This window comes from Martes martes (genome assembly GCF_963455335.1).
Source record: "Martes martes genome assembly, chromosome: 4".
Classification (NCBI taxonomy): Eukaryota; Metazoa; Chordata; class Mammalia; order Carnivora; family Mustelidae; genus Martes; species Martes martes.
The window spans coordinates 130,026,247-130,098,335 of NC_137891.1; the positions used below are offsets into that span (position 1 = coordinate 130,026,247).

The window sequence follows — 72,089 nt, forward strand, 5'->3', positions numbered from 1 at the left end:
GTTTCATCCCATATATTGCATTTCAGCTTTTCTGGAATATTCACCCTCACTGAATGTACCATGCTCGTTGGTGCCTCAATTACATTACACATTCTTTCTGTCTGTAAGAGTTTTCTTGAATTTTTTTTAGTCAAGTGAACTTGTTTCTTGACTTTAAAGACCTAAACGAAATGGCATCCTCCTGAAAGGATTTCTAGTACTACCTCATCTAGAAGCAATTATTCCTGTCTCTAGGCTCTTATAACAGTTATGTAGGCTAGAGGTGAACCTTGGGGCGCCTGGGTGGCTCATTTGGTTAAGCGTCTGACTCTTGGTTTTGGTTCCAGCCCTGTCCTGCATCGGGCTCAGCCCAGAGTCTTAAGATCCTTTCCCTCTCCTTCTGTCTCTGCCCCTCCTCCTGCTCACTCTCTCTCTTTTAAATAAATAAAGTATTTTTAAAAAAGAAGTGATCTTTAAAAATTGCCACTCATATACTCCCCCAAAGTAAGTTTTAAAACTATGTACTTAATTTAACATAAGTTTATTTGCATCATGTTTACATCATAAGTTTCAATCACTACCAATGATATAATGTCTAACATAGTAAAATATCAACTCTTTATAATAAATGTATGTCACCACTTTAAAAAAACAGGTCTGAAGTAATCTCAATACCTGTTTTATGTTAGGTTCTTGCAGAAGACACCATTTGAGTGCAAGGGATTTATTAAGCAGGCGCTCCCAGGAGAAACGGGTAAGGAAATAGGAAAAACAAGATAGGAGTCAGGTGAAGTCGCAGCCTCAGCCTGACACTGTTGGGAGCTTAAATGGCAATTCCATGTCCAAGTTTATCCCATATCTGGGCAACAGAGTTGCCTTTTGAAGCTCTGCACTTGTCATTATTGGCTAGGAGACAGTGGGTGTGTATGTGACAGCAGGGTGGGAGGTGGATAGGAAACAGACTTCCAGATTTTTTCTTTTTTAGAGTGCAGAGGCTCCAGAAGTCTGAAACGGGAGCAGCAAAGCTGCTGGGAGAGGAGGCACAGCACTAAATAAAGGGAACGTGGCTATTGGGATAGGTTCCAGAGGTAGCAACAATATCCCGACAATGTGATGTTACCGATAGTTTAAAACATATGTTAGACTTCGGATTCTGGAGGATGGAGTAGATAGGATTTTCCCATTCCTTCCACTAAGTATAACTAAAAACTCTGAACATTATACATAAAGCAAACATAAGAAGACTGAAAGGTGAAGAGAGGAAGGTGGACTGGCTAGGCATCTTGGGATCTGAAGAACAACATAGTGGTAAGTTCTCTGGTGTTCCTTCTTCCCTCACATATCCCGGACTGGGAACTGGAAAAGGCAGGACCCAGAAATGCCAGTGGGCTCAGACCGCCCCTGCCCCCCGCCCCAAAAAGGGTCCTAATACAAGCCTGTTCTCTTTAGCCAAGGAACCAGGAAACCGTGTAACAAGAGACCTTAGAAAGGAAGAGCTGTACTGGAGAAGCCCCGCAGTTAGCTGGAACTTAGCCAACAGGCAGGTTGGGGCAGGAGTTGGGAGTTAACTGCCTCGGAGGTCAGAGCTGTTGGAATGGGTGAGATCGCTGGGATGAAGACAGAAATGCAAAAAAGCCAAAGACAGAAATATGGGAATACCTACCCATTATTGACCTTTGGTTTACAATTAGAGAACAATTTGATAGCTTTAAAAAAAACAAAACAAAACACATGCTTACTGTCCCTCTCTGGAAAGTCTCAGATCATTTCTGTGTTGTTCCAAAGTTAGAAAGATGATTCTAAGGTGTAATGAATGTTGAAAATGGTTAAAAGGTTTGAGAGAAAAAGATTTGAGAATTCACCATAATCAGGGCAGAAGAAAGCATTCGGGATGCCTGTGGGCGCAAGGTGATTAACAGCACCAAATGCTACAAGTGGCAAGGGCACTAAGGATTCAAAGGAGCTTCTTTCTGGAACAATGAAGGAGAAGACTGTGCTGGAAGACTTCTGTGGGGATGTTAAAAGAAATTAGAAGAGTAAACATTACAATCTTATTATAAAGACCTAAAAAAGAGCAGTTCAGAGATATGATAGAAAAAGGGAGGGAAGAAACAGCTCAACATCATGGACATCATCCCTGAGGAATTTAGAAGATAACAGATGTTTTTGAGGTCCATCTATTTTAAAAATGAGAGTGCAAAATGATGTTAGAAGGCAAGCATCTGGGGTGCAAATCTGAGTAGAATTTACATAAAGACTTAGACAAACTATAAAATATTGGGAAATGCCCAAATCACAACTCAATGTTTACTATGTTGTATAACTTTTTTCTTGACATTCTGATAATTTTATCCTAGCATGTATTAGTTCTAGGACTAATAATTTCTCTTTAAGTATAACTTTTATGATTTGATACTTTCTGAAAATATGGTATGAAAGCATCATTTTCTAATGAAAATAAATGAGAAATAAATAGTAACACATATGCAGAAGTCTATTAATAACTTTCTCATTTTTATTTAACATGATGCTGTCATGTAAATACAGCAGGTGTCAGAACTATTATAAAGAGGAACTGAAAGCCTTAGAAACTCAATGATTTGTTCAAGGACCCTCCAATTTCCATGCAGCAGTCACAACTTAGACCCAAGTCTTTTGATTTCTTGAAACTTTCCAAAATAGTATACAAGGATTCTATAAAGATTCCTAGGTCTTAAGTCATCACTTCTGACCGGGTTTAGTGAGAAACCAGGCCCACCTGTGTGGCAGAGACCATGCCCACGGCAAGCTCTGGTCTGTGAGAAATAATGGGAAGAGGGTGCAGGTATTTTGTTCTGTCCAACAGCAGTTGTTTTCTCCACAAAGTCAAAAGAAAGGGAAGGATCCGTCACTGGACTCCACAGTGACAAGAAGCAAGCTCATCCCCCTTTAAATGCTGGAGATTTCAAAGTGAAAAAGGAAGTCAAATATTGTGATGACTTTTACTCAGACATTTCCAGTGTTAAGGTTCTCTTGAAAGAGTATTATAATTCTGTTTTGCAGAAGCAGAAATTGAAACTTAAAAAAGAGAGGCATTAAAAAGTCAATTTCATTTTTGCAATGAATCTCTATGTGACTAAAACGGATGGTATTCAATGAGCAAATATTATACACAGATATTTTAAAAAACTAAGGATTTCTCTAAAATATAGAGAAAGAATAAGTCTTGCTTTTCTGAATGGCTCATACACTCAAGAAACTAAAATACTCTTATAAAGAGTAGCTTTGTAGTATCTATTAGAAACATTATTCTACCAAGACCAAATCTTAGTAATCTTCAGGGAAGATAGTAACACTGATTCCTGGGTCATCATCATTTTCACAATCTTCATCATTTTCTTCAGTAATACATTTGCCATGTGCTGCTTCTGGGTTTCTTTTCTTCTTACGAGTATATGATGAATTATTTTTGTCTTTGATTTTCTCTTTGGGATATGAGTTAGTAATAGTTTCTTTTTCCAAAGCATGTTGTAGGCAATTATAAAACCTGTAAAGAAATAAGTATTACTGTTATATTTGTGTTCTCAAACAGAATGACTGAAATACATCTATAATTTTTAAATTCTATAAATTTGATAATGTCCCATATTAACATTAAAATATAAGTGAATCAGAGAAATAATATGCTTCTTGTTTTTCCATGATCATTTAATTAGGAAGTGTGTTTTCAGTTCTTCAAGAACACACCTGAAAATTGGGTTGGAAACACCTCTTAACCTGTTTTCTACCTCAACTTCTATTCCACATGTACGAGCCAAACAAAAAAGGTAAGAACAGAAGAGTAATTATTTTTCTTTATAAAAAATGATAAATGTAATAAAATCTCACTTCAGAGGATTTGGCAAATATATGAGGTTAAAAATACACTACCTCTACAGAATTACCTAGAAATAACCTCTCAATATTTTTATTCTTTCCAGTTTATTAATGTATTCTGAATTAATGTATTTATATATGTACCCATATACCTACTGCTTTTTACAGAATTATTATAGTTTTATATTGTTTTATCAAATTTAATATTCATTGAAAACATTTTCTATATCACTAAGTAAAAAACAAAATAACACTTTTTAATAGTAGTATAACACTATGTCATCTAGATTGGCCTTAATTTGTTTTCAAACTTGCCTTAATACAAACAACAGTGTGACAAACATTTTTAAAAATAGTATGATCTGAGATTCTAGCTACTTATTTAGGACAGACCGCTAGAAATATAACTGCCTGGTTAAAGGGAGAATATTGTAAATCTCTTGATAAATACCACCTATTTTCCAGAAAGGATGTTCAAAAACATACGCTTCTAACAGCAGTACTTGAAAGATCACTTCACCCATACATTGAATATTACCATAAAAAATAACATTGATAGGAGACAATGGTATCTTATTATTGTAATTATCATTTTTGTTTGCGAGTGAAACTGTTTTTCATGTTTACTAGTTATCTTGATTTTTTTAAATGTGAATTACTCTTTTCCTTTCCTCATATTTTGACCTTAGTTTTAATTTTATGCTACAGTAAACTGTTAGTTCCCCCCAAATTGGTCTTCAGTCTTTTCTCCTCCCATGTTAACACCTAATCCGATCCTCCACCTGACACAGCGGCTTTCTGCTCATGTGGCAAGGCAGCGAGGCGGCATGGTGTACTGCACGTGCTTCACATGCTTGCCACTGGGAAAGTTAAAGGGAGGCTAATTCCAACCTTACTGAGTCTCGATTTCCTCATTTAGAAAAGTGGACATTATCCTGTACCGAGCTGGGTTGTCAGAAGGTTACAGGTGACCTATGTAAGTACTTAGCACAGTGCCTGGCACAAAGTAAGTTCTCGATATGACCATTTTTATAGAATATAAACTCTATGAGACCAAGGACCCCATCTATCTTGTTTTCTGTTTCATTCTTAGCATGTAGTACAATGCTAAGACGTTCGGTAAAAATAAGTGAATAAACAACCACTGAACAAAAAGGTGAATATGGATGTGTTACCCTAGGTCCCCAAGCAGAGTAATCTGGAAGCTGAGAACTCCCTTGTTTACTGTGGGGATCTCATGCTTTTATGTTCTATTATAATGGCAAAGTATGACAGGGAATTTTTGACACCTATGGAATAGATTGCTATTTGGATCCATTTTCTTATTTAATTGAATGAACAGGCTATAAGTTCTACTTGTAAAGGCTCTAAAACTGCCCTAAAAAACCAAGATAGTCACCTGTTTTCAAATAGTCCAGCCAATTGCAATATGTACCTAACATGATTATACCATATCCTATCAAGAGAACTTACATACTCACCAGTTATATATACCTGATATCCAGCACCATGTCTGGCAAATAGTAGACACCCAATAGATATTTCTTTGGTGAATAAATCAATCTCAAAGAGGAGGTATAGTAAAGGAAAAACAGTATAGCAGGAAGTACAGCAAAAGACTTTGGAAAATACTAACTGTTGTATAATTTTTTAGACCCTGTTCCACGGTAACAACCTTTTAATTTAATGTACCCCTATATCCTAACCCAACTGAAACCTGGTTCCCCCATAAAGACACCATCTGCTTTGCATTCTTCTCGAGTGGAGATGCTTATTCTTTCTGTATCTCACTTAACATAGTTGGGACGAGGTCAGAATGCAGCTGGCTCACCAACACTTCACCAGACTAAAGTCCTCCATCTGCCCCTCATGTCATCTACCGATACTTTGTTCAGTCTCTTACATTCATGAAAATTTCTACACCTGGCATAATCTTTCCCTCCAGGTCTTACTATCATCCCGAGTGACTTTAATGACTGGTTTTCTTCTCATCTTCCATACTGCCTATTTAGAATAGTTTAACACAATGACCCAGTAGAATGACTCATTTTATCTAAAACGTAAGTCCGGGGGCACCTGGGTGGCTCAGCTGGTTAAGTATTTGCCTTCAGCTCAGGTCATGATCCTCAGGGTCCTGGGATCGAGCCCCACATGGGCTCCTCACTCAGCAGGGAGCCTGCTTCTTCCTCTCCCTCTGCCTGCTGCTCTGCCTACTTGTGATCTCTATCTGTCCAATAAATAAACAAAATCTTAAAAAAAATAAAAAATAAATAAAACATAAGTCCAAAACTTCATGCCACCAAATGATGTGAATCATTTCACATCATTGTTCCATTGATAAGAATGATTCACATGATAGGTGAATCACCCCTATCTGATCGTAAGAGGCTATCCACAATATGCAACTCCATTTTCTACCATTCTCCACCCAACCCTGAACTTTAGACTCAGGTCACCGAGTCTTTTTTCTGGATTATACTTTATTCCTAGAAAATTAAAGATAAGATTAAGTTGCTCTTTTATGATCAAAGAGAATTAATAGCTTGTGTAAAATATCCTGTCAATCACATTAAAAAAGTAATTAAAGAGGAACAGGTGCCTTACTTTAATCTTCCATTAAAGAACCTAAGAATTTAAAGCTACATCCTTGGGGTCCCAAAAACAACTGGTAAAATGGAATATGACCCTGTTGTCTGAAAGCCAAGAACAAATACTCCAAATATGTTTTCCTTTTGTTTTTTAAAGGGAATTTTTAAAAAGTTCTTTGGGAAACTTTCTCAATAAGTAAGAAATTTGTTTTGCAATTACATGTTCTCCCCTCATACGATGCCCCTTTACACAGCACTCTGAAGCCCAATTCTGAAAGTGCAATTTTCTCCACTCTCACAGACAAGAAAAAGAACTCCGAAGATAAAACGAAATATATGCACAGGCAACTGTCTTCCCCACCCCCAAAGAAAATTAAATTGTCTTCAGTTTCTCTGCTTCTGCAGTCAGGTTATCATGCCACGGGGCAACTTGTACTTAGCTCTCTCCATGACAGAACTTTTCAGAGCAGCTCTAGGAAAATGAATTCTTTTTTTCAGGTCAGTTAGAGAACCACTTGCAATAAAGAGCTGATATTTCTCTGACTTCTGAAATAGGAATATAAAATTAATGAAATCTAGCCACAATTTCATACCCTTTTAGGGTTCCATTATTCACACATAACAAAGAAAGCTATTTTCACAGATAAGTGTTTAGATTTTAACTTGATTAAACTCTAGCGTTTTTATTAAAAAACAGGTATGTGATGGAGCCTGTGTCAGGTGCTGGAAAAGGAGGTAAAGGACCCAGCTGCGCCCTCAAGCAGCTCAGGTTTTAATGGGAGCTGCAGAACTGGAAAGACACATTCAGCATGCCATGAAGAAGACAAGATGAAGGGGGAGTACAGCGGGGGTACCTCGCTTCAAGTGAGATCATGAAATGCTCCTTGAGAAATAACCCAATGCTGGGGCTGAATTACAAGGATGGACAGAAGCTGGCTAGGTACAGGAGAGGAAAAAAATGAGGAACAGAATATCCAAGGGAGAAACTATACAAAAATAAAGTTATGTGTTTTCACTTTATATTATTTGCTTCTTTGATCTTAAGTAATAGGGAAATGTGTGACTTATTATTTACCTGTTTTAGTTCTGTTTTTAAAAATAAGACAGCAACAACAAGGAGTCTAAGACATCTGTTATCCTTGCGTCCTCCTCCTTTCTACCCCTGTTTCTAGTCTGTCACCATGTTCGGTTTACATTCTGCACTATCACTCCCATTCATCTTGCTATTCAAGTTCCTATTACTTCTCACCTGAACTGTGTCCCAAGAGCCTACACCGCTCACTCTTATCTCTAGGCCATCTTACATGTCTTCCAGAATAATCATCTAAGGCTTTGAAGCCTCATAAGTAGCACTATGGATGGAAAAAGTTCACAAATTTAGCAAACATTTATTAAGCACTATTCTCATGCCAGGCCCTCAGAGAATGGAAAATAAGAAACTGTCATTATCTTTGGGGAACTCAACTTACTGGATTAACTTTTAAGTTCCTTTATTGCTTATTATTAATTCAATAAACGTAATGGTTTTCTACTATGAGCTGGACACTACCTTAGGTTTTGGGATAAGAAATATTTAAAGCATGTATGAGTATGGTTGGTGGCACGAGAACTCAGTCCTATTTTCTTTCTTTCTTTTTTTTTTAATTTATTTATTTGACAGACAGATCACAAGTCAGGAGAGAGGCAGGCAGAGAGAGAGGAAGGGAAGCAGGCTCCCTGCTGAGCAGAGAGCCCCATGTGAGGCTCGATCCCAGGACCCTGAGATCATGACCTAAGCTGAAGGCAGAGGCTTTAACCCACTGAACCCAGGCGCCCCAGTCCTATTTTCAATGTGACCACACTGTAGTGGAAGAAAAGGACATACATGCAATTAATTAATGTAATTCAATATGGTTCCTATTTCTGTTTTGTACTGAGGAATAAACTGTAACGATATTGGTAAATAATAAAAAAATCTGAACCAAGGAAATGGCTATGGGGTTGAGACTAGGACAAGAAAGCTAATGAGGGAAGGCTGATGGAGTATTCTAGTTAGATATGTTCCAACGGTTATTGGCTATACAGGCTCAGGACTTGGGAGAGATTTGGAGGACCTATCAATTATATGGGGAAGTAGCTGAAGGAATGGGCTAGGAACAACAGGCAGCACAAGCAGGAAGGAAAGCAGCAGAGCAATAGAACAGAATTTCATAGACTTGCCAATAGCTGTATGAAAAAATGCTCCATGTCATTAACCATCAGGGACATGCAAATCAAAACCACAAATACATCCCCTCACACCTGTCAGGATGGCAACTATCAAAAAAACCCACAAGAGACAACAAGTATTGGCAAGGACGTTGAGAAAAGGGAACCCTTGTGCATGGCTGGTGGGAATATAAAATAGTGCAGTTCCTGTGGAAAACAGCACAGCAGTCCTTCAAAGAATGAAACATGGAACTACCGGATGATGCAGCTATTCTACTTTTGGGCAAACACCCAAAAGAACTGAAAGCAGGACTCAGACATCTGTACACATGTGTTCCTCCCAGCATTATTCACAAAAGCTTAAAGACGGAAAAATCCCAATTGTCCACTGATGAGTGAATGGATAAAAAAAATGTGGCCTACAAATACAGTGGAATTTTATTTAGCCTTAAGAAGGAATGAAATGGTGATACATGTTACAACATGGATACACTCTGAAGACCATATATTTAGAGTGAAATAAGCCAGACACAAAAGGACAAGTATATTATTCCACTTACGTGAGGGACCTAGAATAGTCAAATTCAAAGTAATAGAAAATAGAATGGTTACCAGGGACTGGGAGTCTGGGGAATGGGGATTTGTTGTTTAACAGGTTCTGAGTTTGAGTTTAAGTGGATGAAAAGGTTCTGAAGGTGGACAGTGGTGGCTGCTTAAGAGTGTCAATGTACAAAATGCCACTGAAATGTACGGTTAAAACTGGTAAGTTTTATGGCATATATACTTTACCATAAAATAGGAAAGTTAAAAAAAAAAGCACAACTGACCTTTGGAAATTGATTTTTACTTTTTCTCTCCAATTTGCTTTATCAACAGTACTATATGCCAATGCAGTCAACCCTTTTACTCTTTATTTACCATTTTCTTACTATATAGTTCGTGAAGAGAAGAACATGGCTAATTTCGTTCTACTCATACATAGTCAAATAGTGGTTTCTTTTTTTTTTTTTTTTTTAAAGATTTTATTTATTTATTTGTCAGAGAGAGAGAGAGAGAGAGCGAGCACAGGCAGACAGAGTGGCAGAGGGAGAAGCAGGCTCCCTGCGGAGCAAGGAGCCCGACGTGGGACTCGATCCCAGGACGCTGGGATCATGACCTGAGCCGAAGGCAGCCGCTTAACCAGCTGAGCCACCCAGGCGTCCCTCAAATAGTGGTTTCATCTCACCCAAGTCAATCCTGATCTCTTATTAACAGATCCAAAGAGAACCTTTCTCTTATAATTGGTAAAGAGATCTCCAAACTTCCTATTTTTTTTTAAATTAAAATTTTTATTTATTTTCAGCGTAACAGTATTCATTGTTTTTGCACCACACCCAGTGCTCCATGCAATACGTGCCCTCCTTACCCACCACCTGGGTCCCCCAACCTCCCACCCCCGCCCCTTCAAAACCCTCAGGTTGTTTTTCAGAGTCCATAGTCTCTCATGGTTCACCTCCCCCTTCCAATTTCCCTCAACTCCCTTCTCCTCTCCATCTACCCTTGTCCTCTATATTATTTGTTATGCTCCACCAATAAGTGAAACCATATGATACTTGACTTTCTCTGTTTGACTTATTTCACTCAGCATAATCTCTTCCAGTCCTGTCCATGTTGCTACAAAAGTTCAAACTTCCTATTTTTTAGTTAGAAATCATTATATATAATATTCTCTTATTCTTCCCACTAAGAAGTGGGTTTGGGAATTGTTTCACACAAACAAGACCTTTTTTTTAAAAATTAAAAACATTTTACCTCTTAACTTTGATTTTTACATTTCTAGAGTATTCCTTATTGCTGACATATTACTGATTAGGCATTGACTTTTAAAAATTCTACTATAGTTATTTGAATTGTGAAACTTTGGTCCTATGACAAACCAATTTCATACTCAAAGTCTGATTGCAGAACTTATCACCTCCAGTATTTATTATTTTTTTCACTTTTCCACATCAGAAGGGTAGCTTTTTCTCCGCATTTGGTTGAATGTACAGCTGTTCCCAGAGGAGCTCTCTAATTTGTTCCCCCTTTCTGAATTCACGCGTAATCTTCTAATCAGTATCTTAAGACACTTTCTGCCCTTCTTTAATTTTTCATTGATTTTATATGATGAGCATGGCTCTCTTGATAGCAGCATGCATACCATAATCTCAAAACATATTTTTGAGTCGATGGATTTAAAGCGTAATTTGATTTTACAGCTGGTGAACGTGGCTCAATTAACTTCACCAGGGTGTGTAGTTACTTGCTCTTGGGCTATATTTATAATCTTGTTGAAATTCAAGTAAGGAAACAGAGAAACTGATTTGTTACTTCCTACATTTTAGCAAAGAACCTCACCGGAATACAGTCTAAGAAACATAGTAAACTTGTGGAATGGTACCAGTAAGTACCTAGATGTAGTTCAAACTTGCCGTAGTCTGGTGAAGTGGCTGGGTACTCCTTAGTACTTACTTGAAATGATCACTTCATTTAGAATGTTTGCTCAAAGCACCTGGTAGCCAGGTAACCCCTCAGCTTTTTTCAACCAAGGTTCTACTAGAAAATTAAGCTCCAATGCCCCAAGACATCCATTGTGTATAACGAGTTAACTTCTCTCCAATGTATCTACAATAGAAGATGTACACCACTGTTGCAAGAACTGAGAAACAGTCACTTGAATAAGTTTGTGACTTCTGTGGTTCAAATGAGGAGTCCTGGTTAAGAAAGCCTGGAGGGTTTGTAATGATGTGATCATAGGTTTATTTTCTCTATGTGTCACTGAAGAAGGAAAAGAGTGATCCTATCCTGAGAATCCATGACATGACAGGGGTAGGGCCAGTCATTATATAGATGCTATTTATACTAAAACTGTTCTTTAAGACAGGTATTTCTCCCAAGTTAGACAGAAGACAAATGAAGTCAAGGATGTTGAGTAAGTTGTGGTGGAACCCGGATTCAAATTCAGTTCTGCCTCTGGAGCCAAATTCAACACTGCTACCATTGGCACTTGTAGTCTTAGCTACTTCAAAAAAAAAAAAAAAATTGTGGGTATTAAAAGAATTTTAAGCAGGCAAGTAAAATAATAGGATTCCTTTGCACTTTACAGACAGGATTCTGATGGTGATATAAAGAATGGCTTGGCAGAGAGACACACCAGAAACATTCTACTATGAGACCAGCTAACAAGGCTATTGCAGTGGCCTTAAATAAAGAAAGCGACAGTAGAGATGATCTAAGAATAATTAAGGCAGTGACTGACTGGTTGTGAGGTAGCCAAGGAGGTGGGGAGAAGGGGGAAGGACATTACAAATGATAAGTTGGCCATCACTCCTTGACACACTCAGAAGCGTAGATCTTGCTGATGCCAGATCACTGGCATTCCTTTCATATAAGAAAGACAGCATCACAGTCACCTCTTTATGTCAAAACTCCATTTTTATGAAAAAGTTGACAAGAAAGTAATGTAAGAGTTTTATTTACCAGGAGGTAAAATTTAAGAAGAGAAGGTATAAAGATGTGAATTGATAGTCATGATCCTTCCACCTGGGACAATTATGGCAGTTCTAGATCTAATCCGTAAGAACCAGCCACATATGTAAAAGATTTATTAAGGTAAAATTAACCAGGTTGCTATCCTCAAAAGGAGATTCTAGATAATTGCCAGCAGATCACGTTCAGGGGGCAGTGTGTACCTCTTCCCTGGCTGCCTTCAACTTCAACAGTTATGGTCCCCATAGCTGTTGGGCTCTCTTACCTGAGGGATGATGTTTCTCTCCCTTTATGCCTGTTCCTACCAGTCACGTCCCACTACCCTGATGGAGCTTCCCCTTTACACTCATTTAGTAACCTTTACTGTCTGGGCTACTCTCATCTGTTACTTTGGTCATTTTTTTATTATCTGTGATAAGACTACAAACAGAAAAATTAAATGTGTGTATCAGTATTTTCAAGGATGACTTAGATACATGAGTACCATAGAAACATCTAATTAATATACCTTTCAATTCTCTTCTTGTTTTCCTCCATTTTTTGATTTGCTATCTGTAACAGGAAGCCGATATATTCCTCAGTCACCATCAGTTTTCCCTTATGGCTTAATGGAACTTCTAAGCCATGCGTGCTCCGGATAGCCTGCAAGGAACAGACAATTTAGATATGATGACTTATGCACTAGAGACACTGAAAATAACCAAAGAAAATTCCCCATTTAGGGCTGTGTTTAAACATAGTTTGGTTCCATTACAGGCTTTAAGTTTATGCTTTAATATACTTTAGCTAAACATAACTGAATCAAAGGAGATTAAATAGATTTTCCCATCACATAAAGTTATTTCTTAAGAAAGTCATTCTATACATTGTCTTTTAGAAAAGCAGAAAATATCCAAAAATCCAATCACTTTAACAGTTTCACTCTCACTAAAGCTTAGGAAGCTTTAATAAATCATTTAAAGAAAAGAAATAAATGAAATCTCAACAGAAGCTTCAAGGAAAAATCAAAATGGAGTGAATGCGAAAGAGCCTCTTAGTGCTGCTTGAGCAGAGTGTGGTTATGAGAGATGAGAATAAACCATGCCTGGTCTATCTCCCAAAGGGGCTGCCTTCTCCATGCTTTAGGGTTGCCAATCTTAGTAACCTCTTGATGAAACAACCAATGTGTTCTGACTAAATCCAAATAGTGGGAATGGTTTAAGAACAGCAACAAAAACTAGTACGAGAAATAAAAACTCTTTTGTTGAATTTTACTGAGCATCTACAGTGTTTTGGCCTCATGAAAGGGGTGAAGAAACAGAATAAATATAATATGATCTCTGCCATTAAGAGCTCACACTTTAAAACAGGAAATAAATAAGTGAACAAAGAGTGACAAGACAACATAGGTGTTACGCCAGGAGAGACACACACACATATGTACGAATGTGTTCATGAGTGTATACAGACACATACACACAGTGCTAAGGAAACACAGAAGAGAACAACTAATTGAGACTGAGGCCTCAGCTTTATGGGAAGGGTAACATTTGAGTTGGGGTTTTAAGGGTAAGTGCCATTTCACCAGATATAAAAATGGGGGCAGGGGACATTCCAGCCAGAGAAACAGCTCATCTATAGTCATGGAGACATGAAAGAGCACGATACATTTGGGAAAGAGCTAAGAGTTTTCTGTCTGGCTGGAGCATAAGTATGCTAGCAGAAGATGAGCATAAATAAGGTAAATGGAAAATAGTTTGGGTAGGGCCTCGAATACAAGGGGAAATATATGGAGACCCTGACTTTTTTAAAAGGGGGATTCTGACAGTATTGGCTAGGGGGGACGAAAGGAGAAGATGGATAGCAGGAGAACGAGTCAGGAGACCACTGTAAAGACTGGGGGAGGATCATGATGGCTTAAGTAGGGGCAGTGACAGAGGGCTTAGAAGGGTGGAGTTGGGCATAAGAAATTAGAGGCAGATGTGACGGAACTTGTAAGTAACTAAACAGAGAAGACAAAGGAATGGAAAGTGAATGAATGGTTCTGTTCTTGCTTGGGCTCCCAGATGAAGTGTACAGGAAGGAGACAGGGACACAAACCAGTACTGTGGGCTTTGACTTTCTAGTTAGGCATGTTTTGTATTTTTTTTTTCCCTAGGTGTTTTCTTTTGTAAGCCATCTCTATTGGGAAATGGCAAATTTGTTAATAATAGAAAATAGGAAAGTCTAGGAAGCTAGAATGGAAGAAAACCTGAAATAGTTCAAAAGCCAAGAATCCATACCATTACAAATAATAAATACTATAGAAGTCAGAACAGGGGAAAATCACTAGGAGCTGATTTGGCCATGAAAGGACTCAGAGAGGGTGGAGGCTTAGCAAGGGCTTGAAAGATCATCTAGTCCAGGGTCGGCAACCTTTCTCAGTAAAAAGATAGTAAATATTTCTGACTTTGTGACTGTACAGTATCTGTTATAACTACTCACTTTTGCCACTATAGCACAAAAGCAACCTGGGTCAGGATTTTATCAAGTGAGAGTAGTGGGATCTGACCTCCTGTGGACTGATCTTGGTCCCAGGGCAGTAGTTTGCTGGACCCCCTGATATGGCCAAGAAAATCGAGACCCTGAGGAATTAAGGGGCTTGCCCAAGTTCATGCAATACAGCTGTGGTAAGCCAGCAGAGGACTTTAGACACCATGCCTATGATTCTCTCCACTACATCATGGTACTGATTACATTGAGCTTTGACTATTTAGGATGAGGAGGGCACAGAGAATCAGGTTGAGAGGAAGTAGAGGAGGACACTATAAAATAAGAGCTCAAATGCAAATCTAAGAACTTGACATTGCTCTATAGGAAAGAGTAAAGTACTGAAGATTTCTGAGCAAGGGAATCGTAAGATTTGGGTAGGGAGAGACTAAAGCCCGGGAGTCCAAAGAGATTTTTCAATAATCTGAATCGCTTCAGGCCCAAAGAACTGCTTTTTGCCAAAAGTTTTCTTACCAACATAGTCTTGCCTCTCTTCCCCACGGTTATGCCAGAGTTCCTGAAACCAGAATCTATTGCCACTGAATGCTGTTAAAAAAAATAAACTGTTAAATTCTGATAATCTGGCTAATTAGATAAACTGGTTAGCTCTACAAATTGCAGAAATATATATAACCTCAAACCTATAATTAAATTTAAAAACTAGTTAATTAAACTGACATCATATTTTTTTTATAGATTTAAAGCTTAGAATTAAATCTACCCTTGGGGCGCCTAGGTGGCTCAGTCACTAAGCATCTGACTTTGGCTCAGGTCATGGTCCCCTGGTCCTGGGATCGAGCCCCACATCAGGCTCCCTGCTCGGCAGGAAGCCTGCTTCTCCCTCTCCCACTTTCCCTGCTTGTGTTCCCTCTCTTACAGTGTCTCTCTCTGTCAAGTAAATGAATAAAATCTTAAAAAAAAAAAAAAATTAAATCTACTCCCATACCTATAAATTCAAGTATAATCTAAGAACGTTACCAGAATCCGTGCATCCTGCAACTGTCGACACTGCACATGGAGAATGAGTGGTTCAAATTTCAAAATGGCATCACCAGTTGCTTTCTTCAGAGCAGGCATCTAAATAAATGAGAAATGTTAGCATCAGACACCAATACATGATCCTTCTCTATGGTGACCTTTCACCTTATACAACTTCAGTTTTTTCCAGAAACATTCAGAATTACCCAGTATCCTTTTTCTGCAATAACTTTTCACTCTGCTTTCTTGGTCCTCTTTCTCCAACCACTGATTAACCTGCCTATTCTAAAAGACCTGGTTTCTAATTCTCCCATAAACCCCTTGTGTCATTCTTTCCAACCATACCTTAGAAAGTAAACTACTACTTTATTTAATTCCAAAACAGATTTCCATTAAGGTATATGGAATATGGTATATGGTATATATTTTCATTAAGGAATATGGCTTGACCAGTCCATAGAGCATGTGACTCTCGATTCTGAGGTCATGAGTTTAAGCCCATATTGTACCCAACATACACAGAGACTACTTTAAAAAAAAATAAAGGAACATGATATGAAAGTTTTATTCAGGATGTCTGAGTGGCTCAGTCAATAAAGCCTCTGCCTTTGGCTCATGATCCTGGGGTGCTGGGATCCAGTCCCACATCAGGCTCCTTGCTCAGCAGGGAGTCTGCTTCTTCCTCCGCCCGTCCCCGCCCTTTGTGCCCTTGCGCTCTCTCTCTCTCACAAAAATAAATAAATAAAACATCTTAAAAAAAATAAAACATCTTAAAAAAAAAAGTTCTGGGGCGCCTGGGTGGCTCAGTGGGTTAAAGCCTCTGCCTTCAGCTCAGGTCATGATCCCAGGGTCCTGGGACCAAGCCCCGCATCGGGCTCTCTGCTCAGCAAGGAGCCTGCTTCCTCCTCTCTTTGCCTGCCTCTCTGCCTACTTGTGATCTCTGTCTGTCGAATAAATAAATAAAATCTTTAAAAAAAAAGAAGTTCTATTTAAATGCTTTGTTATTAGATTGAAGTTTGAGATGCATATATGTCTTGAGCTAGAATTTATACAAAGTGGTTATTATTTCTGTCCACATAGTATCCTTGGCAATATCCTCCCTTCTTCACACCATTTGATTCTGATGGGACTGTCAATCATGACCCTATCACTCATGACTCCTGCTATCATAATCTCAGAGATGCCAAGTGCCTAGGTGTGATCAAGGACAGCATTCCATTCTGGCAAAAAAAACTGATCTCAAGAGAAGAACATCTAATCCAAGCAAGGACACTTAGACTCCTCTGGGAATAATACCTGGATATTAGCAAGAAGAAGTCCTTTTCTGCTGAGGCTACTGGCAGCTATTTTTCTACTACAAAGACTGTCTACAGCAGAAGAGAATACGGGTCAATATGCAGAAAGAACCAGTACCCAAATAAGGAGATGAGGAATGAGTGAGTACCTTAAGATAACACTTGAGTACCTGAATAGCTAATGTAAAGTGCCCAACTAATACAAACTCATATGAACTCATTTTAATTTCCGAAACTAAATAATCCAGGATGGATAGGAAGCTTTATAAGAAGCAACCCAGATAAATAATGTATAACTGATTTATGTCTGTTTGCTGGTAATATATAGATAGTACTATCCTTTTCTCTGAGTTCCTTCACCTTGTATAATTTATTCCAGGTTACAGAGTTATCAAATGGTAGAAGTGAAATTCAGATTTGTGATCTACTCTGTGTCCAATATCCATGAACTCTCTATGTTCAAGGGGATGTGTTTTGTTGAGCAATAAGTAATGCTTATTGCTTGTATACATATTAATACTTTTATCTCCCAAATCAAAAAAGTCACCGTAATGAATTCTCCTAGGCTTTCTAATCTTCAGTCATTATAATTAAGCACATAAATCCACCTTGAGTGTGCTGTTCTTTTCATATGTATTTAATGTGAGTCTGAACTAAAAATTTACTTCTAAGTTTATATATAAAAACTTACCACATCATCTTTTACACAAGTTTTGTGTGTAACCAGTAGCCAGCAACAGTTTTGCTTTTGAACCTCAAAACCATTTATACCCTAAAATAAAAAAATAAACATAATTTAATTTAGTCATATAATATTTACACAAGTAACAAGTACAATGCATAGCATAATTGTAAGCTTTCTTAGATTAATAATCCCAAGTGGTAATTTTAAGTATTACTGAGAACAATTCACTAGGTTTTGGGTAAAGTTAACCCGAAACAAAAGTGAAACCAAATTATTTGGTATAGAAAGAAAATAAATTGTTTATTAAGATATAAAAACTTAATATTTTCTGATATATGGTCATGATTTTGTCAGAAGAAAAGGGATTATTGTAAGGGGTTATATGCTAGCAGCCTGAGTTATACTCTAGTTGTTTTATTTGGCTTGCAAAAAAATTTTTTTTTTTTTTTTTTTTTTTGAGAGAGAAAGAGGACAGAGAGCATGAGTGGGAGGTGGGGTAGAAGGGGCAGAGGGAGAGAGGGAGAGAGAATCTTAAGTAGGCTTCCCCACCCTGAGGCCTAAGTTGAAATCAAGAGTCAGATACTCAACCTACTGAGCCACCCAGGTGCCCCTTGGCTTGCACAAAATTTAAAAAAGCAAACAAAAAAACAACTTGGAATTTCCTTTGTAAAAAAGCACTGTACCATTCCCACACAGGACCTGTTACTTTTTAGTGACAGGTGGACTGTTCACACCCTTATAATACGTCTCTAGTTTCTAAAGGCATACATTTGTAACATCGGGATTAGACTATATATATAGAACCAAAGGGCAGAGCTAGGACTGCAAGGTCAAAGCTTCAAGAAGCAATGCCTTAACATTAGGGTTTTGTTTTGTTTTTTATTAATTGAAAAAATGTTTATTTGTAATCTATTAGATTCAAGAAGCAATGCCTTAACATTAGGGTTTTGTTTTGTTTTTTATTAATTGAAAAAATGTTTATTTGTAATCTATTAGATTCTTTGGTTATAAACAAATTCTACCCTCAAAGAGGCTGGAAAGAAGATGCAGGGAACCACACTTAGTTTAAATCACTGTACTTCTACAAAGTAACTGTTTTTACAGTGAGTTCACAGGAGACTTGGCTGTCTAGCTTTGTAAAGAGGAAGAGCTGTGCCTGTCCTAAGTAACTGGTTTGCTTTCATTGAATGACCTCAGTGACATTTATCTGATCTTATGCTGGCTGTTCTAAATGTTAGAAACAAATGCGTGACTCACCTCTAGCAAATTTACAGAATCTAGGGGCATATTTAGGAACTAAAACTATCTCTAGTTTCATCTTACCTATAGTCCCTTCATCCAGATTTTCCCACTTTTAATTTTTCTTCTTATATTGCTTTTCTGTAAGTTAATGCAAATCCTTCCCCAAAATAAGGCTAAATGAAAATAAATAATATACATAATATACATAATAATATACATGCCAAAAGAAATAAATAATATACATAAAATGAAAAGAGGCTCAGAAGAAGTCCTAAGGCAGTTGAGAAGAAGCAGTCATTACTTACAAATGGGTGTGTATGATTGCGTTCAGATGGGAGAGGGGAGTTTTGGAAGCCACATCTCAAATATACAGAGATGGGGGGGAAACATTTCAGGAAAAATAAATATGAACAAAGGCAAGGGCAGGTAAATATAAGATGAAAAAAAGACTAGCTCAGTTTTAGTAAAGAGATAAACATGAAGAGAAGTAGCAGAAAATATCAGAGCAGCAGAAGGGTTGGAAGGTATACTAGAATAGGAGTTTGGGTTTTGTGTTGGAAAAACGTGTAATAAAAGATTTCAGCATAGATGAGTGACATGTACAGAATTGTCTTTAGGAAGGTGGATCTGTTAACAGTGTGTAACATGGTTTGGGGTAGAGAGAATGGTAGATCCGTGACCTATCAGGAAAACGCTGCAGAAATCCAGGTAAAACAGGGCAGTAGATGAGAGAGTAATGCCCAACTAGAGTGCCATGCACAGGAGGCAATGGTGGCAATATAAAAATATTCTACCCCGCTAACCTGGGGGACCAGCAAATTATCAGTCAACGAGGGATCTAAAAAATGAGCTTGTGAGTGTGCTGTCTTTCATGCTTTGAATTCAATCCGAATATTAATATTGACATGCAGCTAACTTTTATAGCTCACTTAATATGGGCCAGGCATGATGCTAAATGTTTCAAATTATCCCATTTCTACTACATAAGAAGCCGAAGCTCTATTATCCTCAGTTCACAGAACAGGGAGGGGTTGAGTTTAGATAACCTTCTTAAAATCACAAAGCCAGTAAGTCCCGTCATTAGCTTAGAATCTAAGCAGTATCACTCCAAAGCCTGAGGGCTTGACCACTATCTCCGACTAACCCACACTTCGCTATTTTATTTAGCATAATGTAAAAATTACCAGAGCTGTAATAACGGAGTGGGCCACTAGGCGGCAGTAAACGCCTTAACTCCGGAGACGTTCTAGCTAGTTAATTTGGTAGGGCGATTGAAGAGAAAAGCTTCCAAGCCTCGCCCTGCTGGGAAGTCCTTAAATTCCCCCACTATTCAGAATCAAATTCTCTAATCCTTGCAACTCCAGAGCATTCTCAGGCCAGCAGTTTCGCCATCACTGGGGGCCTGTCAGAAATACATAGTGTCATCAGCTCCGTCCCAGAATTACTGAATCAGAATCTGTGTTATAAAAGGGCACTCGTTGATTAATAGACCCGTTAAAAAGTTTTAGAAGCACTGGCCTAATTCAACCTCTAAGATTCATAAAGAAGGCGAAACCACCCATCAGAAGGACAAACACAGGCTGGACTGGGGTGCACTGGGGGGGAGGGGGGGGGCTCCTGGTGTTGCACTCCGCAGGGCTGGCGGGGAAACAAAAGGGCCTCACCCCGTCTAGGAGGATGATGCGCCCCGCGCAGGAACTGGTGGTGAAGTACTGTTCTCGCCCATTCAGGAGCTGCACAAGTTCTACTACATCCTCGTCCACACTGCCCTTCCGGCTGAGGTCCGCTTTGCTCAGACACTGGGCCTTCCATCTCCTGAACTCTGCGGAACGATCCATGCGAGGAAGGCTTTAGAGTCTTTACTTTGACATCAGCCCTCGCCTTTCCCTGGGGGAAGCCATTTTGAGGCGAGTGGTGGCCGGAAAGGCCCAAACTTCCTCCTCGTTCCGAGTTCGGGAACGCGTCGTCCCCTCCCCTGAGGGCGGGGAGACAGGCGCGGGTGAGGCGGAGCCGGCAAGGGTGGAAGACGCCCAGGTCCGTCCCCTTTTTTGTGGAATCTGAGCTAGCCTTTGCAGGTTTTGCTTCCCCACTCTAGAACCGGGTAAGTAAGTGGTTTTAAAAAGTCCCCTTTAGTTGTTGAGGCAGCGGGTCTCCCCGCGGTCGTCCACAAAGGAGCCGAGTTTGACTGTGTTTGCGCTCTTGCCCCGCGGTCTATCCTGGAGAACGGAAAAAGGAGCTCGTGGCCGAAGACCTTTCCCTCTAGGGGATGCGAATTCCTCACGCGTAAATCACGCAGGGACTTTCGCTTGCCGGCCGCGAGCCCCCATCCAGGTCTTTTGGGAGATAAGCGTTTCGGCTGCACCCCGTAGGGTGCGGTGGGCCCCGCTCCCGCCGCCAGGCCTGGGCTTAGGCATTCCCGCTGCAGCCGGGGGCGGCCGCGCGCACTGCGCCCAGCCCCGCGGCGGGAACGGGGTTCTCCGCCGCGCTTCCTCCGAGCTCCGCCCGCCCGGCTGGAAGTCGCCTCCGCCATCAGAGCTGCTGTATTACTTTTGGAGAGAAATGCCTAGTTTCCTTGACCCCTCCCTCCCCCCATCCCCACCCAGCCCCGGTGACCCTTACCCAGAATGATTTTCAAAGGAAAAAAATTACAAAACACCGCGTAAACACATCGTTAAATGTTCACTTAGTTCGGAGACGAGGCTTTTCTCAGTGACCAGAGAATGCGTTAATGATTGAACTCTTTAAAGGCTGAAGTTTGGACTGGTAGCGGAAAAGTTGTGCGATTCCCACTGAAGCCACTGGCACGCTGCGTGTATGTCTGGTCAGCAGCAGCAGATCCCACCGAGCTCTTTCCCGGCCCTGGAGAGCGGCCGGCCTAGTTCCATCCAATCTTTACATCCAAGAACCTGGAGAGGTCTAGAATTACCTATTCAACTCCTTCTCCTCCACCCCCTCTTACCAGAAGTGGGCACTGAGATCCAGACCAGGAAAGCAACCTGACAAGGGTCACACTGCCAGGAAGCGACATTTCTTAGGTTACTTTTAGTTATTTATTTATTTATTTATTTTTACATTTCTAGCTTAAGACTATTAAAAAAAGAGAAGGCTTACATGAAGCATTCTTGATCAACAGCAGCACATTTCGTAATGATGATTCTCTTTCCAAGTTCTTATTTTTTTTATGTCTTGCCAGAAATTCTTATTTAATTTTATGCCCTTCTAAGTGCCCTTGCTCTGGCTTTGTGACTTGATTTCTTCATTCTGCATTAAAATATAGTTCTAACATTTTTCCTATCCCTTTAGTTTTTATTAAACCAAACAGATTGAAACAGAACATAGAAAAAGATCACTGTTTAAGGAGGAATTTTAAATTTCTGTATTTCCTAGATTTCCGAAGTATGCTTGGCAACTTTTTTTTTAAGGTTTTATTTATTTATTTGACAGAGAGAGAGATCACAAATAGGCAGAGAGCTAGGCAGAGGAGGGGTGGGGGAAGCAAGCTCCCTGCTGAGCAGAGAGCCTGATGTGGGGCTGGGTCCCAGGACCCTGAGATCATGACCTGAGCCGAAGGCAGAGGCTTAACCCACTGAGCCACCCAGGTGCCCTGCTTGGCAACTTTTTATAGGTCAAAAGTACAACCAAAAATTAAGCCAGGTCCTCTAATTTAAAGTTTACACTTGATGAATAGAAAAATCTATTTGAAAACACTAGCAAGGTGGCAGACCTGCTGACGTGTAAATGATGTAGTCTAACAGAGCCTGATGCATGCTGGCATGCTGTGGAGCGCTCACACAACTGTTGCAGTTAATCTCGGCGAGGATGGAAAGCGAGCGAGTACTGGCCCCATTTTACAGATAAGGAAATTATTAGTTTTCCTAATAGAATGATGTCCTGTGTATCACTACTGGATCACCCTAACTTACAGGCTTTTGGAAAATTTCACACTCTGAGCAGATGCCTTAATCATAAAATATGTAATCCTACCTGCAGGTTAGTTGAATTTCATATTGCTAAGCTCAGCCTGTCTCACTATCATCATTATAAAGTATATTTTTAAGAAGTTAAGTATCTTCTATGCCAACATTTCAAAGGGTAAGATGAAAAGGATTGTACAGTAAGGAAAAAAAAATCAATCAACATTTAACATAGAGGACTAAGGTTCTAGCTCTGCCTCTGTGTGACCCTGGTGAGTCTCTTAACCTCTTAGAATGTTTTCTCATCCATAAAATGAATGGTGATTTTATTTCGGTTTCTGCGTACAATTAAATGGTTGCTTTCCTCCCTATTGTGAAAATAATTATAGCAGTGGGCATAAAATACTTGGTTTTTAGAAGAAATCCGTTATTAGGGGTTTAAGGATTATAATTACTATTAACGTATTGTATTATTTTATTCTTTTTATTATTCCCTTTGACATATCACCTTATATATTATATATTATGAAGCAGGTGATGATCCTGTGAATAGTTGAAGGGGTTTTCAAAGGCAATTTGTGCATTTTGAAGCCTGATCCATCATACTGGCAAAGGCTCAGTGGGAAATAAGATGGACAGAAGCAAAGAAGACGACAGCGCTGTCAAGGTTATGCCTGGTCTCCTTACATGCTTGATAGGATAAGGTGGTAGTACTAGGTGAGGCAGCAGAATCTTCTAAATCCAGTATTAAGGATGAGTATCCTTTTTCCTTTGTTCTTTTCTCCCAACTTAGCAGATACCAAAATGTAGGGGGGGGAAATGTATATGTTAGATAATTTTGATAGATGCTATTTCAGAGTAATTTTGCTTTTATTACTCCTACAGTTCTTTGAGGATAATAATGATGTCTGTTGGTGAAAAGGTAGAGGCAGGTGCTTGAAAGAAATAAATACATAGGAAGTAGGTGAAAGTGGAAAAGTCGCTGCAGATCTTACATGGTGTATGTAGCTGTGTGAGAGAATGAGAGCATAGTTAACAGGAGCTAGGAGGAGGGTTGGGGCATTTTCTCTTTGCCCTTTGTGTTCTCTGGGGTTAGCACAGTGCCTCGCTTACAGTTAATGTTCAAAAAATACATGTTGAATGAGTAATAGCCAGTGTTTGATATTAATGTTTTGTTTAAACGATTCTCCAGACTGAATTGTTTGAGGTGAAGTTCTTGTTTATAATCTGAGTCCCGTAAATATTGTTATGTAAAATCAGAAGTGATTATGGAATTATAGAAGCAAGAATATTTTAAGAGTAAGAAATTGGAAAGGAGAAAAGAGATGGGAAAGGAATCATGATATCTACTATATATAGGAGTGAACATTTGCAGGGTTCAGTGCTTGATGCTTGCTGTGTCTCTACCACAGTAACCCTGAGTGGGAGCCCAGTTTTGAGATGAAGAAGCTCAACAAAGTTGATTGCCTTGCCCAAGGCCATCTGGTTAGTAAATGGTAGAGCTGGAATTCATACTGAAAGCTGTCAGATTCCAAAACCTGTACTCTTTCCAAACACTGTGTTGACGACAAAAAGGGAAAAGAAAGCTGTGTTATCTCCAGAATGGAAAACTATGAGCTGGGCAACCTTGTTTCTTATTTTTGTTGTTGCTGGGTTTTTTTGTTTGTTTGTTTGTTTTATTGTCTTTATATTTTCACTTTCTTGTCTAAGAAATACCTAGCCTGAGTGAAGAGCTAGATAGAAATTCAGTAGTGAGACTGCTGGTAGGTGTGGAGTGAGCTGCCTTTTCCAGATCCTCACCCCGCACAGGTGTCACCCTTAGGGACAGCTCAGCTGCTCTACAAGGACCTTAGGTTTATGTCTTCTGCCTGCTTCTGCCCCCTTGTATTTGAGGTTTGCCCTTTAGAACATGTCACTGCTAAACCACCCTCTAGCAATAGATAGTTTACTTTCTCCTCTGTGCTGGTACTACGTGGCATCACTTAAAGAGTCTTAAAATGATACACTTTTTGGTTAATTATATCAGGAACTTTCCACTAATAACACTATCAAACTGCTTTTGATCGCCCCTCTGTACTTGGAGTAACATTTTATAGTTAGCATATAACTCTATTCTGAGTAGTCCTGTGTTGAGCTTCAATATAGTAAAAGTCTGAATTCTTTATCTCAAGTCCTAGTTCCTGCAACTCTTTTTGATCTTTTGCCTACTCATGGTTGACGAATATAATTATTCCAGAAGTTAGCAACGATGTTCTGAGTAGTGGCAGAGTCTAACTAACTATTTGATGTGCTTAATGTCAAGAAATTGTGATAAACCACAAGCAAAATTATGGAGATACAGTCAAAAACCTTTTCATTTCATTGCTATAGGTAATGAAGATTTCCATAATTAACTATTTTTCTATTCAAATGTTGTTTGCCTTTTCTTAGAGTGTATTTTAACTCTGAGTTTTCATTTTAGTCATAACAGTGGTAGAAAAAAAGTAACAGTGATAGGACAGAAAGGTTAACTGTAAATGACCCTTGTGATTTATAAAAGATTACATGCAAAGCAATTTTTTTAGTTTTTCATGTTTTCCTCCTTTGTTAAATTGAATGAACTTCCTAAAGCTAAGTGTTACACCATTGATAAATCTCAAAAACAATGTTGAGAAGAAAAACCAAGTTGCAGAATTAAGTACAGTATGATCCAATCTAAATAAAGTTTGGGACCGTGCAGCTCAATAATGCGTGTTGTTGCATGAAGTAGTGATATGACGTCATGCCTGGGACTGATGAGCACTGAGTTTATGGTAAAATCACCACTTAAAAGGCTGGGCCAGAAATGGGTTTGGGGATGGGTACAGAAGGCTTTAGCTATGTCTATAATGTTCTAGGTTTTTAGAATGTTGAGATTTATTAAAGCAGGGGGCAGGTAAATATGTTCATTATATGCTTTATGATTCTCTCTATATTTGAAATATTTCATAGTCTAACAGAAGGTCTATTTATCCAATGTTAATAAAACTTAACAAATTTATGAGATGTAACAGCACAAGCTTGCCCAAAAAGAAACCTAAGATAATGTTTCATGCTATGTCTAGCCAGATGTTTTTGTTTGCATGTTTTTGTTTGCATGTTTGATTCCCTTGTGGAAGGCACTGAATCCCTATAGGAAGTAATATCAAGTATTTTGCTTTGTAGCTGAAGGATTTGTAAGATGAAAGGTCCTTAAACATGAAATGAAATCTGTGTAAGCTCATGATTTAAATTGTTGTTTGAAAAATTGTTTGATCTGCCCCCTCCAGGGGGAAAAACATAGTGATACAGCCTAGATACCATATGACAGTAGATTTTTTTTTTCTTGGTGTCTAGATCACCATGGCGACTGGACAGAAGTTGATGAGAGCGATTCGAGTTTTTGAATTTGGTGGACCAGAAGTGCTGAAACTCCAGTCGGATATTGCAGTACCAATTCCAAAAGACCATCAGGTGGAAATAATTCCATAAAAATAGGCAATAATTACACTGAGTACGAGTCTCCAGCACATCAGGTTCATGTTCAAAAAAAGCAGATTCACAATAATTCATACACACAGTGGATTAAGGACAATTTATACTGATGCTATAAAGAGAGCATAATTACAACTGTTAGTGAGATACATCCATGAAAAGGGAAAATAACTTGCTCTAAGAACATTTTTGAGGTTGAGGATCATCTATGAAGTACAATAATTGAATTTTTCTGCATGGAGTCATAAGTAGTTTTGAACAAGTTATTCTATTACAAACTTTCATGATTTCTATTTTGTGCACAGTAGGAAAATCATTTTCTTCTGCATACATGCCTTCTATATATGATTTAAGAGAATTTAAATGAAGAGTTTAATCATTTCTGGTGACTTTAACAATATACTTTCTCATTAAAAATTATGTATTTTTATTACTGCACCTTCCATGACTCCCAAGTCTCATTTCCTTAATGAACCTTGAAGCTTCTGAGAGTTTTTACAGTTTGGCCATAACCTAACTTTAGAGATTCATATCTTATTGCTCCTTTTCAATAGACTGTGCTGTAACAAGCAGCATTGTCTGGTTTCCCCAAGAGCCGCTTTTATTCCTTCTGTCTTTGCACATACTATTCCTTCTACCTGAAATATCCTTTTCTCCCATTCTGAAAGAATATCTACTCTTCTTTTAGGGCCTAGCTCGGATACCACTTTCTTTGTAAGGCCTTCTCTTACTCTTATAGCAAAAGTAATCATTATGTATTAAATAAGGTAAAATTAGCTTCTGTGGTAGATGTGACCTCAAAATCTCAATGGCTCAACATTAGAAAATTATTTCTCATTCACTAAATTCCAAAATTCTAAAATATCAGTGGGTAACTCTCAAAGAGTGATTTGTGGACCCAGCCTTCTTCCATCATGGGGCTCTGCCACCTTCAACACCTCTGTCTTCTGGGGTCACTTCTATGAAAGGGTGAAGGCACAGTGTGGATTGCCTAGAACATCTTTATGGGCCAGAAAGTGGCTCTGATCACTTTTGTTCACATTCTGTTGTCTCAAACTCAATTATAAAGCACCAAGAAATAATATTCTTCCTATGGACCCAGGAGGAGGAGGAATTAGGTTTGATGAGCACATAAAGATTTGTGCCGCATATCCTCTCAAGTATTTCCACTACTACTTTCCCCCCAATTTTTTTTTTTTTAAGATTTTATTTATTTGACAGAGATCCTAAGTACGGAGAGGCAGGCAGAGAGAGAGAGAGGAGGAAGCAGGCTCCCCGCTGAACAGAGAGCCCATGTGGGGCTCGATCCCAGGACTCTGGGATCATGACCCGAGCCAAAGGCAGAGGCTTTAACCCACTGAGCCACCCAGGTGCCCCCAAAATGTTTTTAATATAACACATTAATAAGCCTTTCTGTCTTACCTTTTTTATGTATATGTTGGTTTGCAAAACTGTAACGGGAGCTCATTGAAGGTGAGGTTTTCCCATCCATTTTTATAATTCCCATAATTAGTAGAGTCATAGCATTAATGCTGAATGAATGCCTAAATGTTCTGTGTGAACGAAAATACGTTGTCATTGCAGGTTCTAATCAAAGTCCACGCATGTGGTATAAACCCAGTGGAAACATATATTCGTTCTGGTACTTACAGTAGAAAACCACTCTTACCCTATACTCCTGGTTCCGATGTGGCTGGCATAGTAGAAGCTGTTGGAGATAATGTATCCACTTTCAAGGTATTACATTTTAAATTATTTCCATTTTGGCTTAATATTTTTCTTAAAATATTTTAACATAGCTTTAAAATGTGTCGTTAGTCTTTAAAAGGCCCCGTTACAGATTAAGGAGAGCATTTGCGGTGATGAGCACCAGGTGTTGTATGGAAGTGTTGAATCACTGTATTGTACACCTGAAACTCGTATTACACTATCTGTTAACTAACTGGAATTTAAATAAAAACTTCAAAAAAAAAAAAAATGAAAGGCCCCACTACACAATTTCTGCCACTTGGGGGACTCCTCTATTCAAAAAAGAGATTGGCTTTTATCTAGAGGTCTTCCTAGTTTCCATTGTTGGGGATAAGTGCTGGGTAAATTCTGTATCTTCATTCTCACAGAATTCAGCTGTGATCCTTTTGATGTAGGAGAAATATGTAAGGACAGAAAATAGGCAAGGAAATTATACTATTTCCTCTCAATAATACACAACCCAACATAATGTTTAATTCTTTTTATAAATTTAGTTTCATAAGATAAAGGAAAGGCCAATTCTTTCGAATAATAAGTAAAAGATGAAAAGAATGCCAGGTCAACTATACATTTTTGGAGCTCTGACTCAGATCAAGGTGACTGAGTCAATGAAAATACTATGATCGGGGCTTTTGTTATTTATATGCCAAAAGAAATCTAAAACATGGATAGTATATTCATGTTCCAGCATCTTTCCTCATAATTCCTTGACCTGCTCCACTTTGGCAGCACATTTACCAAAATTGGACCGAGACAGAGAAGATTAACGTGGCCTCTGCACAGGAAGGCATTCCGATTCCTATGGCTGTGCTCCCCTCAGCCCCTGGCAGTCTGGCTTCTGCCCTCATTGCTCCACTGAAACGCTTCTTGCTAATGTCGCTAATGGCCTCTCTATTGCTAGAGTTAATGGCCCCTTTTATGTCATTATCTCTCTTGACTTGTTGGTGACATTTGACACTGTCAGCCACTTAACTTTTTCTTAAAAAAATTTTTTTTTCCTTTCAGCTTCTATGACATCATTTTCTCCTGTCCTTTTCCCCACTTCCTCCTAGGCATTGTTTTTCAAGCTGCTTTTTCTCGGGATGCTCCTCAAATTTCAGAATTGCCCAGTGTTCTCAATCTCATTTTACACCTCTGCTTTTGGTATTCTGTGCCTTCTTCAGGATGATCCCATGGTTTCCATGATCACATGTGATATCTTTAGGTTAGAATTTTCCACTAAGCTGTGAACCTGTCCTGTCTAATAAGGTAGCCACTAGCCACATATGAGTTAAAATTCTGTCTAATAAGGTAGCCACTAGCCACGTGTGAATTAAAATTCATATTAACTTAAAGTAAAATAAAGGAGTCAGTTCCTCAGTCACACCAGCGACATTCCAGATGCATATAGCCCCTGTTTGTAGTGGCTGCCCTACTGGACAGTGCTGATACAGAGCGTTTACATCTGCACAGAAAGTTGTGTGGGAGATGTGGGAGACAGGACCCACGCCACAAGCCCTTGGTAACCTCATACACAGTGTGTCTAAAACAGCGCTTACCTTTTGTCGTATCAGATCTGCTCTGCTCTTATGCGACCGTGTTGGTGATGCCTGTGGTTTCACTCCCCGTCACTCAGCTTTCCCTCACTAGAATGGTTTTTCTCTCATGTCCTTCTGTGCCCACTACCTGAAGTTCAGGTTATGCTGCCTAGTCTCTTACCTGGGTATCTGTAATGGATACCTAACTGACCACCTGCCCTCCTTCCTCCACGAATCTATCCCTGCTCCGTAAGGGATGTGTTCTGAAATGTAATCGATTATTGTATGGTTTAATTCTTAGGTCAGTTCCTTACAGATTTCAAAGTATTGCTGAGAGTGCTTCTCTTGTGATAGAAGACTCCTTCCTGCTCTTTCCTACTGTCCTTCTATTCCCATCTCCATTCCTTCTCACCCTGTACTTTATTTTTTAGTAAAGCTGTTCTTTGCTGCATACCCCATGCTCTTCCTTCTCTGTCTTTGCTCATTTTAGTTCTTCTGACTGGCAGAATTAAACTGAAACTTATAAACATAGGTGCGGGGGCTTTTACCCTCCAGCTTTAGTTCCTTTTCATTGTGTCTCTGAAACGATTACCTTCCGTGCATTAGACTACTTACTCACTGGGCACAAGTGCTAGCGGTTTCTCAGCATTTATTCCTGCCACTGTTTCTTTGTTTACTTTGTTTCCTTCACTCGTAATAACTTTTTTCCATTTCATTTTTCAAAATCTTGTCCAGTTCCTCAAGACCTATCTTAAATCTTAGCTTCTCAATGAACCTGTTTTTGATTCTTTAACTTAGAAGTAATTCCTTTCTTTTCCTGGGACTTAATCTCTGATGGTTCATCATGTTTTCTTGCACTGTAGTTATTCCTATCCTTTCTTTTCTCTCTTCCTAGAGTTTAAGATGCTTTTGATGGGGGAAGTTGTTTTGTTATTAGTATCCACCACAGAACTCAAAGTCCTGCTTTCCATAGTGAATTAGAACATGTTTGAATTATATTGCAATCTGTGCAACATCTTTTTAAGCTGTAAAAACAGGATTAATCTTAATACAGTCATATTTGACCATTTGCAAGTGGCACTATAAGCAGTGACACTTGTCTTTGACTGCTGGATGCCTTTTGAATCTTTTCTGTTTCTATCCCACTGCATAGGGTTATTACTTTTTTAGATTTTTTTTTTTTTTTACAGGACAGATTTAAGTACTGTGAAAGTTATTGCCTTAATGTTTTGCTTATTCCAAGGAATATTTACATTTTTTTCAAGAAAGGGGAGTCCGGGCAGGTGTTTATAGTAGCCAGTCTGATTTCCCTAGCGTGCAGGTCATTTTGGGCAGGCTCTAAGGCTTCCGTTGTGCCTTACCTCACCCTCAGTTATGCATCTGCTTTCCAATAGCAAGGACCCAGCAGAGTTTACTGATAGTTTACTGTGTTTCTGATGCTGTAACAAGTGAAGAAGCCTGTCCCGGCTCATCTTGCTGTCAGGATCCAGGCATAGTTTCCTGCTCTTGGTGTATGCATAAAAAATGAGGGAAGGAATGCAGGGGTGAAGAAACCTGGGGGAAGGATTTAGAACAGGTATTTGGTGTGTGGAAGAAACCTTACATTTTATTTATTTATTCTTCCTAGTATTTCGGGAAAAAAAAATAGTTGTATTAACTGCCATTTACTAACTGCTTAATCTGAGCAAATTATTGAACTTCTTTGTCCCTAGATTTCTTCATTTGTGTAGTGGAATTAATCTAAAGTGGTGATAAGAAAAGTACTTACCTCATAAGCTCTTGAGATGATCAAATTAGACAATACTCAGACTCCTAATACAGTGTCTTGCACAGTAAGGTCTCTTGGTAAAGGTTAGTTGTCTTCTCATTATACCATTCTGGAGGTTTTCTTTCCTTTCCTTTTTTATTTTTTCCTATTTTCCTTAAGTTTTCTTCCTGGTTTCTATTAATAAAACATTTAAGAATGTTCAGCATGCTGCAGATATTTTTATGAGACCCTAAGATGGAGAAAACAATACATAAATACTTATTCATTGTTATAAAAGTTGCATTAGAAAGGATTATACCCATTTGACATCATTTTTAGTCCCTGCTGCATTTATCAATTTCTTGCTTTCCCCAGAAGGGTGACAGGGTTTTCACTACTAGCACCATCTCAGGGGGCTATGCCGAGTATGCTCTTGCAGCCGATCACACCGTCTACACGCTACCGGAAAAACTGGACTTGAAGCAAGGAGCTGCCATTGGTATTCCCTATTTTACTGCTTATCGAGCCCTGCTCCACAGGTAATGACACACACGGTCGGTCATACAGCCGGTATTGCCTGCCTTCCTACCACGCGTCCATGTCTCTCATATTTGGTTACTATTTAGTTACCATTAAGCATTTATGGACTGGAAACTGTGCTAATTTGGGAGATTATTCTAATCACTGGGGATACAAAGAAGAGCAAAACGCTGTCATTGTCTTTAAGATGCTGACAGTCTAGTTAGAGAGACAGACATGAGAGTAATAATATTGATGTATAATGTGGAAAGTACAGTAGTGTAGATATGCATAGGGGTTTATGGAATCATAAGGGATGTAACAGTGGTGATGAGATAGGGCTTCCTGCCAAGATGTGAGGCTTAGATTATTTTAAAGTCATGGTTCAAAAATCTTGTTATCCAGCCCTAGAAACTAATTGCTGCAATTTAAAAATACCATGTAGGGCCCTTCCCTAGACCCACTGGTCAGTTTCCATGGCTGGGATCTGAGAATTTATATATATATATTTTTAAAGATTTGATTTTTAAGTAATCTCTATATCCAACACGGGGCGTGAACTCACAATCCAAAGATCAAGAGTCACATGCTCCACCAACTGAGCCAGCCAGGCGCCTTTCTGAAAATCTGTACTTTAATCAGGGAGTTTTCTTGGGGAAGAATACCTGGTGGCGGGGAGGGGGTAGGCAGAGGAAATTCTGGACAATGGGAAAAGCCTGCTGTCAGGGGGGAATATCATGATATTTAAGGAGAGCTATAGCAATTTGATTTTGTTGGATAGAATACTTCAAGGCAAAGAAAGAGTGGTGTTGCATTAGGTTGGAATATAGTAATCTTTTAATAAATATTAGCTGTCACATGAAATAGGTAGGTTTCAGATTGTAAAAAGCAAGATGATAGAGCTCACGCACTGTTCTGTAAGGGATTGGGGTCATGAAATGTTTTATTCAGGAGAATGATACTGTTATATGAGTGTTTTATTAAGATTACCTATCAGCTATGTGAAGGATGGATTCGATGACAGGAATGGAGAAAGAGATGGGAGGGTCTTATACAAGTGTCCTTTAGGCAAAATACTTAAGGGCCAGAGGCAGGGCCATGGTAGAAAAGGTGTAAGGGAAAGGACAGCTGTTAGAGGGTAAAATCAGGTGTGTTTGGTGACTGTTTGCTGTGGAGAATGAGAGAGAAGATGAACTTACAGATACTTCTAGCTCTTTAGGTTGGATAATGTTGAATTATGACAAAGAAAAGAAGGAAAAAGTTTCAAAGGGAAGCTTGGTCCAGTTTTGGAGTTGAAACCAAGATAGGTATTGTGATGGAGAAGATCAGAAACCTGTTGGGTGAAATTATCTGAAGTCTAGAGACTAAAGATGTCAACATGGAGCTGTCAGCCGGTGGGTGGGAGTTGACAAGATGAAAGTGACTGATATCCTTCAGGGAGTGAAGAACAGTGGAGTGAGAGTAGAAAGTTAGAGAACATCAGCATGTAGGAGTATGGTCAGAGGTAGGGGAAAGAGTCCTAAGAGACCAGAGGGAGTGTTTGCCAAGACCAAGGGTGTCTAGAGGTCATGGTGTCTATTAAACACCTGTTAAGTTCATGTTCTTTGAAGACAGGAAGACTTGGGTTACAGTACTGTCTTCTACTAGCAGCCATATGACTGTGGTCCAGTTACTTTCCTGTCTCAGTTGTAGTTTACTGGTTTGAAAAACGTGAATACTAATAACACCTCCTTCCTAGGAGTGTGATGAGAATTCAGTCAGGTCATACCTGTTAAGCTCAGTACAGATCCTGGTGCACAGTAAATATTCCTTCAGTGTTGATAGTGTTAGGGGCAATAGTTGATGTCGCTACCAAGAAGGAAAGCTAACTGTCAAATGCAAGAGTGAGGTGTGTTTGGAAAAAAGAGCAGTTGGGCTTAGCAATTCGGAGGTGATTGGTGACTTGAGTCAGGTCACTATCAGTAGAGTGGTGAGACAGAAGTTTGAGTGGGCTGAGGAAGGAGGTGGAATTAGGTTCCTCACATGGAGGTAGTTAGGGAGGAGGAAGTAGAAGAGTACTTGGGAATTTGTGGGGACAGAAGGTTAGATGGGAGTCGAATATGTCTAGCTGAGGAAAGATCTAGCAGAGGGAACAATGGAAGGTTTGGAAGAGAGGGTGGAGTGGCAGGTGGTGGGCTGGAAAGACATAGAACACGTGTGGAGATATTGGCTTCAGACATCAAAAGGACAGCTCTTCTGCTAAACCTAGAAGAGGTGAAGATGGTATAACTATGAAAAAGTTTGTGGGTAGGAAGAGGTGGAGTGTGGAAGGAACTCATAAGAGATTGCCTCACTTTTCAATCATGAAATAGGAGGCAAAGTGATCTTTTGATAATTAGGATAGAAGTGGCACCAAAATGCATGATCACGTGATTTTATTTTATTTTTTTAATATAGTACATCACCATTTGGATAGATTATCAAGGAAGTTAGATTTTAACATTGATCCAGGGCTGGAGTATCAGTGGCATAATGCAGTAGTGTGAAGGAGGTGAGAGCACAGGAGATGAAGAGAGGAGTTGGGTTTACCTACCATGGGGTCCTGGCTGGCTAGTGCAGGAAACAGGACCAGGAGGAACTAGGGGGCAGAAATTGAGCAATCTGGAGACAGCAGTCTCGGGGAAGTTGAAGAAAAGAAGTTGAAAGATTATGGGCTTACAGAATTAGGAGATTACTATCGTAGCACTGGTTATTAGAGTCTGATCTATTTCTTCAATAGAGTGGTTGAGGGTGGTTACCAGGTTCTACCTTGGGAGAGAATTCAGGGGAGAATTCAGGAATTGTGGTTTTCTTCCCAGAGAATATTGAAATCTGTTAGATTAGGGGTGACTTTGGGGTGGAAGAAAAAGCCTACATGCCAGGTGCTAACCTTCAGTGGCTGGGAGGGAGCATGGAACAGCAGCATGGAAGGCCAGGCCAAAGCTCGTGCCCCTGCTGTGAGCCCCTGGGGGAGATGACTATATTTGTTCGTTTATCTATTTATTTATTTTAAAGATTTTATTTATTTATTTGACAGACAGAGATCACAAGTAGGCAGAGAGGCAGGCAGAGAGAGCGAGCCAGGGCAACAGGCTCCCTGCTGAACAGAGAGCCCAATGTGGGGCTCGATCCCAGGACCCTGGGATCATGACCCGAGCCGAAGGCAGAGGCTTTAACCCACTGAGCCACCCAGGCGCCCCGAGATGACTATATTTGTCAGGATGTTCCAGAGGAGCAGAACAACAGAACGTGTACGTACAGGTTACATACATATATACAGAGAGAGAGAGTGATTTGTGGAGGCTTGGTGAATTTAAAGTCTGATAGGGTAAACTGGCAGGCTGGAGACTCAGGAAAGAGCTGCAGTTCAAGTTCAAAGGCAATCTACCAGCAGAAACCCTTCCTGCTCCAGAAGTCAGTTTTTGTTATCTTAAGGCCTTCAACTGATTGGATGAGGCCCTACAGAGAATCATGTTTAACCAAATTCTGGCCCCGGGCCCAGCCAAGTTGACACATAAAATTAACCATCACAATGATTCTGCAAGGGTAGAAGGATCCTAGCAGTGGGATCTGGGAGAGGGTTAGCTTGCTTTTTCACCACCCGCCCCAGGTCCAGTGGTTTAGGAGGATGTACTCTTAGTGTTTGAGGGGTTGTTTGTAAGATTCTTAAAGGAGCTGTTATTGGGAAAAGTATTTCATATCCCACAGTATGGTATTGGTAATCCTGCTCCCTAACATTTATATTTTACTTTTTAAAATGTCAAAGTGTTTTAGTAATAGTTATCTTAGTTTATCATTTCAGACTCACTGCCCTCAGTCCCCTTATTTCTAAACAAGAGAATTGTAAGACGTTTCATTTACCGCTCATAATTGCCGTTTTTCAGCTGTTGGTACGCAGCCTTGAGAACGACTCGGGGTCATTGTGTTCTTAGTCCCAGACTGAACAGAATGTCTGTCCAGTGTGGCCACCCCCTGTTTTTCTAGGAAGTAAGAGGTCCTCCCTGAGAATCAGTTCTGGATCACAGAACAGATGCTGGATTGGGACATTAGCACTTGTCCATCCAGAGTAATAAAGTATCCCCTAACTGTCTTGCTGCGTGTGCCTTATTTTTCGGTATAATGAACCGGAAGTGGAAAGAGTATGTCATTTCACTGAAGGATTCTAGACATTTTTTGGTGTGACAGGATTGATCATATTTCGTACTGTTGTACCACTGCAGATTCAAGCATTGCTCTCTCAAACCTGGGCTTAGAGGCTGTGCGACCTGATGTTCAGAAGCATGAAGAAAAAATGGTTTCTTAAATCATCTGACTTCTGTGTTTCCTTGGGCATTACCCTGGGTCACAGTATCAAGACTGTGCTTATCATAATCCTCTTTTGAGACACTTTCTGTGGGAATGAATGAGAGACTCCAGGTCCTCTAGGTTTAACTCTTTCACTTCACGTACCTCCAAAGACTAGCCTCTCAGAGGGAAGGTAGCACCCGATGTGCTACCAGCATCCAGCACTGTGCCTGGAACATATTAGGTTCCCATTAAATGTTCGTTGAATGAACAAATGAATTTCATGTTTTCCTTTGTCTGTGATGGAAGAACCCTCATTTGATACTGTGAAGATTGGAGAATATTTTGGGCTGTAGAACAGAATGAGTTTCTTGTTTGGGGAAGTGTTAGCTGAACTGAGGGTAGAATTTCCTTAAGAATGACAAACACCTGAGCTTCATTATCTTCAAAGTGAGGTAATGAACCCTTGTCTTGTTTTGCAGTGCCCGTGTGAAAGCTGGAGAAAGTGTTCTGGTTCATGGGGCTAGTGGAGGAGTAAGTATTTGTTTATTTTTAAGTTTATGTTTAAAGGAGCTTATGTGTGTAGGTTTCGCATTATATTTCTTTTCAGTCATTTTTAAAAGCCAAGTTAATAAATATAGTCAGTATTTGTAGTCAATAAAGAGATTCCTTTCTGTAGTAAAGCTTAAAATGCTGTCTTCTGAAGGTGATTCCTTGTCATTAGTTTAGCATTTCTCGGTTAATACATTCAACAGATCACCCCATTAAAAATGTCTGTGTTAGGTTTTCCACCGGTGTCGGGTGCGGACCAAAATAAACTAGCTTTGTTTTTGCCTTCAAGTAGCACATGTTATAAGAGTATTTATTTAGAATTTTAAATAGTTGTTTAAAGTTAATGTTAATTCCATATTCCCTTAGATAAGGAAACTAAGGCTCATTAAAGCTTTACCTATGTTGCCCCAGACAGCACGGCAAAGCCACACAGTGAATTCTCAGACCCTTCTATCTCCCTTCCACTGTTCACCTGCTGTGCTTTGATGACATTCATGGAATGCACGGAGTACAGCTGTGTCCTTAACACCACAGCCCATGGCTTAAAATGCTAATATGGGTGGGGGAGGGGACCGAGAACTTTAAAATAAGCCCTTCAGTGAAATAACCCAACACAGGCTGTCAGAAGCTTCTTCAAGAAACCAGCTGTCAATCTGCTTCTGAGGAGCTTAGAGGAAAAGTTAGAGCTCTGAGGTTGGAATTTAACAAGAAATCCACATGACCTCTATCCTGCATGTAGAGGCTTTAGAAATTTTGGAGATGAGATTTCACGTTTTTTTAAAAATACAGGGCCTGGGGCTAGATGGCTCACCTTGAGGAAGCTGGTTAACCCTTTCAGAGCATCGTGTATTCCTCAGAGTAGTTGAAAGGAATAGCCTATTAAATGACACATTGTTCCGGAAATAATGAATGGCATCCTGAAAATGTGAAATTACCTCTAAAGGTGGCCAGGTAGTACAGAGCATTCAGCCTATTGTGTTTCTGTTACTTTAAATAGATGAAGCACAAGGTTCCACACTTAGCCTCCTGTCTACCTCAGATCCGTTCTGAAGGATTTCACAGATCAGAGTATTTACTAAAAAGACTAAGATTGTCTTTTGGGGACTTGAGAAAATATGACAGATATACCTTGTCAAAAATTCCCATTGCTTAGCTTCACCGAAGAGGCTTTTTTTGGGTTAAATTAAATTTAACCCAAAATAACTAAAGGATCTGTCATACTTGCATTTATTTAAATTGCTTTGGCTTTCAGAGAAGTAACCTGGTGCTCTATATAAAAGGGAGAGGTTTCATAGGAAGAGGAGAGAAGAATTTAAAGAAAATCTTTTTATTCCCTTTACCCTCGTGTAAAAAGCCCAGTCACTTCACCATGATTTAAAAAAAAAAAAAAAAAAATTTTTTTAAGGCAAAATCCACACTGTTCTCTGAGCTGGCTGAGTTTGTTAAATCCTTGGCTAGCAGGGATAGGCTGGCGGCCTGGTGTGAGAAGCGCTTCTGATCCTCCCTGCCCTAACAGAGGGAAATAGTACTGGGTTTTGTCTTGCTTCTGTTTGTACTTTCTGTCCTCATTTAATTCAAATTCCTCTGGGATTATGTTGTGTATTTAAAACGGTGTGGAATTGATGAACACAGCTGTTATCCAGATATGTTGGTAGGGAGTGCCCTATTTTAGTGTCAGCAAAGTAAATAGAAGAAAAATAGTTGACACATAATGGTACATAATCTGTTGAAGTACTGTTGCTGGTATAATTGTTGACAAGAAGAGCATAAACAGTACCTTCAGAACAGCTCTTAAATGCCTCTTTAGAGTAGAGCAGAAGGAGATATATTTACATTAAGTCTTTAGTTCAGATATAGTTTTATTAGAGGCCTGTGGTTTTTTTTTTTTTTTAATTTAAAGTAGCAAAAATCAATAGTGCTAACTCCATACTATATTGTATTTCATGGAATTGAATGTCTCTTTGACTCATGAGACCGTGAGTCCCAGGCGTTTGTTTGTTTGTTTTGGTTAAATCAAACAGATCCCTGCCAAAACCCGACTGAGTTCAGACTCGTCACTCCCATATGCCATACAATCTTTACAGTCTATTTCAGGCCTGGGAGTCTGTGATTCTGTTACAGTTTTAATCAGTTTCTATCAGCATTTTTCATCTTAATTCTTTTCTGTCATGCCCAATCCGTAATGGTTTTACCTTCCCCTGAATCACTGGTTATCACTGAGGGGTGGTTTGGCATCATCCCATCTGTCCCTTGAACATTTGATGCAGCTTCTGGGGACATTTTTGGTTGTCACTGGGTGGAGGGGCTGTGGTGTCTAGTGGGTAGAAACCAGACATGCTGCTAAACATCCTTCAAAGCATAGGCTAGCCCCTGCAACACAGAATTGTCCAGCCCCAAATGTCAGTAGTGCTAAGTTTGAGAAGCCCTGCTGTAAATGTATGTGACACTTATCTGTACCATTGATGTGGCCTGTAACCAAACATAGGTTTCCTAGTCCTGCAATTAAAAAAAAAAACAAAACTGCTTTTGTCTATATTCCTTATATGTTTTTATTTCTCCTTTATCCTAAGCACATTTATATAGTGATCTAGTGATTTCATGCAGTCCATGGCTTTAAATACCATCTATAAGTGATGAATCTTAAATTTAAATTTCCAACTCTGGATGCTCCCAAGTCCACATGCATATTCAGCTAATTATTGCATATCCTCAGTTAACTGAGCAAATACAGCTCAGCATTTGCAAAGTGAATGCATGCTCCTCTGCCCACATCTTGCACTGTCTCCCACGTGCCCTACCCTCAAGCCATGTTGACCCTCTTTCTGTCCTTTGAATGCCCCAAGCTCATTCCCATGTCACCAGGTGAACCAGGACCATTCTGCCTACAACATTCTCCACCGGACTTTCCAGATCTTCACACGGCTTGTCCCTCACTTGACTCAGGTCTCATCTCTTCAGAGTTGCCTTTCTTGGTGACCTCACTAGTCCCTCTGCCTATCTCCAATAGGCTAGGTTTTTTTTCATAGCACTTTCTTGTAGCTGAATTTATTTTATTCATTAATTTTTGTGTTTTATTATTTTCCCCCTTTCTCAGAATACAAGTTTCTTGCATGAAGTAGCATGTGTAGCATATAGTAAACAATAAATGGTCATCATATGGATAATGAATTAATTTGCTCATATACCTATCTCTTCTACTTAAATGATGTCACATCTGTCATTTAGCATTTTATATGTACTGTTAAAGTATGAAGTCAGTGAGCAAGTTTTGAATGTCTTTAAACCCCTTACCTTTTGCACAAAGTAGGTGCTGAGTAAGCATTTTGAGACGGTGGTTAAAAACTCAAGCTCTGCAGACTGAATTGGTCCAGCTCTGTGATTTGGCCATGTTCCTATCTCTGTGACCTGGTCAGGTTACTTATATTTTATGAGCTTCAGTTTTCTCATCTGTGGAATATGGACAATAATAATATCTACCTCCTAGGCTTATTGTGAGGATAAAATAAAGCAATGCATAAATAAAATAAAGCAATGGATAAGGATAAAATAAAGCATTGTGTGGTACCTGACACATTATACTCAATAAAAGTTAGTTATTGTTGTTCTTCTTTCTTCAAACCTTGTCAGAGATTCGAAATTCTTTAAGGATAGTGTAGGACCTAGAAGAACCTTAAGTTTATTACATATATTTAATTAATATTTGTAGGGATCCCAAGAATCCAAAACTAGGTGTTTATATTTTGTTTTTCAGGTTGGACTAGCAGCATGCCAAATTGCCAGAGCTTATGGCTTAAAGGTTTTGGGCACAGCTGGTACTGAGGAAGGACAAAACATTGTTTTGCAAAATGGAGCCCATGAAGTGTTTAATCACAGAGAACCTAATTATATTGCTAAAATTAAGGTAAAATTATTCTACAGTTTTATAAAAGTAGATTTTATTTCTTGGACTTACTTTTTTTGGTGAGCTCTTTTCTTAACAACCACTCTCTTAAATTGTTTGCTGCCTTTTTTTTAATGCCTATGTGTGTTTTATAGTTTTAGTAAATTAAAAGGCAGAGATGTCTAATTTTCAAACCTTTACTCTCATCTGTCTTGTTTATGTTTATCAAATAAAACCTGGCCCTTCCAGAGTCTTATAGCTATCAAAATTGGTACTCTTTAATGTAGTCACATTTTAAGTAAAGTCACAACTTTGTATTTAAAGCCCTGGGTGTTCTTTTCTTTTTTTAGATTTATTTGTTTTGTTTTGTTTTAATCATTTAAACTCAACCACCATATAGTGTATTATTGGTTTCAGAGGTACAAGTCTGTGATTCATCAGTCTTATATAACACCCAGTGCTCAGTACACACGTGCCCTCCTTAATGTCTGTCACCCAGTTACCCATCCTCCACTCCTCACCCTCCAGCAACCCTCAGTCTGTTTCCTATGATTAGGAGTCTCTTCTGGTTTGTCTCCCTCTCTGGTTTCGTCTTGTTTCATTTTTTTCCTTTCTTCTGCTATGATCCTGTGTTTTGTTTCTTAAATTCTACATATGAGTGAGATCATATGATCGTTGCCTTTCTCTTACTGACTTATTTCACTGAGCATGATATCCTCTAGCTCCATCCACATTGCTGCAAATAAGCAAGATCACATTTTTGATGGCTGAGTAATATTCCATTGTAGATATATACCACCTCTTCTTTATCCACTCATCTGTCAATGGATTTATTTATTTATTTTAGAGATAGAGTTAGTGTGGCAGAGGGAGGCAGAGGGGAGGAGCAGAGGGAGAGGGACAGAGATACTCAAGCAGACTCCATGCTGAGCATGGAGCTGGGGTTACAGCTCTATCTCTTAAGTCTGAGATCATGACCTGAGCTGAAACCCAAGAGTCAGACTGCACCACCCAGGCGCCCCTCCCCCCCCCTTTTTTGATATTTGTATATACTGTGAAATGATCAGCACAATAAGTTCATTAACATCCAACACTATACATAGTTACAAAATTTTTTTTCTTCTAAGAACTTTTAAGATCTACTCTTTGCAACTTTTAGATCTGTGATACAGTCTTATTAACTATGGACACCAGGCTATACTTTACATCCCCATGACTTTTTTTTTTTTTTTTAACTGGAAGTTTCTACCTTTTGACCATATTCACCATTTCACCCACTTCCAATCCCCTGCCTCTGGCAACCATGAGATTTTCCTAACCTAATTTCTGTTGGTATAATTTTTCAATGGAAGGTGAGGTACCTAGAGATTACAAACTGGCTCTCTGTAGCCTAGGGAAAAAGTTGATTTTCTAATTGGATGCCAGGGAGGAATGAATAATCATTTCCCTCATCCAGAGCAGGGAGGTAGGCTTTAGTTAGTTGTTGCATATAGTCCATTGTTAGAGCAGAACTCAAGCAGATTCTGAAGTTCTCTGTTTGCACTGTAGTAGCAATTTACTAAACACTGATTACTTTGCTAAACCTCAAATTACTTGCTTACGTTGAGACTTCAGATTTTCCAGGTACTGATTACTGTGTAACCTCAGCCATTACAAATGGAGGAAAATATGAGGGAGAGTATATTTATTAGCACTAAATCATCTTGCCAAAAAACTGAGTAAAGCTACTCCTTTGTGTATGTCTAGGAAACCTAGAATTAATTGAATATTCACTCCTGATACCATCATCCAAGAGTATTTAAAAAGATGAAAAATGGCCAGTTATTTTAAGAATATGTTTTTGTTTTGCAGACATATAACTTTAAGACCCTGAAGTCTTATGGCTTCTTTCTCTTCTACTAGGTCCTTCTGCTTAAGTCTCTCTCATTCTCCGGATCACTCCCTTACCCTTTTACCACACCCTTCACCCCCTCTACCACCAACACTTCTTGAAAAAGCAGTGAGTACTTACTATTTTTACTTCCTTACTCCCATCACCTTCCACTGCATTTTGCTTGTCAGAGGTCACTGGTGAGCTCCTAATTACCCATCTGCTGCTTTTGACCTGGCCTCATCCTGTGTGATTTTTTTGGCAGCAGCTGACCCTGACCACATCTCCTGGAAGCTGGTTCTCTTCTTACTTCCCTGACTTCATTTGCAGTCCCCTTCCTCCTCATAATATTTAAATGTTGCTGTTCCTTAGCTTTTCCCCTTGGTCTCGTATCTTCCATGGTGCGAGACCTTCCTCCTGGTCAGTCTCATCTATGCCCATGGCTTCTGTTTGTGCCCACATCCTGCTGATTTCCAGCACTGTTTCTGGCCTGCATTCCCTTCCTTCATGCCATCAGCCTGCTGGATGTGGCCACTGGTCTCCTCATCTGAGACAGACCCACGTTTCATTTTTTATTCCTCTATTTTAATCACTGTTCTCCTTCCTACCCATCAGGTCAGTCACTTCTGTCTGTCAGTTTCCACTGTGATGTGCCTTTCAAATACTTCTCCCTCTTCGTTCTCGTCTCTGCTGTGACTTAGTTTAGTTCTCATCTTCTCCAGCTTTGTCTGTTATTTATAATTGACCTAGTAGCCCCTTCTGTCTTCACAGTTTCCTGAATTATTTGGTTCTCCTTAAAAAAAAAGAAAAAAAGAAAAAATCTCCAGAAATAACTAAAATGGAAGCTCCATGAGGGTGGGAATTTTTGTCTTTCTTGTTCCCTGCTGCACCTTCAGTGTCTAAAACAGTGTCTGGCACAAAATTTAATTAATGAACACCTGCCCCCCCAAAGTCTACACCCTTTAACATGGCATTTGATGCGTGTTCCCAGCCCATAGCAGTTGACAGTCGCCTCTCTACCTCTTCCTCTCCCTCTACCCGCCTTCCGAAACACATGTCCCAGCTCCACTGGGATACTTTCTAATCCTGACTTGGACTCTTAGGCCATAGCTCTTCTGTTTTCTCTTTATTCTGCCTCAGGTGTAGTATCTGCTGGCTCCTCTTCCTTCCTTTTTGCCTAAGGAACTCCTGTTCATTCCTCAGGGCCCAGGACCTCATCTCTGTGGAACTTCCTCTGATCATTACAAGTGATCAGACTTACAGCTTTGTTTTTCTCTGTAAGCTATAGTTTATTTCCATTGTCGCAGCACTTAGCCCATCCCGTCACGGCCTTGACTGCAGTATGTTTCCATCTTTCTCCCTAGTTTTGTTTTGAGTTCTCTGTGTCCATCTTTGAATCCCCAGTACTTAACAATGCCTGGCACTGGTATTCTTTTTTTTTTTTTTTTTTTTTTGGTTAAATAAAATGAGTATAAGGTATATATGTATAACTTATTTAAGAGAAGAGCCAGTTTTGGATGTTGCAAACCAACATCTCTGAAAACCCAAAAGAAAAGAAGTAGTATGGCAGGCTGATTATAAATCACTTGGGACAAAACTAAATGCACCTAAAGAAAATACTGCAACACCAGACAGCCAATGATTTCCTTCTTTTGTCTTTTGTTTTTTAACAGAAGTGGAAGCCTTTTTGGGATTTGATATTTGTTGTTTGCTTCTCTGTGAAAATACGTTTTGAGGGACACCTGGGTGGCTCAGTGGGTTAAGCCTCTGCCTTCAGCTCAGGTCGTGATCTCAGGGTCCTGGGATCAAGTCCCGCATCTGGGCTCTCTGCTCAGCAGGGGGCCTGCTTCCCTCTCTCTCTGTCTCTCTCTCTGCCTGCCTCTCAGCCTACTTGTGATCTCTCTCTGTCAAATAAATAAATAAAATCTTTAAAAAAAAATACGTTTTGAAAACAAAATTTTCAACTGAGGAAAAGTATTTTATAGTCAAGTTGAGTCGAAGCACTTGAAACTTATTTAGTATAAATCTTTATCACTTTAGATGTTGTGACTGGTCCCTTGGAATTACATCAACACTATATAATTAGATCATTTAAAAATTAGTGTTATTAGTCTTAAAAATGTAGCATTTTATGTCTTTTGAAACATATTTCTGTAATATATGGGACTGTGATAACCGTTTTACAGGTTTTTTTACTTGTTCTCTTATCTTACTCTGCATTCTTATTTTTTACATAGAAATCTGTTGGTGAAAAAGGAATTGATGTGATCATTGAAATGTTAGCTAATGTAAATCTTAGTAATGATTTGAATCTTCTGTCATATGGAGGACGAGTAATAGTAAGTATTTTGTTTTTTTTACCACTTTGAGGCTTTACCATAATTCAGTACTATTTTTCAGTGATCTTTAACTACAGGCAAGATGTTTTTCTTACTAGGTTGTTGGCAGCAGAGGTCCTATTGAAATAAACCCACGGGACACCATGGCAAAGGAATCTAGTATAATTGGAGTTGCTCTGTATTCATCAACTAAGGTAGGAAAAGAAGTGACTCTGATTTTGATAACTTAAACATTGATACAGTTTGCCTACACAAGCAGACTGACAGTTCCAGTAGATGTTGAACTTAGTTATCTGCCCGGGGTGGGTATGTTAAGGATTAGTCACTACAAGATAACTGGAGTGGGGGTGGAGGGCGATGTAATTTATTTTCCAAGGCAAGACACTTTGAGAGAGAAAGGAGATACTATTAGTAATTACTTCAGGACAATAGGGTTTTTGTACACTGACACGGCCTCAGGCAAATTGTACTTACGGTTAGTCTGTGGAAAACTTTTTCTGTAGTTCTGGACAAATGACAAAAGCCACATATTTGTAAGGAACTGTTTATGTTCTGACTCTTAGAATCTGAAAATTTTTAATCCTTCTGAAAATTAAGTCATGTGTTCTTCTACAAAGACCTTTTTCTTTCATGTAGGAGGAGTTTAGGCAATTTGCAGCGGCCCTTCAAGCTGGAATGGAAATTGGTTGGTTGAGACCTGTAATAGGTTCTCAGTATTTGCTGGAGAAGGTGGCCCAGGCTCACAAAAATACCATCCATAACAGTGGGACTAGTGGAAAAATGATTCTTCTCTTAGAATGACTAATTCCTTCATGTCTTCCTAATGTAGTTAGAGGGTTCCTGGCCCAGTTGTACTCATACTACCTTTGCTCTAATCAGCATTTGTTGGATTCAGTGAGTTTCTTATGTTAAAAAACAAGATTTATCTTTAGAGATGTGGTCATTGGAGTACAATTTATTTTACAGCTTGCAATATTCTTTACGCCTCCCACCTGCCTTGAATCCAGAAGTCATCAGAGTAGGAAGTAGAATGTCAGCAGTCATTTGGCATTGGGTACATTACAGAAATGCCTGGTACTTGATCATTAATTCCACACCTTTGACTAAAGCAAGCTAATTCAAAATGAGGCTGTGTGGTTTCCAAGCTTTATGAAGGTTCTTTAGTATCTGGTTAGCTCAGAACTATATCATACTCTGAAGATTTCTGGACTAAATAAGACCTCTTTTCTAAACTTCTCTCATCTGGATCTGCAAGTCTCTTGCAAGGGCAAGATAATGTCTAGAGAAATTTGTTTTTTAACAAATAGTTTTCCAGTATTTCCCCAAATATTAGTACATCCACTGTGTTGATGGTTGATTGCTCATTATCCATATATCCTGGGAAGAGGGCAGCCTTACTTTTGGTGTAGTAAGATAGGTGGGTACGTAGTCTCCTGACAGATTCTTCTTGATTGATTTGATTTTCAAAGTAGATTTAGAATTATCTGTGTAATGGGAGTCATATGTTTTTATTTAAATTACTAAACAAGTTTGACACATGAAGAGTGATCTGCTTTTGTCTTCATTACATGGTGACCTGCAGTAAATTCTGTAGAAAAAATAAAACCTATGTTTATGTATTTGGTCTTGATATAGTACTTGCCTTATATCTCTTTTACATAATTTCTAATGGTTTAATTTCTAACTGTGTTCTGTGCTGGAAGTCCTTATCTAAACTAAAAAAGGAATGATTTCTTAGAAATCTTGACATCAATGTCATGTGCAAGGAAATGAAGTTTGATTGTTAATTTTGTTCTTGTTTTTCTCCATATGCGCATAGCCTCCTATATGTGTGCAAACACACATGCACATACACACATATATTTATAAAGAGATTTATGGAATTTTCTCATAGTTATCGGGGCTGATAAGCCTAAATCTATAGGGTGGGCTAGCAGGATTTCTATGTTGCAGTATTCTTTCTCTGGGAAACCTCAGTTTTCATTCTGAAGGCTTTCAACCCACTGAGTGAAGTCCACCTACATTATTGAGGATAATCTACCTAAAATCACCCAGTGACTCTTTGTAAACACCTAAACGAAACATGGCAATATTATGTTGATACATAAAACCAATCATCACAAGAAGGTGACATAGAGACACAGATGAGGGGCACTTAGTGTAGGTTGGGATTTCTAATTCCATGTTTAATATTTTTGATGTATTTGTTAGCTGCCTCCATCCAGAGTAGCTTTGGCCCTGGAAGTACAAAATAACATGCAAGCTTCTGAAGACAGAAAAGGGTGGGGGGCGGGTGGTAACATTTTATAACGTCCTTAGCTTAGCTTTCCTGAGGTAAGGGGCTGTGTGTGCCAAGGGGCTTCCATAATTCACAGTGTAAAGAGCATTTTTTCCGCGCAGGATAACATTCAAGAATAACCAAACCTGTCGGGTCACTTTGACCTGGCTCTGCCTGCCTCCTCACCTACATCTCGCACATGGGAAAACACATCAGCTCAAACCTTCATTATTTTTCCAACACTGCCATTTTTTAGCGTAGTGATTTTTTTTTAAAAAACACATCATTTGAAAATTGTCATAGGATGATTTTACTAATCCATAGGAAAATATGAGCTATTTAGGAATAGCTCATATTTGGGGAATTTCCTACATCCAAGAAAAGAGCCCAGAAATGTTAGGAATTATAAGAAAGGATCTGGATTCACTGTGGTCTAGAGTCAGGCTGCCAGGTATTGGTGGGACAGCCCATGTATGCTCTTTAAGAAAGAGTCTAAATCTCAAACCCACTGTGGGATACAAATGCTTGTCAAACATGCCAGAGGTTGGCAGTCCCTGGTTATCCTTTCCAAGCTTCATGCAAAAATACCCACAAAGATTGTGACAGTACTACAAGCTAAAGAGGAAATCCTGTGCCAAAATCCAGTGGGGATTTGTATTAACTCCAGTGCCCATCATTTGATTCATTGATCAGATTAGCTGGAGAGAAGTTAAGAAGAAGCCCCAACTCAGTCACTAACTCAGGGCACAGAAGCTACACCATCTAGAAGATCAAGTCCCCGTTACTAGCAGAGCTAGCCAGAATTGAGGTCTGTGCCCACCTGTGCAGTATTCCTCAGCCCCTTTCTTTCACCTGCGTGATGGAAACTACAGATTTCAATTTTGGGTACAACTGCAGATTCAGGAGTGAGGGGCACTTTGCACCCCTGGATACACAGTCACCACAAAGAAGTCTTACAAATGGATGGAAGGTGGAGGATCCCTAGATTGTAGCAAATGCTGAGAGTGCATAACACTTGTTCAAAGAACATTTGGCTGTGGCAGTTAGCTAAGTGATTAAGAATTGGAGCAGAAGATGCTCCTGCTTTTGTCCATCAGGCACTGAAATTAACACAGGTACTTAGGAGGCGCCTCATTCCAGATACGGATTTGAAAGGAACCAAATTCTCCTGTGAACAGGGAGGAGGCCCACGGGCCTGTGGAAACAGGGTTGTTAAAAGCATGGGTTATGGAGGCAGAAGACCTGGCTCTCCTACTGATCAGCCACAGAGTCCTGGGCAAATTACCTCATCATCCAGAATTTCCGTTTCCTCACACATAACATGGGAGTGATATCTATTGCAGCATTTGTAGGAAATAAGCAAGTTAAAGTCTGTGAAGTACTTAGTGTTCTGGTTTGCACAAAGGAGTGTTTAAATAATTACTTTCATTTTTATCAGCCATGAAGAAGGAATAAATTGAGTTAAGGAGAAGGAATGAAAAGGGAACATCCTGAAATATGAAAAAAAATAAAAGGAAATTCCAAAAGCAAATTCCCATACGAGGACAAATCAGCATAACTGACACTACTGAAAACTTTATAGGTCATATGGGTAAATTTGATCACTCTCAACAAAATTTGATCACTCAAAAAAAAAAAAAAAAAGAAAGAAAAGATGAGAAAAAATTAAGGTATGGCAAACAAAAGAAAGAAAAAGGAAAATACAGTTTTTGAATTCTATGTGTGGTACCCCAAAGAACACAGAAAAATGAAAGAAGCAATAATTAAAGAAAACTTTCCTGAACTAACACAAAGATCTAAGTTTATTTACTGACAGTTTTTATTAGATCTATGCAAAATTAATGAAAACTACTAGTAATAAGACATAGCCTTTAAAATTTTTAAAAGTCACACATACAGATATTGAAAGGGAGCATACAGAAGAATCATATTTGCCATTATATTATTCAAGACCTGGAGAAGGCAAGAGAACAAATGGAAAGACTACTAATGAGTTCAGAAAGGTAGCCAATTGCATAATAAATATATAAAGATTAATATAAACCTGTTAATCAGTTAGAAAATATAATGGAAAAACAATCTATTCACAATAGAAGTACTACTATTACCAATTTAAAAAGAAGTGAAATGTAAGTGACCAAATTTACAAAAAACATACAGGACCCTTAAAAAGAGAACTGTGAAACTCCTGGGGAACATAACATAATACTCAAAGATTTCTTGGTCAGATTCATGTATAGATTTTTTCCCTCATACTCAGAAAATTCAAAGTAATTCATACCAAAATTTCAATAGGACTTTTTTAGAAACTTGAAAAAATGTTTCTAAAGATTTTTTGGCGGGGGGGGGGGGGACGGCGGGGGGGTGGGCAAGTAGCCAGACAATTCAGAAAGGGGAGGAAAAAAAAATGTTTGGAACGAGTCTCAACAGACATGAAATTTTTTCCCCTAAGTTAGAGTTACTAAAATACTGGTCCAAGATCAGTGGAACAAGAGAGAGTCTAAAAATGTTTCTCACTTTTGGGGGTGACAAATACAGCTTTTTTTTCTTTTAAGATTTTTTTTTTTTTTTTAATTTATTTGACAGAGAGAGATCACAAGTAGGCAGAGAGGCAGGCAGAAAGAGAGAGAGGGAAGCAGGCTCCCTGCTGAGCAGAGAGCCCAATGCAGGACTCAATTCCAGGACCCTGAGATTATGACCTGAGCCGAAGGCAGCGGCCTAACCCACCAAGCCACCTAGGCACCCACAAATACAGCTTTTAAATGGGGGAAAAAGTTATTAACTGAGATGGTTCAAAATTTTAAATATAAATAAAATTATATAAAACAAAAACATGGTAGAACATTTTTTATAATCTTGAGAGGTGAACAGCCCCTTACATCATTAATCAGAAGCCCAGACTATCAAAGAGCAAAATAGAAAGAATAAAGATCTTTAGTAACAGATAAAGATTAGTAATCTAAAAAAAAAAAAAAAAGAATTCTTCAAATTAATTAGCAAATGATGAACACCCCACAGGAGACATGGAAATGAGTGGAAAATCAATGCAAGAATAGATGCATACAGCCAGCAAACTTAGGGAAAGTGTTGTTCACCCTCATTAGTAATACAAAAAATGGGCACTTACGGACTATTGATGGAAGTATACAGTTGCTTCTCTTCTGGGGAGCAGATAGAAGGTGTATTAAGTTTAAAATGTGGATCTCCTTTGACCCGTTAATTCCACTACAGGCATTTGTCCTAATGAGATGAACATGTCTGTAGAGGCATATGTCAAGATTGCTTTCACTGCAGCCTAGCTAATCATAGTAAAATATTGGAAACAACCCAGATTTTCATCAATTAAGTGATTAAAAGCTGATATATTTGTATAGCACAATGTGATGTAGCTATTAGAATATCATGTAGATATATAGCTACTAACATGGGAAGATGATCAGGGCATAGGACTAAAAATATTAAGTTTAAAAAGCAGATACAAAATATGTATAATTACAGTTCTATTTCGTTGTGTTTACTTATGCATTTCAAGAGATGCCTGTTAAATACTTTTCAGAAGGGCTTGATTTAGTAGTAGAACTACAAAGATTTCCCCCTGACACTTTTTTCAACATTTTCAAATATTTTTTAGCAGAAGTTACTTCTAGGAAATCAGCAAAATTTTATTTTAAAGAAATGCTTCCTTAGGGCGCCTGGGTGGCTCAGTGGATTAAAGCCTCTGCCTTCAGCTCAGGTCATGATCCTAGGGTCCTGGGATGGAGCCCTGCATCGGGCTCTCTGCTCAGCAGGGAGCCTGCTTCCTCCTCTCTCTCTGCCTGCCTCTCTGCCTACTTGTGATCTCTGTCTGTCAAATAAATAAATAAAATCTTAAAAAAAAAAAAAAAGAAATGCTTCCTTAAATAGTAAATATTAGGAACTAAAGAATTTAATATCACAAATCAAAATAAATGATTTACTAAGTTGCAGAGCACATATATATATATGTGTGTGTGTGTCTATATATAGAATCTTCTGCAATTGTATGCCTGCATATTCAGAATTCATTTTTATCTGGGTTGATAATTTATGGTTTATTCTTGTGACATGCTCTGTAAAAAATAATGTCAGTGTATGTGTTAATTTGCACTAAATGTATCATAACTATTTACTTTATTCTTGTTTTTGAAATAATAAATTGTCCTCAGAAAATGCTTCATTTTGTTTTAAAAAGATATTCAGATGATGAGAACTATCTGAAATGGGAGAACTCTGTGTGTACGTTTCTAGCAATGAACTCCCAGATTTAACTTATGGTTAATAAAAAAACCAAGATGGACTTGGGCTTATCAATTTGTCTTGGATGTTTATTTTGATTGCAGCATCACATTTGAAATCCATTTGTAAGCATCACTTGTAATCAAAGCACTGTTAGTAGGTGTGACAAATGCATTTTAACAAAACTGCACCCATGTATTATTTGGTGAAATATTACTTTGCTTAGGAATTAACACTAATTCTGTTTCACAGTTTATCCATGTAATTTGGGTTTTTACATGTCTTGCAGTTTCTTTTATCCTAAAGTAGGTTTGAGTTTATTAGCTGGTTTCACATAGTCTTGTTTATAGACCTATCACTGTAGCTTCTAAGTGCTTCTCAGATTATGTTCCTTTTTTATGTCTATCAAACTACATTTCCACATAAATGAAAACTCTTAAGTTGCTAGAATTCTTTGCCTCTATCTTCAGCCTGCTGGTTAACTAAATGAGGAGCACTGTTTTCCAGTTTTTTCCACTCAGTGGTAGGCAATTTATCTGGAATTCTTATTTCACAATGAAGAAAACACTAAGCTATTTATGCTTACAAATTTATTTGTATCCTTTTTGTCTTCATCTCCTATTTCATTGGAAGTGATGACCATCCTGCTTATTAAGCATTAACTTCTCTGTCTTTCCTCTCGATCGCTTTGCTTTGGCCTCTTCATGAACTTTCCTCTAATAATTATTCCCTGAATCCTGCAGCTTCGTCATCTCCCTACACATAGAAACACCTTAAATTGTTTTCTAGCCTGACTTCTAGAACAACATTCTCCTGATAGCCCTGCTCCCTTGTCAGTTTCCTATGTAAACATGTCTTCTTCCACTCACCTTTTAAATGTTGACATGCTTTACTTTGGGACTTTTTTTCTCCATACATTACTCTTGACTGGAATCAGAGCTCAGGCATCACTATCTCCTTTGTACACTCAAACCTGTATCTCCAGCCTGTTCTAAGGCCCACATACAGACCACCCACTAGACAGTGCTTGGATGTTCCACAAACTTCTCAGAATCAGTATGCCCAGAAGTGAATTCTTCCCTAGCTCAGTGAAAGACAACAGCTTGTACCTGGCTACCCAAGTCCAGGAGGCATTTTTGATTCTTCCCTCTCCCTTATCCCCACTACTGCATCCTGTCGGCCATTGGCCATTGACTTGAATGGCGTGTAGTCTTTGTACCTACAGAACCTGACTCAGTGTCAGTGCTTGGGTCTCAGCCCTCATTGCTTCCTGCCTGGCTCTCCATGGCACTCTCACTGGCTGCTTGCCCTTTCTTCTTGCCCTACTTTGAATCCACTGGCCACATAGTACCAGAGTGATCTTTGATTAAAACCCCTTAATGTGTAGGATTACGTGGAGGACAGAATTGGTTGTAGCTATTCCAGCTGACAGGAACTAGCTGGAGGTGGGTGGGGTGAGCCTTTCCCACCAGGTCAGGGGCATATCTGCCAAGAGTAGGGAGCTCACAGCTAAGCCTTTAGGGCCTTGCCAGTCTCAAAGACGTGAAGGCAGTATTTAGAATTTCAGGCCCCACTAAATGTGATAACCTGCCAGAGAAAAATCTTCCTTGACCACCCTTAATCAGAGTTTAGTCCCCTTGCTCTTTGCCCCTAGAATAAATCTGAACATTTGCCACCCTGCCTAGGGTATTAAATTCTTTATAGAAGAAGATGGGTACACACACACACACACACACACCACGCAAACATACAAACAAAAAAAGCACAACTTACACTATTGGAATTTACCGTTTATTTGCCTGCTTTCCTGGCTGGAGTGGTGTGTATTTCTTGAGTGCAGGGACTCGGTCTTTCATTTCCTAAACCCGTCTCTATGCCTCACTGATGGAAGGAACTTGGCAAAGATTTATTGAATAAGTTAATAAGTATTTATTATGCACTGATTTGTAGAATGTACCTTAATGTCTGTATGAAAATGTATTTAGAATACATTTTTTTAAAAATTTTTAAAGATTTTATTTATTTATTTATTTATTTTATTTATTTGACAGATCACAAGTAGGCAGAGAGGCAGGGAAAGAGGCAGAGGCAGGCAGAGAGAGGGAAGCAGGTTCCCCACCAAGCAGGGAGCCCGACGTGGGGCTCGATCCCAGGACCCTGAGATCATGACCTAAGCCGAAAGCAGAGGCTTAACCCACTGAGCCACCCAGGTGCCCCTAGAATACATTTTTAAAGTAAAAATTCCGAACACTGTGGTTTTACCATGGAATGGGGGATTTGCAACCTAGCTCTGTGCCTGTTTTTGCTAGAGGCCTGTCAGACTGCCCGGGGGACGGGGGTGTGCAGAAGAAAAGCATCAGGGCCAGGACCAGGAAAGAGCCATAGTCTAGGTAGCTCTGGGTCCCCCAGAAATACTTGGGGAAGAGTTTTCAGGGAGCTGGATACCTTAGGCCAGATATTGGACTCACTGAAATAGTAGAATTTGTGTTATTACTATTACTGGACCTCATTTGCTTTACTCCTGGCCCCCCGAATGGTGAGGACTGGGGAAATTTAAATTAACATGCCTTTCGAACGTGATCAAGAGAGTGAAGAAATCAGCTTTGGAGCAGAGGTGGTTTAAAGTCCTTTTTAAAAAATATGGATCCTACCTGCTCTTTGACTGCATTCAGCCCTTCCACTCATTTGACCCCTCTTTGCTCTTCAGTCCGTTAGCCTGAACCAGCCCTCACGTTACACCAGGCCGTCCCTGGAATACGGTCAACTGGTGAGAACCACCATCGTTGTACAGAATCACTCAGCGAAACCTAACCCGACGTCAAACCTGGAATCAACCTCCAGTTCCCAACTTTACAGGATCATTTCACTTCACCTGCCCAAGCTCTAGCCAGCCAAATACAGTATGTGCTGCCGACCCTTCTCCTCTCATTTGCTCTTCAAACCCAGAACTTTCTGCATGTACCCCTTTGTGCCATTTATGCCCCATTTATTACCCTTTCTCCAAATACACTCAGAAATTAAGCATTTGATTAATTACAAGATGATCTTTATATATCCCCATGTGAAGTATTTGGAAGATGAGCAAGGCACTTTTCCCTCTGGAAGGTCGGTAGCATGTGGGAGCAGCTGTGAATCAGGGGTCACTCAAGCCACTAATGAAAGCAAATGGCTATAAACCACATGTGGGAAGAAATGTGAAATGGTTGAAGCATAGAATGGTAAGCAGTTGCTAATCAGGAAGAGTGAATATTTTCATCTTGTGATTGAACTTTTTTGCCTAAGTAGAATTTAAGCTTCTTGAGGTGAGGAATTAAAACCCAACACAGTGCTGTAGAGGACAGGCATTCAAGTGTTTGAGGAGTGAAGGATTATAATGGTGGGTTAGGTTTTCCTGCCTGTAAACTTTGCTATATCAAGTTCTATTTATAGCGCCATTTATATTTGGATGAATATATATTTTTAAACTTTTTCATTTTTTTCCATAAATACAACTTTTTTTTCTTTACATAACTATTTTTGATATGCCTTATCTAGAATAAGAGAAAACAAGGACTCAGAAAGCAGAGTATCCCTTTCATTACAATTTCTTTTTATTTTACATAACCTTTTTAAACTAGATTCAGATAACTGCCTGTCTCTACTATCAAAGGAGTAGAGTGCTGTACCTTACAACAGGCAAAAAAGGCTTTTAGAAAATAAAATATTTTAAATTGATCCATTATAATTTTTCAATTTTCTTGAGTACATTGGAAAGTGGGGAAAAAAGACAGGAGGAGGGGAAAATGGTACTTCAAATAACCCGACCGTAATAGCCTTAGTTAGGTTTAGTATACTATTTATATGTTTTCTCCAGACGGGTACAAAGGAGGTTCAAGTGCTCTGTGTGCATGCTTTTCCATACCATACACACACACACACACATATATAATTATATTTAATTCATTTATAATATATAACATTTATATATTATCTATGTAATATATAATAAAAATAATTTATATTATGTTTATATATATTATGTATATATATGCAATTATTTAACTCTCAGTAATCCTGGCTATTGTTTATATATATATACATATATATATACACACATACTACTTATATTTTTTCTCCAGACAGATGTACAAAGGAAGTCAAGTGCTCTGTGTGCCTGCTTTTCCATACCATGAAATATATGTATGTGTGTGTGTATTTAACTCCCAATAATCCTGACCATTGTTTATCTAAACTCTTTGAAGCATATGAAGTCCCAGTTATGCAATATAACCCGGGGCAACAGCAAACAAGGTGGAAACCCATCTTCCAGAAATAATACTTATTTATCAAGCATTATTAAAAAATAATGCTGTATCCCAAGTATTATAAACACACACACACACAATGTATATTATGTATATATATTTAATTTGAAGTTTAAACTGTATCACAGAAAAACCCACAGAGATATATAAATATATTGGTACATTAACTGTAAATTGCAGATTTAGCATTTGGATCAGGTATGAAAAAATTGGCTTTATATACTGTCAGAGCTCAGCTCTGGGTACCTGCCATCTTGCTTCAAAGATAATCTCACTTTGGATGGTTAAGAGGAAAAAAACATGGCATTTTAAAGAAAATAAAAGTAAAACCGATCAGTTAAAACATTTGTTTTCTTTATTATTTTATTTGAATGGAGCAAGCATCTGAACTTCTAAACCTTAATTAATTTTAGCTTGAAAACCTTTAATAGCCTAATTCTTAAACTTATATTCTAAATATAGAAAGTACATAACACAGGTAAGTATTAATTTTTAAATGTCAATTCAACTTAGAAGGCAAAAAGCAATTGATGTGCTTCAGTAATAACTTCCACTTGTTTTTAACTTGTTTTATTAAAGCTTGCAATTCTATTTAATTGGCATGTAATTTAATTGCCACATAAGTTATTTAATTATATGCTATAAATGGAAAATGTTGTTTATAGGCAATCACATCTCTTTTGTTAGAATCTGGAATGCTAGATCTCCCTCAATCTTGTGTTTATATTATTCCTTCATGCTAATTATTTGCATTGCATGATTGAGTTATATCACATATTAAATTGATCTTGCTATTGTTTATAATGGGATGTGTATGTGTGTGTTTGTATTTTTTATTCTATTTCAGTAATTCAGAGAGCCAAAATTTAACCTACTTTTTTAATGAAAACAAAGGCCCAGAAGTTTCCTTCTTTATGGAAAGTACAATGTCACACTCTCCATCCCACTCAGCACACCCCACCCTCTGCTCTTGCCCAGTTCTAACACATTACTTTGAAGGTTTACCTTAGGTGTTACTTCTCTTTGGAAGGCTGTTCTGACCCCACTAATAGATTAGATGGTTTTTCTCTGAGTTCCTTTAGCAGAATAACTAATACAGGGTTAGACAGACCTAGACCTGGTCTAGTTTTCCTCTTTAACTAGTGTGACGACCTGGGGCTTTCATAAGCTTCCAGTTTCATGGTTCTAAATCAGAGATAATAGTTACCTTACTAGTTGCTCTAAAAAATATAATAGATACATCTTCCTATGCCTTTGCATAATGTTGGCACATAAAAAGCCTGCAAGAAACTCAGCTCTCTTCCATTAAGTACTTGGTACATATATGTTGAATGAACGAGTGGATTACAGTTATCTGGTTTTTTCCCCCAGCTTTATTGAAATATAACTTACAGTAATTATCAGCTGACTTATCTGACTCCCACTGTTCTGTTTATCCAGGGACCCAAGGCTGGTCTTTTTTCTCATGAAAGGTAGAGAACAGCACCTGCCACATAGTACATGGTTGGTAAATTGATTGAAAGCCTCCAGCTTGCTCATCTGACTAAAAACCTAATAAATACTTTCAATAAACATCATTCATTTAACATATTTGTTAAGCACCTACTCTGAACCAGGCACCGTTCCGCTCCCTGACTATCCATCAGTGACAGCCTGTGGTTTCATAGCATTTGGATGTTAGTAGAGAGAGGCAGTGATAAACAGGTTAAGTACATGGACTGTTGAGTGATGATAAGAGCTATACAGACAACTAACGCAGAGTAAAGGGCAAGAGAATATTGAGAGCAGGTGCTATTTTATGTAGTGTGGTCACGGAAACCTTCGTAGAAAGGAGGGACCTAAAGGAAATGAAGGAGTCAGTGGTGCAGATAGATATCTGGACACAGAGCTTTCCGGGCAGAGGGAGTAGTAGATGCAAAAGCCTTGAGGAAGGAACTTCCTTGGTGTGTTTCCAGAAGACCGAGGTGCTCTGATGGGGTGGGATGAGGGAGTGCGAGGGTAACAGAGGTTAACACCAGCAAGGTAACAGGGAGCCTTGCAGATCAGTGGGAGCGTTTAGATTAAATCTGAGTTAGATGGGAAAAAAAGTATCCATTAGCATTTGGATACAGAAGGAAAAACGCTCTGCTACCCAAAGCAGAGAGTGGTTTATGCAGGAAGTAAGTGCATGCCCTTGTCTGACAGTGGATACCACGTATTCCTTAGATTTATTCTGACAGCAAGGGAAATCCTGGCCTCTTCTGCATTATATTTAATTTCAATTTATAATTATAGCCGTTCATCTAAAATTTTCAAACCTTCCTTTGAAAGCACATTATGGTGATCCAGATTTCCCAAGGCCCTGGGTGTGTTTTTTATGGGAGTATTTAAGCACTGTTGATACAAATTGGTGTCTCTGGGCCCTTGTTTCCAAATTGCATTCATTAAATGTTTTCAGGTGCGATCAATATTTTTTGAAAGTCTCCAAATTTAGTTTGTAAAATTGCATGCTTGGATGGTGGAGCAATTATCCTCTCATATGTTGAGAAATATTTTAACTCTTTCCTAAGACCACATACAAAGAGAAAGAAGACATCTACATTGAAAGACGGGGCTTTCTCTCTTTGTCCAGGGAAAAGAGATATTCCTTTTATTTTGAGCCATATAAGCATAAAACATAATCCTTCTTTTTTTTCAGAGTCCACATTTAAATGTGCTCTCATACTGGCCGATGACACCCTTTCATAAAACACTTTGTACGACACCCACCCACATTCCCTGCCCAGTTCAGGTTCTCTTCCATTTTTATAGCTTCCTACTTGACCAAACTTTAACGAGTCTTCCTCCCTCCCTCCACTCTGGAGCCAGGCTGATTTTTCTAGTGGAAAACTCTGATCCTATCATCATCATGCTTACATCTTCCAGTGGGTCCCTGCAGCCTGGATCATGGAACCCATACTTCTAAGCTTCCAAAGCCCTTGTGGGTTGGGGCCCTGTGTGGTCTCCAGCCACAGCTCTCTCCATGCTCTGTCTTCTCTAGGTGCCTGAAATAACTTCTGGTCAGTAAACACACACTCTCAGCCTCAGAGCCTTGCACACATGCTGTTCCCTTCCTTTCCCATGTGCGACACTTTCCCCGCTGCATCATGCCCACTTCCTACCTTGTTGCTCACAAAACTGCTCATCCTTCAAGACCTCAGCATCCCCGCCTCTGGGAGGCTGTCCTTGATCCACGAGGGTGGGTTGGCTCCGTGCCCCCCCCCCCCCCCGCCGAAGCATCTTAGATGAGTACCCAACCTAACTCTAGGTGCTGACATCCTCGATGGTAATCTCCATAGATGGGTGTGAAGATAAAGAGATTTCTTTCCCAGGAGGCGGTTAGATTGTTAAATGGAAGAATCAGACCTTCCCCTGTCAGTAGCCCCGGGACCTGTGGCAGAGCCTGGGGCAACACCAGGTACTCTCCGGAAAGATGGGTTTGTTGGAATAAAAGCTATCTGGAGGACCCTTGTCTGAATTAGTTTTTGCTGCTGTTGACGAAATGCAGTTTGTTCCTCGCCAGAAGGTGTCACACTAACTCTACGTTTTCAGCACCGTTTTTGGCTTTCCAGCTCTGCTCTAACATATTAATTGGGTTGTTATGGGAAGGAGATGATAATTTAGGCACTGTTTACAGAATAAAACTGATTTAACCTTCAGTTTTTCTGTGAACATTTTTTTTCCAAACCCGGCGTTCCAACTGAAATTGCCAAAGTAAAAAGGAAGACTTCAAATTTAAAAAATGATTAGAGTGAAAATAAAAATTCAAGATAGGGCATCAAGTGAAGAACACAGGAAAAATGCGAAGCACAAAATCAACACCTCGGAATGGTAATGGCCCAGTAATAGCTACAGCTACACAACTGTTTCTTTCCGTCCCAAGCAAAACACAAAGTGTGTTTGGTATTTGAGCAGAAGTGCTGAAAGGAAAAACAAGGCCCAGAATGAAATATGCCTTGTTTGTAGGGTTTCTTTAACTTGGAAGAGCTCAAGATCCTGAGTAACGAAGTCTTAATCATGGATCCATGAACATTATGCATGCAACGATTTTACATATGGAACCGGAGGAGACAGAGAATCAAACAGGAAAGGAAACGTGAGGAGATGATAAATGCTCCTTGAAGGTATGAAGACATAAGTGAAGGGAGGTTTTTTTAAGAAAAATAAGATAGAAAGTGTGCCGGTCCACATCACCGAATACTTGTAGCTCAGGGCAATAAAGGAGGCAGAGAGTCCTTGGAATCAGAAGATCCGGGTTATGGACTCGAAATGTACTACCTTGTGACCCCACATAGATCTGACCTCTCAGGCCATCTGGGTTTCCAAACGTAAAATAAAGCTTATCTCCAGTGTTGGGAGCATCCAATAAGATAACCCACGTGAACACGATTCGTGTTCTTTAAAATGCTACATTAACATAAAGCAGTCTTACAGGAGAAAAGTGAAGGTAGCGTGTATTGAGCAAACGTGTTTCCCTGTGGCAGGTGAGTGCTGGGCCTTTCACATACACACGCCTTCCATTTCTTCCAGCGGGGCGAGCCTCTCCCCCAGTCAATGACCTGCAGCCACAGCCCCCTCCTGCCTGGTCCCCTTTCTTTCTTGGCCCTGTCACCATGGCCCCCAAAATATACGGTGGTCATGGATATTGTTACCTGTCCCGAATCATTGAAGGATCTTCACAGGGGGTGCGCTTTTTTAGAACTAGTGATTTGTGGCGGTGCTGAGTTAGAATTAGTGCTTCTAAGAAATCTCTGCCTGTGTTTGCCAACAAATGCCTGGTGGGAAGCTTTCTTTTGAAATAAAAAGACGTAAAAGAACTTGCCGTCAGATCAAGAAAAACATATGCCTTTTAGACCTTATCGGGTGACTAGATGAGACTGTTTTTCCTGAAAAGGTTTCTTCTATTACAGGGTAAAACCAGTTTTGGAAGATAACACTTTGATACAGCAGGAATAACCTTGCCCTAGATGTGCTCTCAATAAATGTTTACCAAATAAATTAAGATTAGTCCCTATACCTTACAATATTAGCCATCTATAGTTCTAAGTTTATTTGTTTCAATACATGAACAGAATTGTAACCTGTTTAGTACTTTGTGACTTTCATTCCAGAAATAATTGGATTTGGACAGGCAAAATAGGTTTTCTTGCATGTACATATTTTTGGATGCACTGGAGTCAAGAGGGTTATTATTCTAATGAACATCATGTGGCCTGGCTAAAGAAGAAGTAGCAAAAATAAAATAAAATAGTGAAAGAGTAAGGAAATTCCAAGATCTTACTCAGCTTAAGGTGTAGTACGTATCCTCAATTTGATCCTCTCATTTGTCCTTAGCCTTTATATAGGTTGTGTTTGAGGTGTTCGCTGCTCAAAGAAACTGAATAATGCAAGAAATTAAACTTTCATCCTAAAAAGTTTGTAGGAGTTTGGATCAGTATCACACAAACACTGTTGGACTATTAGCAATCTATGCAATGCTTATAACTCCCATAGATTTTCCTTGTGCACTTCTGCAAAATTTCATTATTTCCCTGACTGTTGAACTGAAACTATTGCCAGTTACTAAAAAGGCAGGGCAAATATTGTGTCAATTGCTGATTAGTGGCTCTACTCCTTGACAAGTTTACCAGTGTTGCTATTTGATGTTTTCTGTAGAGCGGAATTAATGTTCTTCCAGGAGGCAATGGTAATGAACTAAATTCCACATGCACAGAGGAGACTGGACAGCAGGGCAGTCTTGCACTTTGGTCTTTATCTGTAATCAGATGCTTTATCTCCAAGAATCCTGTCTGTCAAGTTCCCCCAAATAAGCTGGATTTATTAACACAGGTTGTTACTTCTCGTTCTGATAATGAGCTGCACTACTGGTGGTTGCTCAAAGAACCACAGAAAAGCAGAGCAGAGGACCTGTCATTAGATACCGAACTACATAGGCAGTGGGAATTGGATATGGCTTTTAACTCCGTGCCATTGATGGCAATTTTTGGTTGCTTGCCTGATTTGCCTGGGGCAACTAAAAACATCACCTTCGCTTTATCCAGGCTAATTGTCAGCCTGTACAGTGGGGCCAAATTTGAGAAATGATTGACAACAGGGTATATGTCCTCAGGTAGAGAGATGACCTTCCAGTTCATAGTCATTACCACTCAGTCACTCAGGGCTGGCCTGCCCCCAAAGACATTAGTGGAGGCTGGCCATCTGATGAGACTAGAAAGCTCTGGGAGGAGCAGCAGCCCTTCCCCAAGCAGGTGTTCACCATTCTCGTTGCATCATTGACCATCCCTGTGCGGGAAAAGCTGCAAGGCTTAGGGCCTATCGGTGACCTTGTCTGACACCCATTGGTGTGCAGGGAGGGGGTTGGTTCAGGCTGGACGCCATCTGGCCTGATTTGGCCAGCCGTTTCATCATGCCCTTCTCGCTGTTGATGGGTTTCTCTGCATAGCACAGTGTGTCAAGCATTCGCTGAGTAAGTAGAAAACAGTGTAGACTCTGATGTTGCTCCTCACATGTCTCCTCTAAGAGAATCGTGAAGGCTGCCTGTCTATGACTTGTCTGTAATTTTAGGAAACACACATGATTATAAAATACGTTGCTATATATTACATCCCATATTGCATCCTATATATTACAACCTGTGTATTATATCCCTCACCTTTGCAATCCAACCACACCTCAAACTCTGTTCTTTGTCCATGTGTTCTTTTTAAGCATATTTAAGCACATTTCCCACACAGTGAAACAATCATTCTGTGCCTGTCACTTTCTTCGGTGCTTCTTGTGCTCTGTTGTTTAACCAAAGTCATATCAAAACTAAAATCTCTATGAGCAAGCTGTGCGGGCTTGATCTGAAACCAGGGCTGCTGGCAGGTGCCCTGTGTACTCAAGGCTCAGTCCTTAGGGAAAGACAGTAAACTATACAGTCAACAAGAGTTTCCCCCCAGTTTGAGGGGAAAAAAATCGGAGGCATGAAAGCATTCATGAGGGTCTTCTTGTGGTCTTCCCATCTCTGTCTTTGCTGAACTTCTAAGATCTCTGCTCCTCTCTAAGAATACCTCTCTTTCTTTAAAAATGATTTTCCTCTTTGGCTTTGAGAAGTTTTGTTTACCCTTTGGGGAAAATCTTCTCCCTTCTCCAGGGGCTGGAGTTGCCTGAGGATCCAGTGGCCTTCCCAGTTCTGTGACGATGCCCAGAAAGGGATACCCAGGAACTCGGGCAGGACAGGGAGGGGCAGCCTCTTCTCCTTCAGACCCTGCTGAGCAACCTCATGTGGGGGCAGAAACCTTTATCCAGTCTCCCTTAGATGATCCCACCAGCATAGTTGTCTCTACTTTCTTACTCTTCAGTTGCCCACTAGATAGCTGCTGGCTCACGTGGGGACATAAATGCATGCACCGGTTTCCCACCGCCTTTCTGTGAAGGATCAGCCTTCCTGCAGCCAGAAGCTGGAAGCCAGTGGGCAGATTTCTAACCACAGATAATTTTGATATGGCAATTCTAGAAGGCATTTCTAGAAGGCAACGAGAAGCTGAGCCTGCGAGCTGCTGCCTTGTGAGACTGGACTACTGGATTATTAGACTCACCATGCAGTCTCATCTGCATGGGCCTGTCACTCCCTAGCGTCTTACATTTTTCTTTCTCCTTTTAAGTTTTTGACTCCCGGTTTAAAACCATAAGGTTGAATGAAGCACTCTAGATGGAACATCTCTCTCACAGTGGAGTTGGCAGAACTCGTTAATACACAGAGCAGTGTTAGGTTTTTGATTTCTGTTCTCACTCCCTTTTTATTTATTTATTCTTTTTTTTAAGATTTTATTTATTTATTTGAGAGAGAGAGAGAGAGAGAGAGAGAGAGAGAGAGCACGAGCAGGAGGAGAGGCAGAGGGAGAAGCAGACTCCCCGCTAGGCAGGTAGCCCGATGCGGGACTCAATCCCAGGACCCTGGGATCATCACCTGAGCTGAAGGCAGACGCTTAACTGACTGAGCCACCCAGGTACCCTTCAAACTCCTTTTAAAATTGGGTCATGAAGGAATAAAAAATAAAACAGGTCCTTTACTGTACCATATACTCTGTGGGGCTATTTGCTTAGCTACGCAAGACCTGATAATGATAAGAGCTTTGAAATTTTCACATGTAAAGTTTGGATCAAGCACCTTATAAAAGGCCTCAGCCTCCTTTAGAGGGAAGGTAAAGAGGTTTCCTTCTTCCAGGGCTGATGGAGGTTCATAGCAAATTGTCACAGTCTCTATCCTAGAAGAAGCCTTGTAATCCATTTAGCTCAATATAACTCTTTGTGAAGATCTCTAAAACATTTGATTCCTCTTTTGATCATTTCTAGGATAAGGAACTGTCTAACATCAAACATAATCCATTCTATTTTTGGACACATTCTCTATAATATGGGTGTGAAGTGTGCCCTTACTCATAGGGTTGTTGCCATAGAGTCTCTAATTGTTGCTTGTTTCTAGAAAGTTCTTTCTTTTACTGAGCCAAAAATCATCTTATAATTTCTCCTAATTATCTACCATGAAACTTCTCAGTCTCTTCTCTCTTCTGCATCAAACCCTTTAAACATTTGATGGCGCTGATACTCTCCATATTTGTATTATGCTTAATTTAGTTATTTCAATGGTTTCTTCTATAAAATGACTTCCAGTGTATTCCCTTTTTTAAGAAACTTGTACTTGAAAATTGCATTTTTATTTTATTTTTTTACCTTCTGCAACTATGTTATCTCTCTCTTTTTTTTTAATGTTTCAAGTTTTTATTTAAATTCTAGTTAGTTAACATCTAGTGTCATACTATTAATTTCAGGAGTAGAATTTAGTGATTCATCACTTACATACACCATACAACACCTGATGCTCATCACAAGTGCCCTCCTTACGACCCCGTCACCCATTTAGCCCATTCCCCATGCCCATCTCCCCTCCAGTGACCCTCAGTTTGTTCTCTCTAGTTAAAAGTCTCTCTTATGGTTTGCCTCCCTTTCTTGTTCTTTTCTTTCCCCTGTGTTCATCTGTTTTATTTCTTAAATTGCACATATGAGTGAAATCATGCGGTATGTCTTTCTGTGACTGACTTATTTCACTCAGCATAATACTCTCTACCTCCATCCACGTTGTTGCAAATGGCAATATTTTATTCTTCCTGATGGTCAAGTAAAATTCCATTGTGTATGTATATATACCACCTTCTTTATCCACTCATCAGTTGAGGGACACTTGGGCTCTTTCCATAATTTGGGTATTGTTGATAATGCTGCTGTAAACATCGGGTGCATGTGCCCCTTTGAATCAGTATTTTTGTATCTTTTGGATAAATTCCTAGTAGTGCAATTGCTGGCTTGTAGGGTAGCTCTCTTTTCAGCTTTTTGAAGAACCTCTGGAAAACCTACTATTTTCCCCTTGTGGCTCCACTAGTGTGCCTTCCCACTAGAAGTGGAAGAGGGTTCCCCTTTTTCCACATCCTTACCAACACCTGTTGTTTCCTGATAATTGCCTTTTTAAAAAGATTTTATTTATTTATTTGACAGAGAGACACAGTGAGAGAGGGAACACAAGCAAGGGGAGTGGGAGAGGGAGAAGCAAGCTCCCTGCTGAGCTGGGAGCCCGATGTGGAGCTCGATCCCAGAACCCTGGGATCATGACCTGAGCCGAAGGCTGCTGCTTAACGACTGAGCCACCCAGGTGCCCCGATAATTGCATTTTTAAGTGTAACTCTTTTATTTTGAAACATTGACTGTAATGTCCGGGAGTAAGTGAAACAGACTTTTTCTATCTTAGTTTCAGCAGAGGTTCCATAGGCAGAGACTAAAATAGTAGGTGTCAGTAGGGCTCCCAAGCTACACAACTGCAGGGGGCACCATTCACATCATGGTCTACATGAGCAGTATGGCCTGGAGTCTTGCATGACCCTGTGCGACTCTGCATGACAGTCCTTCACGCTTCCCAGAGAGAAGTGCTGGACACACACATATGTGTTAGCCCATCACTTACTACCAGGGTGTGAGAAGGAAAATTCATTGCAAGAAGGAAGAAGCCGGTGCTGAGGATTTCATTGGTAAGTGTGTTGCTTTCTCCCTGTTCCCACACCCACCTGTCATGGGTAAGAGAGAATGCTTTCCCCTTACCTTAAACCAGATGAGAAAGGCTTCTAGAGCACACCTTAGAGAGCTTTGACCTCACTTCTGAATTTGGAAAAATGCAGTGAACGATATCTACCTTGAGTTATGACTCATGGAAACGCAGTGTTCCAGATGTGATCCTATCAAAGCAAAATAGAGAAGAACTTGCACATCAGAGAATGTAAACCAGTATCACATTGATCTTTTTAGTTTGGAGATCACATTGATCTCGAAATTGCCTTATACTGAATTTCCAAGCAACCATCCAGGTATTTTTCATCCAGACTGTAATTCAGTTAGATATCTTGATATTTTAGATGTGCAAATGATTTTTTGAGGTTAAATCAGAACCAGCTTGCTACAGAGGCAGATCATTCAATGTGGATTTAGAATGCCTTGGCTTATATTTTTGTCTTCTAGGTTGGTGAACCCATTAATCTTCTTTGAGCCTTGATTTTCTCGTCTGTGCCATGAGAATACCGGTACCTCCTCACCTTCCCCACCCTCAGAATTATGAGAATTTAGTGAAGTAATGTGAATGTGTTGTTAGCGCTTCAGAAGGACTCCTTAAATGGTTCCCTTCTGCTTTCATGATGACACCCTCAATTTGTATCATTCCCAGACACCCTGCAGGGGACAGTATAACACAGGGGCTGAGAGCCATTGCTAAGGAGGCGTCACCACTTAACCAGCAGGTAACTCTAGGCAAATTACTTCAATCCTTTGCTTAAGAAATTTTCTCTGGAAAAAGGGGGAAATAATAGTACTTGAGTATAAGATGAGACATGACTTTTACATTATTTTAGCACAGAGCCTGGCACATGGCATGTATCTAGTAACTTTTAAAATTGTCATTACTGCTGTAACTCTAAGGGCTTCTTATTTTCTTTGATGTGTCCTCCAGAAATCTGAACAAAAGTTCTCTTTGAAACACCATTGACCACTGTGCTTGCTCTGTGGACAACTGAGTGCCTTTAATTTAGACTGAAAATGACTGGTTCATGTCCAGGAGGGGGAGGTAGAGGGAGGAATGCCCACAGAATGGTTTTTGCTGGTTTCTCATTAATTTTGACCCATGTTTTTTACTAAAATCCCTTGCCAACCCTCAGAGATGTATCCTCCCCAAAATTCAAGGGTGCTCTGTCCCCCAAAGTGACAAGGTTGCTTTGGTTCAGTTACTTTTATTTCATTCATCAGCTCTTCCTTTTATTGAGTTCATGAAAAAGTCATCTGTGTTTCTGCTGTGCTGCTTCCCAGAACCTCTCTGGACTGTAGCAGATAACCTGGCTTATTAGGAGCTAAGTTGCAAAGAGAGAGAAGAAGGTTAGTTTAGGCTTGTCCTGGCCAAAATTCGAGATTTGAGATATAGCAGTGTTAACAACGTTTATATAACCAAGAGTTCCTTGTACACTTTTTTTTTTTTAACTTTGTACTGGTAGAAATATTTATTGAAACAGAGTCACAAATCTATATAAAATGCAGTTTATTAATGTCATAGATACAAAAATATTTTTTTGAAATTATTTTCCCAGATTATCCAAAGCTTTGAGTTTATGGCTTAACACCATAACATTTTCTAATTCTTTCTTTTTTTTTTTCTCATTGATTCATAAGCATCAATAGTATCCTTATAAATCATCATAAATGGACCAAAGCATACTGTAGATTGTACCAATGTACAAATGTATCAGAATGAAATGACCCATTATAAATTCTGATAAAAAAGAAAAAAAAAAGGAAAACTTACTTTTAATTAGCTTTGGTCATTCTGCCTGCTGTAAATATATTATTTCTTTTAGACCTGTGGAAATCCTGAGAATAGCTTGCAAACCCATATTATTACCTTAATAAACCCTTAGGAGTTGGGAATCCCAAATAGGAATTGCCAGGTATGGCTTTAGCCAGGATCATTCAAACCAAATCATTTAGTAGGAAAGATGTTATGTGTATTGAAGAAAATGATGATTTATACTCTAATTGATTTATTACTTATTTGTTTCTTTAAGACGTTTATCTTAATTACTAATATACTAATAAGTTTTCAGTTATGAGAAGTGAAATAACTACTTTTAGGGGAGGAAGCAAGAGCTCTGGATCAGAAAGATGTGGTTCCAGTTACAAGTTGGTTGACGTTCATTGAGCTAGTAAACCTCTTTGAGGTTTGGTTTCGCCATGTATAAAAAGATCAATAACACCTAACTTATAAGATTGGTTTGAGGATGAGAGAGGACGTATGTGTAGAGAAGATAGTGACTGGCTTGGTATAGGTCGTTCTTAAAGTGTAGTTTATTATGAAGGTGAACAAGTTACCATATTCTCAGTGCTTACTCTATACCAGGCCTCCCTCATTTTCTGATAAGAAAACAGGGATAAGCACCTATCAGTAGCTTTCCCAAAGTCACATAACTATTATATAGCTTATTAATCGCTATAGGCGAGCTCTGGTGTGATAGCCAACGACCCACAGATCTTGGTGGCTTTAAATAGCAAAGGTTTGTTGCTCATCTGTGTTCCTGTCCATCTGGGGTTTGGGGGGACTGGAGGGGCTCTGCTCCATGCTCTTTTCAGTTGGGAGGACAGGCTGAGGAAATGGTCTCCATCTGGAAGTTTGCTGGTTGCTGGGCCCAGGGGAAGAAAGAGAGAGAATTCAGTACAAGCTCTTAAAATATTCTACCCAGGAGGGACACATTATTTTCCACTCACATTTCATGAGCTAGATCAGGTCTTATGGTCCTGCCTAACTTCAAGATGATGGAGACATGCCAGCCTGTTCGGTATCCTGACGTGGATGAGAACCAGACATTGGTGAACAGGAACACCTTCTGCAGTGACAGAATTCAATTCAAACCCAGATTCCCCATTTCAATATGAACAAAATAGGGGAGCTGGAACCTCTTACCTCTTCTTAAACCTGCTCTTTATAACATGGCCGTACTGGTGCATCTAAAGAAAATGCTCACAATTTATAATGGTCACCTAGGTGTGACGACTCAAGTCCGAGAACAAAGACATGATGCCAATCAAAATGAAGGGGATTTATGGGTTTCCTACTTTTTGTGGTTATGGATAACTGGAACTGTTATCCATTTAAGTACCCATTTAAGACTTTGCCTCTTTCTTTGTCATTTATTTGCCTTTTAAGTCAGTAAAGTTGCATTTTCTCCTCTTGTCTTTCTGTCCCTGCTGGCTAACGCTTCTCTACATCATGGCGGACCCAGTGTTACTCAACTTTGCCGCCCCTCCCCTCACCCTTTGGCTTACTGCTGAGGAAATAGCCTCAGTTGCTGTGTGTGACTACAAGGCACAAAAAAGGGACAAGGCCAGTTTTGTGCTTCTGTTTCCAGTGAGGTGGGACTTGGGCTCCAAAGAGCATTCCCCCCACCACGCCCCCCACATCCGAGCCCGACTGACCGTTTAGCTCAGGGATAAAAGCTCCCTGTGGAGACACTCCTGCACATGTGCAGACAGTCACCCCTGCAGTCACAATCTCTCCTCCTCAACCAAAATGTGGAATCTGAAGTCACCTTTATTGAATGAGTGAAAAACTTATTTATTTTTTTTAAAAGCACACTTGGAAGAAGGGAGGAATCCCATAATTCTAATCTTGAGTCAGCTATGGGGGCTGTGTTACTAAACTGTACATATCCCAAGGTATCGCCAAGTTTTTCCTTCCAAATGCACTTATACAGCTCGGGAGCTGTATTTTCACTGCATTGGGTTTTCGGTCAGTTGACTGGTGAATACTCTTTGTCTCCAGCTCCCACTCCAGGATGGTTTTCCTGTTTGCCTGTTCTTTGATGCTTCACCATACTTCCCTTTCCTTCGTCACAATAGGAAAAGTCTCATTAATTCAGAATTTGTGATCTCTCCAACAATGATGGAACATTTTTTTTTTTTTTTTTTTTTTACTTCTGTGCTCTTAGGGAGAAACTGTTGGCTTGAGCAATCATTGGAGAAGGCATACTCAACCTCTTTTAGGGGTGCTTCTTTACATGAAACAAATATATTAATTACCAAAAAAAATCTTTAGTCAATATTTCTTCAGGATCCTATCAGGTAGCACTTTCTTAATCTGGGTTACTGTATGAATTTGTAAGAAATAAAGCTGTGTTTTTATTTTAAAAGAGTTACTATAATTAGATCATTTGTTCTATGAGTTTGACTATCACCTGCCGTCCATGGGAAGAATCCCAGTCTTCTGCTCAAAGCCATGAATGTACTTCTAACCCGAGTTTAAGAAGTGCAGTTTTGTTTATATGACCCAGTGCAAGGAGTCTAGCTGTAGAAAAGAGGAAAAAATAATTCATCAGTAGTTTGTGATGCTGGCATTCTGGAAGACCTCTGGAAGAAGCTCTCCTGCTTCTGCAGAAAAGCCAAGTCCATTGTCATTTAAACCAAATGAAGCTGTAAAGTTTTTTAGAGATGGGTGCTCTTAAGGGCTCGAGGATGTGGGATGTTCCATTTGCTCTGTCGGAAAACAGATGTGCAGTAATAAATGAAATTCCTGCTCTTCAGTTTCTTTTCTCCAGTCACATTACCGAGCTACTGTTCTTAGAGAAAGTTGGGAGGAGAACAGTTGGTACAACTGAGAACAATTTTCCTTTGGGATCAGTGACCTTACCGTTATTACCCTCCCCATTGTGTGGTCATGCTTCCTTGCCTCTGGGACGTGGGAAGGAATTGAGCAAAGTGTTTAAGAGTACAGGTTCTGGAGTCACAGAGAATGGGATTTAAATCTCAGCTGGGACACTTGCCAGCTGGTATGTAACTTCTCTGAGCCTCAGCTTTCTCATCTGGAAAACAGGGATTAAAATAACACCTGCCTTATAGTTGTGAGGATTCAATGAGTGCAGCACTGAGCGTAGAGCCTGATAATGGTAAAGTCAATGGATACTCTCTGATCTTAGGACAAGTGGAGCTGAAGTCAAGTTCTGTGTCCTCCAAGTATGCTCTCTGTTCTCTTGGTGAACAGTGATGGCACCATCTGTAGCTGCTTAAAACACCGGATCCAGTAAGCAAACCTCGTCTTCCATTGCATCAGGCCACTGTGATGGCTCTTCATGCCTGCGGTTTCAAGTGCACTTTTGGCTAATGGTGGACATAGATACGGAGAGCTCCTTAACATCTAACACATTCATTCATGCATGGATTAGGCTAAAGCCAGGGAAATCATTACTTATGACTCCTATTATGTCATCTTCTTCATGTATTTTTCTCCAACTGGAGTGCCCAGGAAAATATGGCTTACACTTCTTATATCATTTATTCAACAAATGTGCATTAAATATTCTGAAATTCATGGCAATTTGGCACTAAGGGAGAGAGCAGGAACTTAGTTTGGGAGTGGAGGAGAATAAGACACACATGCAGGCAATACTGTGTATAAGAATATGTGGCATGATCCCCACAGACAATATACATCAGAAGGGGAGGTGACCCCCACAGCTGTGGCTTGACACACTTGAACCCTCTTCAAACCCCATTTCCTTGACAGAGCCATTACCTTCCTACCTTTTCTCCTTTTTATCCTCTTCCTTTTTTCTATTCCAAATCACAGCCTCCATTAATGTTTGGGCTACAGAAAGGAGAAAGGGTCTGTAGATACTGAGTCCATGGTTGGCTTGAGAAGCGTAAGTGGGGAGGTGTTAGCTTGGGGAAGACGTGCTTCTTCTCCCCAGGCCCCATCCACCTGACCAACTCCTACACAGCTTTTAAAGCTTACGGTAAGAACTGTCTCCTTCCTGAGTTTTTCCTCTGACTTCCCTAGAGAAACTTTTTTTTGGGCTAGGGATGGAGAATGTATTTATCAGTAATATAATTACTTGAAAACAATAAATATAAGGAATATGCTTTATTTTTCTTGCAGATTTCTTCATGGTTATGCCTCCCCAATAGCCTTTATGTTTCTCTCTTTTCCTTCTCTTCTCCCCTATCAAGGCCAATCTTTTCCCTTTCCTGGTATAGAATACCTGGGAGAGGGTGGTGAGGAAGGATCAGGATGTCAAGACTAGAGAGAATAAGAATGTGATTTGTGAGAAGTGATATTCACCATCACAAAGAGTGGGAACATGGCTGGAAGTGGTGGGGGACGAAGATAGGACAGGGGCGTTAGTCAGAAAGCCCCGTTACCGCACCTTCTGCATACTTCCATCATAGGACTTAGCACTTGTCATTCTTTGCCCACATGTTTGTCGAGCCAGTAGCCTTCAAGCTTGAGGGCAGACAGGTGTTCTGGCCATCTTTGAGACCTCAGGTGTAGTAAATACCACTGGTTTCCCATGGTCACTAAGTAAGTTCATTGACTGCAATTCAACTGATCTGTCTGCAGACTCAATCCAACTCACAAATAGGGATGGAAGGATCTGGAGACATCTTGTCTGTCTAGGTTACTCAGAACTCTGAATT

At 39.5% G+C, this 72,089-nt stretch overlaps 2 protein-coding genes across 4 annotated transcripts; one reads left to right on the top strand and one right to left on the bottom strand.

Annotated features, from left to right (window-relative positions):
• Nucleotides 1-2,465: 2,465 nt before the first annotated feature.
• TYW3 (tRNA-yW synthesizing protein 3 homolog) lies at nucleotides 2,466-20,754 on the bottom strand. Its single transcript, XM_080801797.1, has 6 exons — nucleotides 20,489-20,754; nucleotides 17,589-17,669; nucleotides 15,603-15,701; nucleotides 15,099-15,170; nucleotides 12,625-12,758; nucleotides 2,466-3,505 (listed from the first exon to the last, which is right to left on the bottom strand). The coding sequence occupies exons 1-6, from the start codon at nucleotides 20,660-20,662 to the stop codon at nucleotides 3,286-3,288; spliced, it is 780 nt and encodes a 259-aa protein (XP_080657923.1). The 5' UTR covers nucleotides 20,663-20,754; the 3' UTR covers nucleotides 2,466-3,285.
• A 61-nt stretch (nucleotides 20,755-20,815) lies between these two features.
• Nucleotides 20,816-54,272, top strand: CRYZ (crystallin zeta). 3 transcript variants are annotated; one of them, XM_080801431.1, is made up of 9 exons: nucleotides 20,816-20,925; nucleotides 26,093-26,209; nucleotides 27,815-27,967; nucleotides 31,619-31,782; nucleotides 36,547-36,598; nucleotides 40,368-40,517; nucleotides 44,604-44,705; nucleotides 44,804-44,899; nucleotides 45,342-48,610. In XM_080801431.1, exons 2-9 carry the CDS (start codon nucleotides 26,099-26,101, stop codon nucleotides 45,504-45,506), a joined length of 993 nt encoding a protein of 330 aa, XP_080657557.1. In that variant the 5' UTR covers nucleotides 20,816-20,925; nucleotides 26,093-26,098; the 3' UTR covers nucleotides 45,507-48,610. The 3 variants fall into 3 exon arrangements, with proteins under 3 accessions (XP_080657557.1, XP_080657556.1, XP_080657558.1); XM_080801430.1 differs by lacking the exon at nucleotides 45,342-48,610 and adding an exon at nucleotides 53,945-54,272 and having other exon boundaries at nucleotides 20,865-20,925; XM_080801432.1 differs by having other exon boundaries at nucleotides 20,865-20,925; nucleotides 48,422-48,610.
• Nucleotides 54,273-72,089: the final 17,817 nt, after the last annotated feature.

What these genes read in the sequence shown, in the direction of transcription:
- TYW3 (XM_080801797.1), bottom strand. Translation starts at nt 20,662, where the DNA reads ATGGATCGTTCCGCAGAGTTCAGGAGATGGAAGGCCCAGTGTCTGAGC. An exon ending in CTTGTGTAAAAGATGATGTG is followed by an intron (nt 15,702 to 17,588) that starts GTAAGTTTTTAT and finishes TCATTTATTTAG; the next exon opens with ATGCCTGCTCTGAAGAAAGC. An exon ending in AACAAGAAGAGAATTGAAAG is followed by an intron (nt 3,506 to 12,624) that starts GTATATTAATTA and finishes ATTTCTTTACAG; the next exon opens with GTTTTATAATTGCCTACAAC.
- CRYZ (XM_080801430.1), top strand. Translation starts at nt 26,099, where the DNA reads ATGGCGACTGGACAGAAGTTGATGAGAGCGATTCGAGTTTTTGAATTT. An exon ending in CAATTCCAAAAGACCATCAG is followed by an intron (nt 26,210 to 27,814) that starts GTGGAAATAATT and finishes TTGTCATTGCAG; the next exon opens with GTTCTAATCAAAGTCCACGC. An exon ending in ATTATATTGCTAAAATTAAG is followed by an intron (nt 40,518 to 44,603) that starts GTAAAATTATTC and finishes TTTTTTACATAG; the next exon opens with AAATCTGTTGGTGAAAAAGG.